The sequence below is a fragment of the Lissotriton helveticus genome, chromosome 3_2, assembly GCF_964261635.1.
Source record: "Lissotriton helveticus chromosome 3_2, aLisHel1.1, whole genome shotgun sequence".
NCBI classification, from domain to species: Eukaryota; Metazoa; Chordata; class Amphibia; order Caudata; family Salamandridae; genus Lissotriton; species Lissotriton helveticus.
Window position 1 is genome coordinate 456,436,285 of NC_136062.1, and position 72,089 is coordinate 456,508,373.

Sequence of the window (72,089 nt, forward strand, 5' to 3'; positions counted from 1 at the left end):
TATTACAGGCCTGTGCTGCAGTGAGAAGATTCTAGGTATTACAGTCACGTGCTACACTGAGAAGGTTCTTGGTATTACAGGCACGTGCTGCAGTGAGAAGGTTCTTGGTATTACAGGAGCGTGCTACACTGAGAAGGTTCTTGGTATTACAGGCACGTGCTACACTGAGAAGGTTCTTGGTATTACAGGCACGTGCTGCACTCAGAAGGTTCTTGGTATTACAGGCGTGTGCTGCATTGAGATGGTTCTTGGTTTTACAGGCCTGTGCTGCAGTGAGAACGTTCTTGGTATTACAGGCGCATACTGCAATGAGAAAGTTCTTGGTATTACAGGCCTGTGCTGCATTGAGAAAGTTCTTTGTATTACAGGCCTGTGCTGCAGTGAGAAGGTTCTTGGTATTACAAGTGCATGCTACGGTGAGAAGGTTCTTGGTATTACAGGCGCGTGCTGCAGTGAGAAGGTTCTTGGTAATACAGGCACGTGCTGCAGTGAGAAGGTTCTTGGTATTACTGGCACGTGCTGCAGTGAGAAGGTTCTTGGTATTACAGGCACGTGCTGCAGTGAGAAGGTTCTAGGTATTACAGGCCTGTGCTGCAGTGAGAAGGTTCTTGGTATTACAAGCGCATGCTACAATGAGAATGTTCATGGTATTACAGGAGCCTGCTGCATTGAGAAGGTTCTTGGTTTTACAGGCCTGTGCTGCAGTGAGAACGTTCTTGGTATTACAGGCGCATACTGAAATGAGAAAGATCTTGGTATTACAGGCCTGTGCTGCATTGAGAAAGTTCCTTGTATTACAGGCCTATGCTGCAGTGAGAAGATTCTAGGTATTACAGTCATGTGCTACACTGAGAAGGTTCTTGGTATTACAGGCACGTGCTGCAGTGAGAGGTTCTTGGTATTACAGGAGCGTGCTACACTGAGAAGGTGCTTGGTATTACAGGCACGTGCTACACTGAGAAGGATCTTGGTATTACAGGCACGTTTTTCACTCAGAAGGTTCTTGGTATTACAGGCGTGTGCTGCATTGAGAAGGTTCTTGGTTTTACAGGCCTGTGCTGCAGTGAGAACGTTCTTGGTATTACAGGCGCATACTGCAATGAGAACGTTCTTGGTATTACAGGCCTGTGCTGCAGTGAGAAGGTTCTTGGTATTACAAGTGCATGCTACGGTGAGAAAGTTCTTGGTATTACAGGCGCGTGCTGCAGTGAGAAGGTTCTTGGTAATACAGGCACGTGCTGCAGTGAGAAGGTTCTTGGTATTACTGGCACGTGCTGCAGTGAGAAGGTTCTTGATATTACAGGCACGTGCTGCAGTGAGAAGGTTCTAGGTATTACAGGCCTGTGCTGCAGTGAGAAGGTTCTTGGTATTACAAGCGCATGCTACAATGAGAATGTTCATGGTATTACAGGAGCCTGCTGCATTGAGAAGGTTCTTGGTTTTACAGGCCTGTGCTGCAGTGAGAACGTTCTTGGTATTACAGGCGCATACTGAAATGAGAAAGATCTTGGTATTACAGGCCTGTGCTGCATTGAGAAAGTTCCTTGTATTACAGGCCTATGCTGCAGTGAGAAGATTCTAGGTATTACAGTCATGTGCTACACTGAGAAGGTTCTTGGTATTACAGGCACGTGCTGCAGTGAGAGGTTCTTGGTATTACAGGAGCGTGCTACACTGAGAAGGTGCTTGGTATTACAGGCACGTGCTACACTGAGAAGGATCTTGGTATTACAGGCACGTTCTTCACTCAGAAGGTTCTTGGTATTACAGGCGTGTGCTGCATTGAGAAGGTTCTTGGTTTTACAGGCCTGTGCTGCAGTGAGAATGTTCTTGGTATTACAGGCGCATACTGCAATGAGAACGTTCTTGGTATTACAGGCCTGTGCTGCAGTGAGAAGGTTCTTGGTATTACAAGTGCATGCTGCAATGAGAAGGTTCTTGGTATTACAGGCGCCTGCTGCATTGAGAAGGTTCTTGGTATTACAGGTGCGTGCTACAGTGAGAAGGTTCTTGGTATTACAGGCGCGTGCTGCAGTGAGAAGGTTCTTGGTAATACAGGGACGTGCTGCAGTGAGAAGGTTCTTGGTATTACTGGCACGTGCAGCAGTGAGAAGTTTCTTGGTATTACAGGCACGTGCTGCAGTGAGAAGGTTCTAGGTATTACAGGCATGTGCTGCAGTGGGAAGGTTCTTGGTATTACTGGCACGTGCTGCAGTGAGAAGGTTCTTGGTATTAGTGGCAACTGCTGCATTGAGAAGGTTCTAGGTATTACAGGCACGTGCTGCAGTGAGAAGGTTCTTGGTATTACAGGCGCCTGCTGCATTGAGAAGGTTCTTGGTATTACAGGTGCATGCTACAGTGAGAAGGTTCTGGGTATTACAGAAGCATACTGCAGTGAGCAGGTTCTTGGTATTACAGGCACGTGCTGCAGTGAGAAGGTTCTTGGTATTACAGGCACGTACTGCAGTGAGAAGGTTCTTTGTATTACAGGTGCGTGCTGCAGTGAGAAGGTTCTTGGTATTATTGGCACGTGCTGCAGTGAGTAGGTTCTTGGTATTACAGGCACTTGCTACAGTGAGAAGGTTCTTGGTATTACAGGCGCCTGGTGCATTGAGAAGGTTTCTTGATATTACAGGTGCGTGCTACAGTGAGAAGGTTCTTGGTATTACAGGCACGTGCTGCAGTGAGAAGGTTCTTGGTATTACAGGCACGTGCTGCAGTGAGAAGGTTCTTTGTATTACAGGCGCGTGCTGCAGTGAGAAGGTTCTAGGTATTACAGGCACATGCTGCAGTGAGAAGGTTCTTGGTATTACAGGCACGTGCTACAGTGAGAAGGTTCTTGGTATTACAGGCGCGTGCTGCAGTGAGAAGGTTCTTGGTAATACAGGGACGTGCTGCAGTGAGAAGGTTCTTGGTATTACTGGCACGTGCAGCAGTGAGAAGGTTCTTGGTTTTACAGGCACGTGCTGCAGTGAGAAGGTTCTAGGTATTACAGGCATGTGCTGCAGTGGGAAGGTTCTTGGTATTACTGGCACGTGCTGCAGTGAGAAGGTTCTTGGTATTAGTGGCAACTGCTGCATTGAGAAGGTTCTAGGTATTACAGGCACGTGCTGCAGTGAGAAGGTTCTTGGTATTACAGGCGCCTGCTGCATTGAGAAGGTTCTTGGTATTACAGGTGCGTGCTACAGTGAGAAGGTTCTTGGTATTACAGAAGCGTACTGCAGTGAGCAGGTTCTTGGTATTACAGGCACGTGCAGCAGTGAGAAGGTTCTTGGTATTACAGGCACGTACTGCAGTGAGAAGGTTCTTGGTATTACAGGCGCCTGCTGCATTGAGAAGGTTCTTGGTATTACAGGTGCATGCTACAGTGAGAAGGTTCTTGGTATTACATAAGCGTACTGCAGTGAGCAGGTTCTTGGTATTACAGGCACGTGCTGCAGTGAGAAGGTTCTTGGTATTACAGGCACGTACTGCAGTGAGAAGGTTCTTTGTATTACAGGTGCGTGCTGCCGTGAGAAGGTTCTTGGTATTATTGGCACGTGCTGCAGTGAGTAGGTTCTTGGTATTACAGGCACTTGCTACAGTGAGAAGGTTCTTGGTATTACAGGTGCCTGGTGCATTGAGAAGGTTTCTTGATATTACAGGTGCGTGCTACAGTGAGAAGGTTCTTGGTATTACAGGCACGTGCTGCAGTGAGAAGGTTCTTGGTATTACTGGCACGTGCTGCAGTGAGAAGGCTCTTGGTATTACAGGCACGTGCTTCAGTGAGAATGTTCTAGGTATTACAGGCACGTGCTGCAGTGAGAAGGTTCTTTGTATTACAGGCCCGTGCTGCAGTGAGAAGGTTCTAGGTATTACAGGCATGTGCTGCAGTGGGAAGGTTCTTGGTATTACTGGCACGTGCTGCAGTGAGAAGGTTCTTGGTATTAGTGGCAACTGCTGCATTGAGAAGGTTCTAGGTATTACAGGCACGTGCTGCAGTGAGAAGGTTCTTGGTATTACAGGTGCCTGCTGCATTGAGAAGGTTCTTGGTATTACAGGCACGTACTGCAGTGAGAAGGTTCTTTGTAGTACAGGTGCGTGCTGCAGTGAGAAGGTTCTTGGTATTACAGGCACATGCTGCAGTGAGAAGGTTCTTGGTATTACAGGCACGTGCTACAGTGAGAAGGTTCTTGGTATTACAGGCGCGTGCTGCAGGGAGAAGGTTCTTGGTAATACAGGGACGTGCTGCAGTGAGAAGGTTCTTGGTATTACTGGCATGTGCAGCAGTGAGAAGGTTCTTGGTTTTACAGGCACGTGCTGCAGTGAGAAGGTTCTAGGTATTACAGGCATGTGCTGCAGTGGGAAGGTTCTTGGTATTACTGGCACGTGCTGCAGTGAGAAGGTTCTTGGTATTAGTGGCAACTGCTGCATTGAGAAGGTTCTAGGTATTACAGGCACGTGCTGCAGTGAGAAGGTTCTTGGTATTACAGGCGCCTGCTGCATTGAGAAGGTTCTTGGTATTACAGGTGCATGCTACAGTGAGAAGGTTCTTGGTATTACAGAAGCGTACTGCAGTGAGCAGGTTCTTGGTATTACAGGCACGTGCAGCAGTGAGAAGGTTCTTGGTATTACAGGCGCCTGCTGCATTGAGAAGGTTCTTGGTATTACAGGTGCATGCTACAGTGAGAAGGTTCTTGGTATTACATAAGCGTACTGCAGTGAGCAGGTTCTTGGTATTACAGGCACGTGCTGCAGTGAGAAGGTTCTTGGTATTACAGGCACGTACTGCAGTGAGAAGGTTCTTTGTATTACAGGTGCGTGCTGCAGTGAGAAGGTTCTTGGTATTATTGGCACGTGCTGCAGTGAGTAGGTTCTTGGTATTACAGGCACTTGCTACAGTGAGAAGGTTCTTGGTATTACAGGTGCCTGGTGCATTGAGAAGGTTTCTTGATATTACAGGTGCGTGCTACAGTGAGAAGGTTCTTGATATTACAGGCACGTGCTGCAGTGAGAAGGTTCTTGGTATTACTGGCACGTGCTGCAGTCAGAAGGCTCTTGGTATTACAGGCACGTGCTTCAGTGAGAATGTTCTAGGTATTACAGGCACGTGCTGCAGTGAGAAGGTTCTTTGTATTACAGGCCCGTGCTGCAGTGAGAAGGTTCTAGGTATTACAGGCACATGCTGCAGTGAGAAGGTTCTTGGTATTACAGGCACGTGCTGCAGTGAGAAGGTTCTTGGTATTACTGGCACGTGCTGCAGTGAGAAGGCTCTTGGTATTACAGGCACGTGCTTCAGTGAGAATGTTCTAGGTATTACAGGCATGTGCTGCAGTGAGAAGGTTCTTTGTATTACAGGCGCGTGCTGCAGTGAGAAGGTTCTAGGTATTACAGGCACATGCTGCATTGAGAAGGTTTTTGGAATTACAGGCACGTGCTGCAGTGAGAAGGTTCTTGGTATTACAGGTGCGTGCTGGAGTGAGAAGGTTTTTGGTATTACAGGCCCGTGCTGCAGTGGGAATGTTCTTGGTATTACAGGCCCGTGCTGCAGTGGGAAGGTTTTTGGTATTACTGGCAATTGCTGCAGTAAGAAGGTTCTTGGTATTACAGGCCTGTGCTGCAGTGAGAAGGTTCTTGGTAATACAAGCGTGTGCTGCAGTGAGAAAGTCCTTGGTATTACAGGCACGTGCTGCAGTAAGAAGGTTCTTGGTATTACAGGCCCGTACTGCAGTGAGAAGGTTCTTGGTATTACAGGTGCATGCTGCAGTGAGAAGGTTTTTGGTATTACAGGCCCGTGCTGCAGTGAGAAGGTTCTTGGTATTACAGGCACGTGCTGCAGTGAGAAGGTTCTTGGTATTACAGGCCCGTGCTGCAGTGAGAAGGTTCTTGGTATTACTGGCCCATGCTACAGTGGGAAGGTTCTTGGTATTACAGGCCCGTACTGCAGTGAGTAGTTTCTTTGTATTACTAGCCCGTGTTGTAGTGAGAAGGTTCTTGGTATTACAGGCCAGTGCTGCAGTGAGAAGGTTCTTGGTATTACAGGCACGTGCTGCATTGAGAAGGTTCTAGGTATTACAGGCACGTGCTGCAGTGAGAAGGTTCTTGGTATTACAGGCGCCTGCTGCATTGAGAAGGTTCTCGGTATTACAGGTGCGTGCTACAGTGAGAAGGTTCTTGGTATTACAGGCGCGAGCTGCAGTGAGAAGGTTCTTGGTAATACAGGCACGTGCTGCAGTGAGAAGGTTCTTGGTATTACTGGCACGTGCTGCAGTGTGAAGGTTCTTGGTATTACAGACGCGTGCTGCAGTGAGAAGGTTCTTGGTAATACAAGCGTGTGCTGCAGTGAGAAAGTCCTTGGTATTACAGGCATGTGCTGCAGTAAGAAGGTTCTTGGTATTACAGGCCCGTACTGCAGTGAGAAGGTTCTTGGTATTAGTGGCAACTGCTGCATTGAGAAGGTTCTAGGTATTACAGGCACGTGCTGCAGTGAGAAGGTTCTTGGTATTACAGGCGCCTGCTGCATTGAGAAGGTTCTTGGTATTACAGGTGCAGGCTACAGTGAGAAGGTTCTTGGTATTACAGAAGCGTACTGCAGTGAGCAGGTTCTTGGTATTACAGGCACGTGCAGCAGTGAGAAGGTTCTTGGTATTACAGGCGCCTGCTGCATTGAGAAGGTTCTTGGTATTACAGGTGCATGCTACAGTGAGAAGGTTCTTGGTATTACATAAGCGTACTGCAGTGAGCAGGTTCTTGGTATTACAGGCACGTGCTGCAGTGAGAAGGTTCTTGGTATTACAGGCACGTACTGCAGTGAGAAGGTTCTTTGTATTACAGGTGCGTGCTGCAGTGAGAAGGTTCTTGGTATTATTGGCACGTGCTGCAGTGAGTAGGTTCTTGGTATTACAGGCACTTGCTACAGTGAGAAGGTTCTTGGTATTACAGGTGCCTGGTGCATTGAGAAGGTTTCTTGATATTACAGGTGCGTGCTACAGTGAGAAGGTTCTTGGTATTACAGGCACGTGCTGCAGTGAGAAGGTTCTTGGTATTACTGGCACGTGCTGCAGTGAGAAGGCTCTTGGTATTACAGGCACGTGCTTCAGTGAGAATGTTCTAGGTATTACAGGCACGTGCTGCAGTGAGAAGGTTCTTTGTATTACAGGCCCGTGCTGCAGTGAGAAGGTTCTAGGTATTACAGGCACATGCTGCAGTGAGAAGGTTCTTGGTATTACAGGCACGTGCTGCAGTGAGAAGGTTCTTGGTATTACTGGCACGTGCTGCAGTGAGAAGGCTCTTGGTATTACAGGCACGTGCTTCAGTGAGAATGTTCTAGGTATTACAGGCACGTGCTGCAGTGAGAAGGTTCTTTGTATTACAGGCGCGTGCTGCAGTGAGAAGGTTCTAGGTATTACAGGCACATGCTGCATTGAGAAGGTTTTTGGTATTACAGGCACGTGCTGCAGTGAGAAGGTTCTTGGTATTACAGGTGCGTGCTGGAGTGAGAAGGTTTTTGGTATTACAGGCCCGTGCTGCAGTGGGAATGTTCTTGGTATTACAGGCCCGTGCTGCAGTGGGAAGGTTTTTGGTATTACTGGCAATTGCTGCAGTAAGAAGGTTCTTGGTATTACAGGCCTGTGCTGCAGTGAGAAGGTTCTTGGTAATACAAGCGTGTGCTGCAGTGAGAAAGTCCTTGGTATTACAGGCACGTGCTGCAGTAAGAAGGTTCTTGGTATTACAGGCCCGTACTGCAGTGAGAAGGTTCTTGGTATTACAGGTGCATGCTGCAGTGAGAAGGTTTTTGGTATTACAGGCCCGTGCTGCAGTGAGAGGGTTCTTGGTATTACAGGCACGTGCTGCAGTGAGAAGGTTCTTGGTATTACAGGCCCGTGCTGCAGTGAGAAGGTTCTTGGTATTACTGGCCCGTGCTACAGTGGGAAGGTTCTTGGTATTACAGGCCCGTACTGCAGTGAGTAGTTTCTTTGTATTGTGGAAAAGTAAATTCTGCCATGTTCTGTGTCCCTACGCGTCCTCCATCATATGTTATCTGTGCATGATTAATATGCCTATGTATTCCCCATGTTCGATTAAAGACGCAATTACAGTTGTGTCCATCTCTAGTATGCCAGTTTCCAGTCCTCGTGAATATTACAAATATCAGGCCTATGTAAAGCTACGTTGCCACGTTTCTCAGTGTGCACGTTATTTCATTGTAAAGTCCCCGTTTCTAGGCCTCAAAAGGGCCTGGACACCCGATTCAGCTTCTGTCTCCTGAGCCCTCGCTGAGGAGCGATACAGCCCCCACCCGTATCCCTGACCCTTCACTTACTTCCTGCCTCGCAGTGCCCGGTTCAGCCTGGCTCTGCCTCTGAGTCTGCCAAAAGTATGTTATGGTTCTAGTTATCAGTTCAGTCCTCCTTCTCTGCATTCCTAAGCTACTGAACTGCATCAATAGTTTCCGTCATTGTCTAGCCTTTACGTCTCCATGTAAGAGAAATACTGTATTAATGGTCATTTAATATTCCTCATCACGCACTACATGTAGAATAATGCATGCTCCAGTCTTAGAGTCTGTTAGCCTTTACCCCGATAGCTTTTGGATTCTATCAACATGTTCTGTAAACATCAGATACTAGATACTGCCTAGGTACATGTCGCCCTGACTCTCCAGACTTCAGTCTCTGCTCCTAGCACAGAGTTCATAGCCCCCAGCTTCTCCTAGTAACACGTCATTGCCAGTTTGCGCGCACCACCAGGTTAGAGGTCCCGGCTCCTTAGGTAGCCCCCTCCATGTTTCCGCCCCATTCATGACATATTCTGTTACGTTTGCATCACATGTCTATGTATACGCCCTGTTACACCTACTTTCACCCTTATCTTTCGCGACTGCTACGCGTCACGCCTATTGCTCCACCCACTGCTACGCCTATTGCAATGTAATGCTATGTGTTTGCGTTATGTATATATGCTCATGTACTGTTATTAAAAAGTCAGTCCTTCTTCCCTTGTCCCGATTCTGCCCCCGGCAGCGCTGCCATCCTATTCCTGTGCAGGTTGTCCTGTTCCTGTCCTTATGCTGTATTAAACCTGCAAACTCCTACTACCTCGAATCTTGACTCTTATTTATTGAGCTATCTGTTATTCATTTATCCATTCAAAAATAGAGGTATTATTTATTTATTTACCACATAATGGCGCCCGAACAGGGACTTGCCCTTTCCCCACGCGTCGGTGAAGCCACGCCGACCCCCTGACCCTCTGCAGTCGTGACGGAACTCTTCTGCGCACCGGCAGATATTTCTGCTTCAAGTATCCCTCAGGCCCACGGAGGAGACGGAGGAGGCGGTCCAGCATCCAGACGAGACGGTGGAGGAACGCGGCGAGTCCCGACCAGAGCCCAAGCCGAGAGTCCAAGGTCCGAGGTATCCGGAGGCCCACCCGTAACTGAAGTCCGAAGTTCGTCGTCCGTCGTCGTAGCAGTCCAGTCCAGTCCGAGGCTTTCCGTTCTTGCTGCCCGGTGAGTACCGTCGCTGGGGTAGTATCTAGACAGGGTCAATCTAAATTGACTCTGGTCCGTGGGTTGGTGGTACACAGACCCACAAACGAAGTGTTCACCTAGGTGGATACGGGTCTTGATGCGTCCCTTTATGGGACCGGTATGTTCCGTACTGTTTCAGCAGTGCATCCAGTAACTCTAGTCTGTTCCGTTCTCGAGAAAATTCATGTATTTCTGTTCTCAGTATTCCAGGTAATATCCTGTCCGAACTGTTATGTTATGATGTTGTTCAATGTATTTCCAATGTCGTGGTATGCCTGAATTGTTCTCCCAATTGTTATTGTTCCTCGTGTATTGTATTGTGTTCCGATTCAAGTTTGCAATGTCTCTCTTTTCGAGATTACGTCAGTTAAAAACTAGAAAGGGTCTGTTAGAAGAAGCAGTTCCTGTCCCGCCTAGGGACAGTCCAGGTCATTTTATGTATCAGAAGCATGGCATAAGCGCCATATTATATCTAGATTTATGGGTAGAGTATACCAAAGAGTTAGAAGAAAAGTATAGATGGCCCGTATCAGGTACGTGGGATGCCGAGTGCATCATGAGAGTAGAAGAGGCATTATGGAAAAAGAAAGCCAGACAATCACAGAAAGATGCCATCGAGTTATGGCGCAAAGAAGCTCATAAAAGAACCGAAAAAGAAATCAGAAAGTCAGAATTAAGTAGAGAATCCTTAGAATGAGCCCAAGAAAAAGAATTAATCGAGATAGGTGAACGAATTAGAACTGAACAGTCAGACAGACAGAGGAACGCCCTCATTAAGGGTATGTATCCTCTTCTTGCCGAGGGCTTGCCAAAAGCGACCCCGGAGGCATCCAGTAATTTTCCGCCACCACTAGTTCCGACCAAGCTACGTCACAAACCGACCGCAGCTGATATTTTCATTTCGTCCTATTTGGACGACACAGTCCCAGAATATGCAAATCCTGTTCCCGTTCCGCCAGTCCCTGTAAATCAGGCACTTCCCGTTCCTCCAGACACCGGAGTACCTGCTACGGTCCCCCAGGTCCAGCCCGCCATACAAGTCCAGCCTGCATTTCTATTTCCCACTCTGCCAGGACGAAGAGCATCAGTTGACGATTCTAGTTTAGGGGCCGCAGGAGGAGGTCCTCCTCAGACCCCGCCGCCACACAAGCGTTTAACGTCAGTCGAATTACATGCACAAGCGTCACAGCGCACGCCCAGATATCAGTCTGTAGCAGAAATAAGAAAAGCCCTTACCGAATGCGGCTATGATCCAGTTCCAGGTGAGGATAATATGGTTTTATATTCATTACGCGTAAGAAAGGTGACCGAGTATCTAGTCACCCTACCGAATATGAAAGAAGATCTAGACAGAATATATCGTTTCATCCGTACAGGGGATGATCCAGAAAGCATTGGCGAAGCCATGTCTCAAAGGAAAGCTGAGATCCAGCTCATGTTACTGAAGTTTCTGATCAATTGTTTAATAAGAGAACAAGATTACCCGTCCAAAGATCCGGCTGAAATGAGAATCCTGACAAAGTGGAGTGATAATATAGCCGAGGGTAAGCACAAGACCATCAGTGGTATGGAGAGTATGTACAAGAAAATCCGTAAAGAAATAATAAGGTTACACGAACAACGTAAAGCAGCACAAGTAAGCGAGAAAGAAAGTAACTCTGATACTGAAGAGGTAGACGACGAGAATCCCGGCAGAATAGCGTATGTAGGAAAATCTAGATTTCCAGATCGCCATTTACGCCTAGAACACAAGTCAACTTCCCATCGTCTAGCACCAGAACAAGGTTCTCTAGAACAAGTATTTCAAGCTACCGATCATATTCTGAAATCACGAATCGGTTATAGTGAATTAAGTACTATGCATGAACAAGAACTAGCCCGATCAGCAGTCCGATGGATTACTGATTCTACCACTTTTCCAGACGAAATAGTGGCACAAATGTTTCTGAAACTGCCCCCAGCCGAGCAGCGACTGGTGGGTATGTATATGATCCAGCACCTCATTACTTTGTATGAGGGTCAGCACTCTGATCCAGGTCCGTTACATGATATCCTGAACGAGTTACTCCAGTATAGATGGAAAGGTCTAGGTACCGATTTAATTAGTGTCATTCTAGAACAGCGCCACAAATACAGAACGTTTCTGAACCCACATTTTGTTCATGTCTCACCCCCAGAAAGTAAACCCTTTTACATAGATAGACAGAATCCGTTACGAGAAGTACATCCAGTCAGGACAACAGCTGGTGAAATGCAACGAGTGTTTGTTTACACCCCGATCACAAAGATGGAACTCTTAGAGATGAAAAAATTAATTCCCTGTCATGATAAAGATCCAGCAGGGTTCCATAGAGAATTAAAAGACATGCTCCGTATGGGAGAATATACGTATCCAGACGTTATTAAAATGTTAAAAGTTTTGTTGCCCGCAGGGGTGTATGAAAAGCTCAAGGAAAAAGAATGGGAGGTGGGAGAGAAAAAGATCGATTGGGCAGTTCTAGAAGCTGAAGATAAGGCACGAGTACCAGGTACCGGTCTTGGAGATAAATGTAAAGAATTACCAGAATTATTGATTCAAGTTTTGCCTAGATTATTGACAACTAAAAAGGAAGACTGGGATGCAATCTCAGCCTGTAAACAGAAACAAGATGAAGATACTAGTGATTTTTATTCTAGATTTGAGAAATGTTTTATCATAAACAGTGGCCTTAAGACAAGTAGCGAGTCATACCCTCATCTTTTTGTTACTAAATTAGTCGAGAATTCAAGTCCACAAATTAAAAATCGAGTTTTGAAAGTCGAAAGTACCTGGCAAGCTAGTACCCCGTCCCAGATGTTACAGATGCTTCAATATCACCAGAATAGAATTAGAGAAGAGCAAGAACATGAGAGAAAACGTATGAAAGACACGAAAATGAAAGTACTAGTTGCACAATCTGTTCCTCAAGACAGTCAGAAGAGGGGTCCGAATCAAGCCAGTCATCCTGCAGCTCCCGTTAAAGGAAACTGCAATTATTGTAAACAGCCAGGTCATTTTATAAACGAGTGTGCAGTTCTGAAACACAACATAGCTACCGGTAAGACTAAAGAAAGACCACGTCCGCCGAGACCAGAACAAGTTTCACAGACTCCTCAGCCACAGAATGCACCACAGACAGTTACAGCACCGCAGCCTATCGCTGCAACACAGCAGGTTACACAGCAGATGTACCAGTATGCTCAGTCCGAGTACCCAGAGTATCAGCCATATTCATGAAACAGCCTAGAGAGGGAGGTAGGCTTGCCTCTCATCGAGATACCTGTAGATCAAGAAGGTCCCTATGTTCACAGTCAAGTATTAGGGAAAGACAGAAAGTTTTTGATTGATACAGGGGCAAGTAGGACCACAATTAGTCACGCCGAAGTTCCAGGGGCTCCGCTCTCAGGCTCTAGAAATGTTTCCCTTGGATTTTCAGGAAAACCTATCGTAAATGAAATTTCAAAGCCGGTTACTCTAGAAGTAGGTCCATTGTCCCGCACTACTGATCTGTTACTTACTAAGTCATGTCCAGAAAATCTATTAGGCATTAAAACACTGAAAGAGTTAGGTGCAGTTATATGCTGTTCCCCCGAGGGAATACGATTGTTCCTACGTGACTTCAAGGGTCACTATGTATTACGAGATTTTGATCCGAGATTGTCTAATGTTCCGCAGCATCTATGGGCGCAAGGTCCAACTGATGTAGGTTACATGCAAATCACACCTCATCGTGTGACTCTCAAGCCAGGTGTAGTCCTGCCACGTATCAGACAGTACAGATTGCCACCGGAGGCTGTAGCAGCCTTATCCAAAATTATTGACGAGCTCATGGCTCAAGGAGTAGTTGTAGAAACTGACTCCAATGTATGTAATTCTCCGATCATTCCAGTCATGAAACGTACTGATCCAAATGCACCCCCAGTATATCGATTAGTGATTGACCTACGAGAACTTAATAAATGTATTATTCCTCAGTACCCAGTTGTTCCAGATATCTCTTCCCTATTAACAGCCATTGATTCCGAAGCCACTTTCTTTACTGTAATTGACCTCAAGAACGCATTTTTCAGTGTCCCCATTCATCCAGACAGCCAGTTCCTTTTCGGTTTTTGTTTAAATGGAAGGAGCTATATGTTCACACGCGCTCCTCAAGGTTTCACAGAAAGTCCTAGTATTTACAGTCAAGCACTTAAGCGACAACTAGACAACATTCACATGCCAACTGACACTGCCCTGCTCCAGTATGTCGATGATCTACTGATCACAGCCCGTTCTGAACGTGCTTGCGAGCGAGCCTCACTTACAGTCTTGTATTTCCTAGCCGAGATGGGGCACAAGGTGTCCCCTTCTAAGCTTCAATTCTGTGTCCAGCAAGTGATCTATTTAGGCCACTTACTGTCCAAGTGAGGTAGGCAGTTGACACCAGACCGTATTCAGTTAATAGCGAGTCTTCCTCAGCCAAGGACCCAGAAGGAGGTACGTGCTTTTATCTGCCTTACTTCTTATTGCAGACAATGGATTCCTCAGTATGCATTTCTAGCTAAACCACTGATACAGTTAACGACACAGGAGGCAGCCGTATCGACTGTCCTCCCTTGGACATCTGAACATACACTTAGTTTCAATGAGTTAAAGAAAGCCCTATGCCAAGCTCCAGTTCTAGCTACACCGAACTACAGTAAGCCTTTTACACTTTTCGTCACTGAACGTGAAGGTACAGCATTATCTGTTCTCACACAAGATCACGCAGGACAATACAAGCCCTGTGCTTATTTTTCGAGCACATTAGATCCTGTAGCCCAGGCTCTGCCTGCGTGCCTCAAGTCAGTTGCAGCCACAGCACTAGCTATCAGACAAAGTGATTCCATAGTCTTAGGACACTCCCTGACAGTACAAGTTCCACACTCCGTGGAAGTTCTTCTGAACCGAACACAGACTCAGCACTTGACAATTGCACGTTTAACAGGTTATGAATTGACACTATTCCAGCCACACATAGAAATCAGACGCTGCAACGTTCTCAATCCTGCTACACTGTTACCATCAGCTAATCCAAATCCTGCCACACACGATTGTGTGGAAGTAGTTAACATTATGACAAAGCCAAGACAAGATCTGACCGATATTCCATTACCAAACCCTGACCTGACACTTTATGTGGATGGTTCATGCATGAGAACAAGTACAGGAGAACTAGTCGCCGCGTATGCAGTGACTACTGACACTGAAGTTATAGAGACACACCGTATTGACACCCTGTCTGCTCAAGCAGCAGAGCTAGTTGCTCTGACTCAAGCCTGCATACACGCTAAGAACCTGAAAGTTAATATTTATACAGATTCACGCTACGCATTTGGAGTTGTACACGACTTCGGAGTGCTCTGGCAGGAGAGAGGTTTCATGACTTCTCATGGAACCAAGATTCAGCATGGTCTCCTTATTCAAGCTCTGTTAAATGCAATACACTTACCGACATCCATTGCTATCATGAAATGCAAAGCACATACGAAAGTCACTGATATCATTTCTCAAGGTAACGATCTAGCAGATCGCACAGCCAAGCTTACAGCACAGACTCCAGACATTCCAGTTAATCCGACACAGACATATACTCCAGATCCGACTACATGTATGACAGTTAAGGACCCTACACAAGATGTCATAGATATACAGTTACATGCTACTCCCGAAGAAATTAAGAAATGGTCCGAACAAGGAGGGGTCCAGACAGATCAGGGATGGTTAACGAAGGGTAGAGCCACATGGTTTCTCCCCGACTCTATGGTTCAAGTCATTATTAATACCGCACATAGTCCAGCACATTTAGGGGAAAAAGCAATGTTAGATAGTATCCAGAACATTTGGTTCAACAAGCATTTACGAGCTGCAGCCAAGCAGAAAGTCCGTACCTGTATGATATGTTGTCAGTTTAATCCAGGTAAAAGTGTCCCGGTGGAACAAGGTGGATTCCAGCCCCCTGACCACCCTTTTGAAGTCCTCCAAATGGATTATATTCAGATGGAGCGATGTCGAGGTTTCAAGTATGTCCTTGTAGTTGTATGCGCTTTGTCCAGGTGGACAGAAGCATATCCAGTCCCAGATTACACAGCCACGACCACTGCCAAGCAGTTGGTTTGTGAGTTCTTCCCCCGTTATGGACTCCCTAGAGTTGTATATTCTGACAACGGCCAGCCATTCTCATCTGAACTCATGAAACACGTTTCCCTTCTGTTAGGATACCAGTGGAAGTTCCATTGTGTACGCCATCCTGAAGCAGCTGGTCTCGTAGAGAGACATAATCAGACCCTGAAAATTCGCATCGCCAAAGTTTGTCAAGAGAAAGGTGTGGACTGGCTAATAGCTCTGCCAGTTGCTCTGTTCTATATGCGCATGGTCGCACATTCCAGATCAGGTCTGTCCCCGTATGAGGTCGTATTCGGCCGCCCCCCAAATATGTGGGGTACACCTAGACCCCGAAGTATTACCGATGTTTCAAGTAATATGCTGACCGATTACCTAGCTTCCTTGATGTCTGCCCTCAACTCTTGTCGTTCACAGGTTGCCGCCGCATTTCCAGACAATACCGAGGTGGTACCGCATGAAATCGTTCCCGGATCCATGGTCCTAGTGCGAAATTTCGACCGCTCAAGTCCGCTGGAGCCTCGCTGGAAGGAGCCCCGACAGGTCCTCCTCGCCACCCGTACAGCCGTGAAGTTGGAGGGACGCAAAGGCTGGGTGCATCTTTCGCATATTAAGAAGTTTTATGGATTGAAACCCGTTTCAAAGAACATTTCCCAGGATTTGAAAGACTGCCAAAGTACTGTTCTTAAGGACTGTCCCGCAAAAGACACTGTTACTGAACCCCCCCTGTTAGAGAAAACTCCGCAGCAGGAGTATAAGCAAAAACTCCGGTCTAGTAAAATAAGTCAGCCAGTTTGATTGTCTAAGTCCTCCCCTAGGTGAAACGGTTAGACTGTTTCTGACATGTATAAAATAGGCCCCCATAGTGAGAGAGTTAGTCAAAACTCAATCCGATGTATCGTTTTTCTGAGTTTCATATTGTTTCTCAGCATTATGATTTCCTGCACCAGTTATGCATTTTACTTGTATTTCCCAGTTCCTCATGTAAATAAGTCTTCTAATGTTACAGTAGAGCACACGTTTAGTGATCTGCCTCCTCATGAACTCTCTTATCGTCTCGCTATGCGTAACAATTCTTTTATCCGCATGTTGCATTACTCACACCAGACCAGCAATGCCACTAATTGTTGGGTGTGTGGTCGACTCCCCCCTTTCCAGACATCGAAGGGAGTTCTGCCACTCTTTCCTTATCCGTTCTCACATAATGGTTCGTGTGGAGCATGGTCCACGTTAACGTCATCCTCAACAGATATGTCTTTTCTTAACAGTACATGTTTCCCAGACAAGCAAGGTCTCCCCCACAGAACAGGCTTAGATCTAGAAAATGAAGTTTACAACTTAGGTAATTATTCTTCGAATTTTATGGTCCTGAATGTTCAATCTGATACTACTACAGACTTACCTGCTATTTCAGTATTACCAGTCAAAGGTGAATTATGTGTCCGAAATAATGGTTCCGTACATGTAGGACATAGTGATTGTACTACTATTGTCAAGTATAGTGACAGTAGGAAATCTATTTTCAAAGCTTCACGTCATTCTTATTTTATTTGTGGTCAAACTGCATATGTTCGTCTGCCCCTCGATTGGGAGGGAACCTGTTACATTGCCTTCCTACTGCCACCAGTTTTTCTAGCCCCACCCGACTACCATAGGAATTCCCACCTAGTACATACTAGACACAAGAGAAATCTCCCGATTGTCGATTATACTGAAACTGCTCTAGAACAATACATAGATATTAATAAAGGTGTCTTCCCCTACTTAGGTACTGTTGTGAATAGTAAACTGATACGTAGATTAACCAGAACACTTGAAGCAGTAGTGATTGAGACTACTTCTGCTCTAGGTAACTTAACCGAAGAGCAATCCTATATGAGAATTGTCGTGCTCCAGAATCGTCTCGTCCTTGACGTCATACTGGCCGATAGGGGCGGGGCATGTAGAGTCATCGGATCTAGTTGCTGCATTTTCATTCCAAATAACGCGCCGTCTGTTTATTCAGCTATAACCAGACTCCATAAAATTGCCCATCTGTTACACCAAGATCCAGGCACCTGGACATGGTCCGGTTGGTTCTGGAATATAATTTCCGCCTGGGGATGGAAAGTATTGCCCTTTCTAGGTATTGCAGTAGCGATCATATTCAGTTGCTGCCTCTGTATACAATATGGCCCTGCGATTTGCGGCATTTGTGCTACCTCTTGTATTCCTAGTCCCAAGCCCCGTTCTAAATCCCGTTCCAAGAAAATTCGAGACGAGCAAATGATACTGTATGAAATGATAGATGGTATCATGAATATTGATGTTTCCTGATGGAAACGTAGTGACAAGGAGGGAATGTGGAAAAGTAAATTCTGCCATGTTCTGTGTCCCTACGCGTCCTCCATCATATGTTATCTGTGCATGATTAATATGCCTATGTATTCCCCATGTTCGATTAAAGACGCAATTACAGTTGTGTCCATCTCTAGTATGCCAGTTTCCAGTCCTCGTGAATATTACAAATATCAGGCCTATGTAAAGCTACGTTGCCACGTTTCTCAGTGTGCACGTTATTTCATTGTAAAGTCCCCGTTTCTAGGCCTCAAAAGGGCCTGGACACCCGATTCAGCTTCTGTCTCCTGAGCCCTCGCTGAGGAGCGATACAGCCCCCACCCGTATCCCTGACCCTTCACTTACTTCCTGCCTCGCAGTGCCCGGTTCAGCCTGGCTCTGCCTCTGAGTCTGCCAAAAGTATGTTATGGTTCTAGTTATCAGTTCAGTCCTCCTTCTCTGCATTCCTAAGCTACTGAACTGCATCAATAGTTTCCGTCATTGTCTAGCCTTTACGTCTCCATGTAAGAGAAATACTGTATTAATGGTCATTTAATATTCCTCATCACGCACTACATGTAGAATAATGCATGCTCCAGTCTTAGAGTCTGTTAGCCTTTACCCCGATAGCTTTTGGATTCTATCAACATGTTCTGTAAACATCAGATACTAGATACTGCCTAGGTACATGTCGCCCTGACTCTCCAGACTTCAGTCTCTGCTCCTAGCACAGAGTTCATAGCCCCCAGCTTCTCCTAGTAACACGTCATTGCCAGTTTGCGCGCACCACCAGGTTAGAGGTCCCGGCTCCTTAGGTAGCCCCCTCCATGTTTCCGCCCCATTCATGACATATTCTGTTACGTTTGCATCACATGTCTATGTATACGCCCTGTTACACCTACTTTCACCCTTATCTTTCGCGACTGCTACGCGTCACGCCTATTGCTCCACCCACTGCTACGCCTATTGCAATGTAATGCTATGTGTTTGCGTTATGTATATATGCTCATGTACTGTTATTAAAAAGTCAGTCCTTCTTCCCTTGTCCCGATTCTGCCCCCGGCAGCGCTGCCATCCTATTCCTGTGCAGGTTGTCCTGTTCCTGTCCTTATGCTGTATTAAACCTGCAAACTCCTACTACCTCGAATCTTGACTCTTATTTATTGAGCTATCTGTTATTCATTTATCCATTCAAAAATAGAGGTATTATTTATTTATTTACCACAGTATTACTAGCCCGTGTTGTAGTGAGAAGGTTCTTGGTATTACAGGCCTGTGCTGCAGTGGGAAGGTTCTTGGTATTACAGGCCCGTGCTGCAGTGAGAAGGTTCTTGGTATTACAGGCACGTGCTGCATTGAGAAGGTTCTAGGTATTACAGGCACGTGCTGCAGTGAGAAGGTTCTTGGTATTACAGGCACCTGCTGCATTGAGAAGGTTCTCGGTATTACAGGTGCGTGCTACAGTGAGAAGGTTCTTGGTATTACAGGCGCGAGCTGCAGTGAGAAGGTTCTTGGTAATACAGGCACGTGCTGCAGTGAGAAGGTTCTTGGTATTACTGGCACGTGCTGCAGTGTGAAGGTTCTTGGTAATACAGACGCGTGCTGCAGTGAGGAGGTTCTTGGTAATACAAGCGTGTGCTGCAGTGAGAAAGTCCTTGGTATTACAGGCACGTGCTGCAGTAAGAAGGTTCTTGGTATTACAGGCCCGTACTGCAGTGAGAAGGTTCTTGGTATTACAGGTGCATGCTGCAGTGAGAAGGTTTTTGGTATTACAGGCCCGTGCTGCAGTGAGAAGGTTCTTGGTATTACAGGCACGTGCTGCAGTGAGAAGGTTCTTGGTATTACAGGCCCGTGCTGCAGTGAGAAGGTTCTTGGTATTACTGGCCCGTGCTACAGTGGGAAGGTTCTTGGTATTACAGGCCCGTGCTGCAGTGAGTAGTTTCTTTGTATTACTAGCCCATGTTGTAGTGAGAAGGTTCTTGGTATTACAGGCCTGTGCTGCAGTGGGAAGGTTCTTGGTATTACAGGCCCGTGCTGCAGTGAGAAGGTTCTTGGTATTACAGGCACGTGCTGCATTGAGAAGGTTCTAGGTATTACAGGCACGTGCTGCAGTGAGAAGGTTCTTGGTATTACAGGCGCCTGCTGCATTGAGAAGGTTCTCGGTATTACAGGTGCGTGCTACAGTGAGAAGGTTCTTGGTATTACAGGTGCGAGCTGCAGTGAGAAGGTTCTTGGTAATGCAGGCACGTGCTGCAGTGAGAAGGTTCTTGGTATTACTGGCACGTGCTGCAGTGTGAAGGTTCTTGGTATTACAGACGCGTGCTGCAGTGAGAAGGTTCTTGGTATTACAGGCACGTGCTGCAGTGTGAAGGTTTTTGGTATTACAGGCGCCTGCTGCAGTGAGAAGGTTTTTGGTATTACTGGCACGTGCTGCAGTGAGAAGGTTCTTGGTACTACAGGCGCATGCTGCAGTGAGAAGGTTCTTGATATTACAGACCCGTGCTGCAGTGAGAAGGTTCTTTGTATTACAGGCCCGTGCTGCAGTGAAAAGGTTCTTGGTATTACAGGCGCGTGCTCTAGTGAGAAGGTTCTTGGTATTAGAGGCACGTGCTGCAGTGTGAAGGTTTTTGGTATTACAAGCCCGTGCTGCAGTGAGAAGGTTCTTTGTATTACAGGCGCGTACTACATTGAGAAGGGTCTTGGTATTACAGGTCCATGCTGCAGTGAGAAGGTTCTTGGTATTACAGGCCCATGCTGCAGTGAGAAGGTTCTTGGTATTACTAGCACGTGCTGCAGTGAGAAAGTTCTTGGTATTACAGGCGTGTGCTGCAGTGAGAAGACTCTTGGTATTACTGGCCCGTGATGCAGGGAGAAGGTTCTTGGTATTACAGGCCCGTGCTGCAGTGAGAAGGTTCTTTGTATTACGGGCACGTGCTACATTGAGAACGGTCTTGGCATTACAGGCCCATACTGCAGTGAGAAGGTTCTTGGTATTACAGGCCCATGCTGCAGTGAGAAGGTTCTTGGTATTACAGGTGCGTGCTGCAGTGAGAAGGTTCTTTGTATTACAGGCGCGTGCTACATTGAGAAGGGTCTTGGTATTACAGGCCTGTGCTGCAGTGAGTAGGTTCTTGGTATTACAGGCGCATGCTGCAGTTAGTAGGTTCTTGGTATTACAGGCGTGTGCTGCAGTGAGAAGGTTCTTGGTATTACTGGCATGTGCTTAGTGAGAAGGTTCTTGTTATTACAGGCGCATGCTGCAGTGAGTAGGTACTTGGTATTACAGGCGCGTTCTGCAGTGAGAAGGTTTTTGGTATTACTGGTCCGTGCTGCAGTGAGAAGGTTCTTGGTATTACAGGCACGTGCTGCAGTGAGAAGGTTCTTTGTATTACGGGCCTGTGCTGCAGTTAGAAGGTTCTTTGTATTACTGGCGTGTGCTGCAATGAGAAGGTACTTGGTATTGCTGGCACGTGCTGCAGTGAGAAGGTTCTTGGTATTACGGGCACGTGCTGCAGTGAGAAGGTTCTTGGTATTACTGGCATGTGCTGCAGTGAGAAGGTTCTTTGTATTACAGGTGCGTGCTGCAGTGAGAACGTACTAGGTATTACAGGCACGTGCTGCAGTGAGAAGGTTCTAGGTTTTACAGGCACGTGCTGCAGTGAGAAGGTTCTTGGTATTACTGGCACGTGCTGCAGTGAAGAAGGTGTTTGAACATGGGGAGACGGGAAATCTGTGTGGAAGGTTAAAGAGACTGGGGGTCCCCTTTGAATATTTTAGAGGTGGTCCCCCTAAAGAAATGTTACACCACTGGGTGGTTGGTTCTAAACTAGAGGTATGTGCTGCTAAGGCACGGGTCCTCGTTTTCAAGCCAGGGGTATCCGCTGCAAAAGCAGGGGCAACCATAGCTAACCCTGGTGGTCGGCTCTGTGGGTAGCCACTGCTAGGCCAATGTTAGCCACAACTATGCCGGGGTGGTCGCTTCTAAGGGTAGTCACTGCTATCCCAGTGTCAGCCACAGCTAACCCTGGTGGTCAGCTCTGTGGGTAGCCACTGCTAGGCGAGTCTTAGCCACAGCTATGCCGGGGTGGTCGCATCTATGGGTAGCCACTGCTAGGCGAGTCGTAGCCACAGCTATGCCAGGGTTGTCGCTTCTATGGGTAGTCACTGCTAGCCCGGTGACAAGCACATATGCCAGGGTGGTCGCTTCTATGGGTAATCACTGCTAACCTGGTGGCAGGCAAAGCTATGCCAGGGTGGTCGCCACTGCTAGGCCAGTGTTAGCCACAGCTATGCCAGGGTGGTTGCCACTGTTAGGCCAGTGTTAGCCACAGCTAAGCCAGGGTGGTCACTGCCAGGGGAGGTTCCTTCTAGGGGTCGCTGCCGCTTGGTCAGGGGTAGCCACTGCTAAGGGCTAGTAGCCGCAGCTGAGTAGTGACCTGGATGGACCCTGTGGCTGGAAGGCAGACTCTGAGATGGGAGAGGAGGCAGGCGACGCGGTGGGCGTCAGTGACCGGGTGACCTTTGAGCTCACAGAGACGGTGCGAGGCCGGGGATGAGCCACGCACCGCCATGCTTTGCTCAGGCCCACCGGTGACTACTCACTGCTTATTAATACTGACGGCGGAGGAAAGGGGCAGGGGAGGGTGCAGGATAGTGAGAGGGAGACAAGGGGAGAGATGGAGGGGCAGAGAGGAGGGCTCTGGAAGGAGAGAGAGCAGCAGAGGAAGAGAAGGGGAGAGAAGAGGGAGACTGGAGGGGCAGAGGAGAGCTGAGGAGGTAGACTGGAGAGGCAGAGGAGAGCTGAAGAGGGAGACTGGAGAGGCAGATGAGAGCTGAAGAGGGAGAGTGGAGGGGGAGAGGGAGAGCTGAGGAGGAGGGAGACTGCAGGGGGAGAGGAGAGCTGAGAAGGGAGACCTGAGGGAGAGAGGGAGATCTGAGGAGGAGAGAGACTGGAGGGGCAGAGGAGAGATGAGGAGAGAGACTGGAGAGGGAGACTGGAGGGGAGAGGGATAGCTAAAGAGGGAGACTGGAGGGGAGAGAGATAGCTGAAGAGGGAGACTGAAGCGGGAGAGGGAGAGCTGAGGATGGAAACTGGAGGGGGAGAGCTAGCTGAGGAGGAGGGAGACTGGAGTGGCAGAGGAGAGCTGTGGAGGGAGGCTGGAGAGGCAGAGGGAGAGCTGAGTAGGTAGACTGGAGGGGCATAGGAGTGCTGAAGTGGGAGGATGGAGGGGCAGAGGGAGAGCTGAAGAGGGAGACTCGAGGAGCAGAGGGAGAGCTGAAGAGGAGACTGGATGGGGAGAGGGAGAACTGAGGAGGGAGACTGGAGGGGAGAGCTGAGGAGGAGGGAGACTGGAGAGGCAGAAGAGAGCTGTGAAGGGAGACTGGAGGGGCAGAGGGAGGGGAAAGGGATAGCTAACGAGGGAGACTGGAGGGGAGAGGGATAGCTGAAGAGGGAGACTGAAGCGGGAGAGGGAGAGCTGAGGATGGAAACTGGAGGGGGAGCTAGCTGAGGAGAAGGGACACTGGAGAGGCAGGGGGAGAGCTGAAGAGGGAGACTGGTGGGGCAGAGGGAGAGCTGAGGAGGTAGACTGGAGGGGCATAGGAGTGCTGAAGTGGGAGGCTGGAGGGGCAGAGGGAGAGCTGAAGAGGGAGACTGGAGGAGCAGAGGTAGAGCTGAAGAGGGAGACTCGAGGAGCAGAGGGAGAGCTGAAGAGGGAGACTGGATGGGAGAGGGAGAGCTGCGGAGGGAGACTGGAGGGGGAGAGGGAGAACTGAGGAGGGAGACTGGAGGGGAGAGCTGAGGAGGAGGGAGACTGGAGAGGCAGAGGAGAGCTGAAGAGGGAGACTGGAGTGGCAGATGAGTGCTGAGGTGGGAGGCTGGAGCGGAGGAGGGAAAGCTAAAGAGAGAGACTGGAGGGGGAGAGGGAGATCTGAGGAGGGATACTGGAGAGGGAGACTGAATGGGAGAGGGACAGCTAAAGAGGGTGACTGGAGGGGAGAGGGATAGCTGAAGAGGGAGACAGGAGGGGGAGAGCTGAGGATGGAAACTGGAGGGGGAGAGCTACCTGAGGAGGAGGGAGACTGGAGTGGCAGAGGAGAGCTGTGGAGGGAGGCTGGAGAGGCAGAGGGAGAGCTGCAGAGGGAGACTGGAGGAGCAGAGGGAGAGCTGAGGAGGTAGACTGGAGGGGTAGAGTAGTGCTGAAGTGGGAGGCTGGAGGGACAGAGGGAGATCTGAAGAAGGAGACTGGAGGGGGAGACTGGGTGGGGGAGGGAGAGCTGAGGAGGGAGACTGTAAAAACAGGTCAAGGACAACCAATATTTGCCCGGCGGTATCGCCTCTTTAACCCACAAAATATTAATCAATGAAGAGGCAGGCGCTGGAGACTGGAAGGCAGGAAACAAGGTTTATTCTCTCCGGAGGAGAACACATCAGTTCGGACAGCCAGTATCGTCACGAGGTGCTCTAACCGCATCTCTGAGGCCTGGCCTCTTATGCACAGTTTTGTGATCTTTATTGCAGGTAACACATTCTTGCAATGCTTTGAAGTATGAAAGGACATCCTCGGAATCTCCCCTTCAGGCCCGTTCCCACACACATCTACAGTTGAAGTCCCCACCCCGGTCACAATAGGTGATGATTATCGCGCAGCTGGACATTCCGCCGATTCACGGAATGTGTGGGGTTGATCGGATATCATAGGGTGGGGGCTTTGATCAATTCGAGGGTCCTTTAATGGGGGAAGCTTCCTACTGTACAATAAACAGTATCCGCAGGGCCAGGTGGCGGCCTGGGAACGAGGAAGACAAACGGGCACGCAGGAAAGGGGGTTTGTATCAAAGGGTCTGGGACCATGAAAGGAATGAAGGGAGGTGTCGCGCTGGGAACAGGATGGGGTTCCGAGGCAGAGCTGCGCTGAAGAGGGGTTTATGACCCAAGGCATGTGAGAGCGGGGGGTGGCCAGTGCGTGGGGGGTTTGTGAGGGCGAAGGGCTGTGCTGGGGGCCAGTGGCGTGCAGAGGGTGGTTCTGATCGAGGCACCTAAAATGGCGGGTGCGTATGACAAAAAGTGTGGCATCAGGGGAAAAGGCAAGATGGCGCAGATAATGTTTACCAAACCGTACTAATTTTCCACAGTCCTCCCTTTAACATTTCCAAGACATCTTGCTGGCCTATTTCCCATCCATGTCTACTGTGGCGGTCATAAGTAAAGAAGTAGGAACCCAGGTGAAGGAGCTATAAACATTACATTTAAAATCTTTCGTCTTAGGAGGCGGGCCTATTGATAAGCTTGTTTGCAGGAAAGTCATAGTAATGCAATATCGGACCAAAACGATTCTGTAGTGAGAGCGTTGAGTACATTTCATAGATGCTTATAGTCATTCGGAATATGAACTGATAGGTTATTACATATGTAAGTTCTTTTCGCATTCGGTTGGAGCACAATTAATACAATGGTGGCTGGGAGAGAAATGAGACGTAGTAAAAACGATAATCAGGGGTGTCATTGTTCGAAGAGGAAGTCCTATTGTCATGGACCATTATTAGTGAGTTCTCAGCATTCTTTGTCGTCTTCTGTTGGCACTGTGGAGCACCGGCGGTGGAGCTATGTGTCCAGCTCTATTCTAGGTCCCGCGTTGCAGGGCATGACCTTTTCCTCGCTTTCCTGGTCAAAAAGGTCCTTTTCGCCCTGTGTCCTTTTGAGTCGATTGTCAAAGAGTTCAGGTGGAAGAAGGGGGGTGTGTGAGTAGTCCTTAGGGTAGGTCGGAGGAAAAGGGGATGGAGCAGGGCCAGATCGGGAACAGACCAGGGGGACGGAAAATTTTAGGTAGGTGGGCCCATGACCGAGTTCAGAGAGCGGGGACTTTTCGGCACATGTTGATCATCGAGCAGGGGCATCAGGTCAGCCCTTTCCTCTCATTTTGTCGGAAACAGTGCCTCGTCCTGCGACTCCTTACTGTTGCGGTCTCGCCTTGGCCAATGTCGCAGATGTTCCACGATCTGTAGTCAGGCCGCGTGCTCCCACATCCGGTCTCTCTCTCCTCCGACAGTGGTACCCTTAAATGAGTTTGAAAAGACAGTCTTTAGAGAATTGGCAGAGGAAGGTAATCACATGAGTCTATTTCTCTCCCAGCTCCAAGCAAATGAGAAACATCCGTTACATTGGGGTTCACAACCAACATATAAATAATTGATGATGGGCTTGCTGGATTTCCTATAACTTTCCTTCGTAACTATTTCGTTGGTGTTTGTTGGTGTTACATTCATTGTCGTGGTACGAGATCTGGTACCTATTCATTGCATTTTGCTTATTACAGTTACGTCAGCTCTTCTGGCAGAGACCCACTTTCCTAGTACGAGCCTTACGAAGCTATACCGTTCTCCAGGGCTTTATATTTTACGAAAAAGTGCAACGTGCTATCACCATGGTCTGATAGGTATCTTTCTGAGGAATGAACATAGGCTAAACAATTTTCCATTCTATCAATGCATCCTACCTTTCAGCTAAACATTTTACTTTTAACAGGGTTTATTGCAACAATTTCTTCATTTCGGTCTAATCTTAACTTTGCAAACATCATTCTAATTCCTACATAGTCTCTAACAACCTGACTACTTCATTAAAAACCGGGGTCTTATGGAAAACAACTAGGGACATAGCAAACTGTGGTGAGGGACTATCGTCTTGCTTTGTGTCATGAGGGCGTTATCTAGCAGAAGGCCACAGTTCAGTTGGTAAGCGTTCAGTGACATTTCTCGAATTCTAAACTCTGTAGCTTGCTCATCAACAAATCATTTCTAGGAACAACGGCTGGCCTGTGTTAGTCGTAAGTCGACCCATCTCTTATGACCGGGGGTGAGGGACAGTTTTAAAACTCTCGTCCGGGGCAGCTGATACAAAACTGAGGGCGTTCTGGGAAGATGGGGATGTTTCGATCACCTTTACTGTTTGGGTATTGCGACAATTCGGGACAGGGAAGGTCGCGTTATCTGAGGCATTTTTTTTTTTTTTATCATAGAAGCCACTGACATGTAGTTCCCTTATTACGGGTCAGATTAGGGAACCTCAGTCGTCTTACCTGTCCTTTCCCTTTTTGGCCAATTCTAGGTTTCATCAATTTTTAGCAGAAAGGAGAGGTAGTGACACGGCATCAGGGTGATTTTATTTAAGACAAATTTGCGCAAATACTTGCGGTATTTGGAGCCAATTGGGTGGTGCACCAGGGGTGGCGGTTTGCCAACTAGGTGCTAGTCGTTCGGAAGAGTGAGAGTGTGGAGGAAAGAGGGAGAGAGAGAGAGAGAGAGAGAGAGAGAGAGAGAGAGAGAGAGAGAGAGAGAGAGAGAGAGAGAGAGAGAGAGAGAGAGAGAGAGAGAGAGAGAGAGATGTGCAACAATAGGCTAAATAGTACACGTGCAACATGGGGAGTGGCCGTGTATTAAGATAGGCTATTCAGCGCATTACACAACATGAGACATTACGGGTCTGTGTTAGAATTTCGAAAGCATGCAGTTTGGGACGGACGAGCATTAGGCCGGGTACAGGGGACATGCATTGAGTAAAAGGCACCATTGTGTCGCACTTCTCGCACTCTCGGTCCTTTGACTAGTTAAGTCTACGCTTCAGTCGCACAAAAACATTTTCTCATAGTTTCAGACATACGTGACATGTGCCCATTCACGCAACACGGATTAGGGGTGATCGTGTTTCATCATATCATACAACTTATTGGTTCTTTCGTTACAAGAGCAGTTTGTGGGTGTGCTTAGGTGCCACCTTGCAGCGTTAGTCCGCTTCATGTATCAGACATGGCGAGGCTTCAGATCTTCACCATACCTCAGTCGTGATTCCAATGTAACCTGTAGAGGGAGGAAAAGAGGGGAAGGGAGGGGGACAGCATTCGAGCATATCAAATGCATGGCCACGAAAGTCCTTTACTTACCACATACTCGTCTTATCTCCTCGGGATAGAATCCCTGGGGTCTTGGTTTCTGAAGCCAGGGGGGGGGCAGTGTGTCCTTATAGGCCGTGTGTAGGGAAACGTTAAAAATCAGAGGCACTTATTGCGAGGTATCTAGTTGGTAGATGTATCTAGCTATCGGGGTCCTTAAATCTTTTCCAACGCTGTGATGTTCTAAGGCATATCAGCTCTTCGGCCAACTCTGTTCCCTAGTACCTTTGAGTGCCGTACCTTTATAACATTCTATCATTTACACCGCTTCACTTTACCCGTCCTCAGAAGTCGAGGTCCTTCTCCATGCGTTAGTTCCTGAGCCAGTCGCATACTTGGAGGCAGAGTATCGTGTCTTAGATTCGATCCTCCATCCGGGGCTGAGCAACCATCTTCTAATAACCTTAAAAAGAGAACAAAGCAGGGTGCACAGAAAAACTCACCCGCTGATCCCACATTTAAAAAAAACCTGCAATACCTGTTCATAGTTTGGAAAACCTTTATTTGTACAATCGTTCAGCATGTAGATATGAGAGTGCAATCGTATTTGGCCGGACACGGCGATGGCTGCACCACTACAGTAAGGGGGGGGTATTTTGCAGCATTAAAAACATGTAAAAGGGTTTATTTAGTCATTTGCAGGAAACTAAAAAGGTCTATCAATAGGTGAGGGATCAAGGGGCATTCATTTCATAATTGGAAGCACAGTCAGACTAGTTGTAATCAAATTTCCTAAATGCATACCGTGGGCGTGTGTCACAAGCGAGGTTATGTATCAGTTACAATAATATCATAATAAATCGTACATTGAAACCAACATTTTTAACGGGGTCCTTTTACATGTTCGTCGAGTGAACCCTCCCTCTTTTTCGTTAATTGTACAAAGGATCATATACATATCTCAGAACATCAAGTCTTATTAGCTAAAAACACCACGAGGTGTTCGTAAGTTCTCATTGACACCGGCGCCATTTTGGGCGGGGCCGGGTTAGTCCGGAAGTAGCATCAGGGACAAAATGTTTCCCACAACCGGCGGTTGGACCAGAGTCCTTTTCGGCAGTTCAAAAAAAACTCGTGCTAACAGAAGGGGTGGCTATGTCGTGGTTATTTTGTTAGCGATCAAGGCAGTTGTTCCTCATCGGAAGCCTGCAGGGGCCGAGGGCTCCTGGGACTTTTTGTAGAATATTCAAGGCTGTGGGGAAGCTGTCGGAGGTGGGGGCTCGTGCCCCGGTGGGCAAGCGTCCGAGTTACATTGCTGGTCAAATTTACTCTAGCGGCCTAGACCCGCCTTCCAGGGGGCCCAGACGCCATTTTGAGGTCCTGCAGCAGCCGGCCTTCGTCGAGTCTGCAAGAGTGGAAGAGACCCTTTTGGGGTGAAAAAAATGGAACACCGTGCCGTAGGAGCAGGACCTTCGGCTAGGGTGCAGCTGTGGTGCCCCCACCTGGGGGGGGCGAGGGAGACTCGTTCGCGCCGCCTCCCTCTCCCAGTGCACCTCACGCCGCCCCTTCTCACGGGCATACATGAAGGCCACTCCACATCCCGTGCTCCACAAGTACACTTGAGGGCCATCGTGTGTCTTGTGCTGCGGAAGTATTGCCGCCGCGGTGCATGTCCTGTGCTGCGGAAGTATGGGTGCCGCGGTTGTATGTCCTGTGCTGCGCAAGTATGGGCGCCGCCGTTGCATGTCCTGTGCTGCGCAAGTATGGGCGCCGCCCGGCTGGAGGATTTCGGCGCCGGGCCGGGGGCTGGGAAACCTCCTATCCGGGGAGGTGGGAGAGGCTCGTTCGCGTCGCCTCTCCCTCCCAGCCCACCCTGTACCAATTTCAGCAGAGGGATTTGTGATGGCCGGACCGGGGCTGGGAAACCTCCTATCCGAGGAGGTGGGAGAGGCTCGTTCGCGTCGCCTCTCCCTCCCAGCCCACCCTGTACCAATTTCAGCTGAGGTATTTGTGATGGCCGGACCGGGGGATACGAGGGAGGGGGTCATCTGCATCCGCCCCCTCCCTACTCGTGGCCCGGGGGACGCCACCCCACGAAGAAGAGGATGGGACGGCCATTTCATGCCGGGCCCGTGGTGCCTCCTGGACATCCCACTGGCGATTCGATCGATGGCTGTCAGCAGGCCCCGCCCCACACGTGCTGTGTGTTTCACCTTCCGGATGGGCATGACCGGTGACCTGCGGCATTTCGGGAACTTCCGGAGTGGGGGTAGGTATTTTGTTTGGACAGGCATGTCTGGGTAATGGGGGGTTGTCTATGCAGGCCTGTAATTGCTCCCTTTTTTACAGAGTGGGGGAGCAGCAGAGAGTAATCAGTCCCATTGCACTCGAAGTTTGAGTTCATTAATGGAATGTATACTAATCTGTCCGAAAAGGGTGGCTTTTTTGTGTTAGGGAACAGTAGCGGTAGTACGGGGTTCGTCACCGGGTAACTTAGAGCTAGACTGGGTTTCCCGTCTTAGCGTTTGTTCGATCTATGAGGACTCAAACATGTCGCTGAAATCGGTCTGGCGAAATCTGTGCCATCGGGCATAATCAAACGTGGTGGTTCTATCTGGCCTGTCCGTGTCAGCCTGATTCATCTTTGTCTCACGCCTTTTCCCTTTCTGCCGGCCTGTTATTTCTGTCGGCCCTCTGCTCTTACCCTCGTTCAGTAGAGTCGGGCATTGGGCTTTCCAGTGCCCGGAATATTTACAAAAAGCACATTGGTTTTGCCCTAAGTCTGGTCGTCCTGTGCGTAGTGTCGGGGGATTACTTTCGGGTCGTTGTGTCCTGGGGTTGTCCTGTCGATATATTCCTTTACCTACTCTGACTTCGTCTCTTTTCTTTCGTTGCATTGCTTCTTTGCGCCACATACCGAGACTGTCGAGCATAATAGGCGTTGTCTTATTACTACAAAGGGCTATTTCTAACGTTTCTATTTTATCAAGATCGAAGGATCCTATCAGTGGCCACTGTTTCTCTTGATTTTCTTTGGTATACTTGTGCCACAGCTTACTATAGGCTATGGTAACTAATCCATACTTTGTGAACATGTCTTTATTAGGGGTGCCTTCCAGCGGAGCTAGATGGTCCACCTCTAATAAACGGTCCGGGCTGAACCAACTACCAATCAGTGGGGAGAAGACAGACATGACGGCTCACAACGAGGACAAAAGTCAGCACTGCCTATCTTATCACTGCGTGCAAAGACTAGACAGAATATTTCTATTCTACGTTGTTTGCAGGCAGTGAATACCTCATGAACCAATATCAAACAGTCAATAAACAATCAGTGGGGAGAATAAGTAGGCCCGCAAAAGGTCTGCGTCCTCTACCCTTTCACTATCTGCAAAGAGGAACCTGTTCTTTCCTGTTTGCAGACAGAGAATCTCCAGAAAACAATCCGCTAACAGTAGTTCGGGGTCAAAAACGATTAATCAGTGTGGGAGAGGGAAATCTCCCGAGAACAATCCGCGAACAAACAATAAATCAGTGGGGGAGAAAGATAGGCACGCTGGCTGCGTTACCTATCCTTCACTGTTTGCAAAGAGAGAGAGCCTGTTGTTTCTCCGTTTGCAGACAGTGAATCTCCAAACAAGTCAACAAAGAGTAATACTAGTATTTTCCGAACAATTAAACAATCATTTCGCAATTCGTCGTGTTTACACGACCTTACCCGGACCGTATGGACAGTTTCTTATCTTCCGAATCCAGCGCCCGATCGTCCTCTTTTCCTCGTATTCCTCGCGGCACTCCTGATGGTTCCCAGTCAGGACCGTAGATCACTCGAGAGAGGTCTGTTCGGAACCAGTGAAGTTCGGATGATCGGCTGCCAGACGAGGGTCTATTGGGCAAGAGCTCTCCCGATCGTTGCAGTCGTTCACTCTGTCGTCAGGACCTCTCCCACTGGATCCACGTGTCGCTGATGGGCCCCACGCTTGGGACGCCAATTGTAAAAACAGGTCAAGGACAACCAATATTTGCCCGGCGGTATCGCCTCTTTAACCCACAAAATATTAATCAATGAAGAGGCAGGCGCTGGAGACTGGAAGGCAGGAAACAAGGTTTATTCTCTCCGGAGGAGAACACATCAGTTCGGACAGCCAGTATCGTCACGAGGTGCTCTAACCGCATCTCTGAGGCCTGGCCTCTTATACACAGTTTTGTGATCTTTATTGCAGGTAACACATTCTTGCAATGCTTTGAAGTATGAAAGGACATCCTCGGAATCTCCCCTTCAGGCCCGTTCCCACACACATCTACAGTTGAAGTCCCCACCCCGGTCACAATAGGTGATGATTATCACGCAGCTGGACATTCCGCCGATTCACGGAATGTGTGGGGTTGATCGGATATCATAGGGTGGGGGCTTTGATCAATTCGAGGGTCCTTTAATGGGGGAAGCTTCCTACTGTACGGGGGGGGGGGCAATAAACAGTATCCGCAGGGCCAGGTGGCGGCCTGGGAACGAGGAAGACAAACGGGCACGCAGGAAAGGGGGTTTGTATCAAAGGGTCTGGGACCATGAAAGGAATGAAGGGAGGTGTCGCGCTGGGAACAGGATGGGGTTCCGAGGCAGAGCTGCGCTGAAGAGGGGTTTATGACCCAAGGCATGTGAGAGCGGGGGTGGCCAGTGCGTGGGGGGTTTGTGAGGGCGAAGGGCTGTGCTGGGGGCCAGTGGCGTGCAGAGGGTGGTTCTGATCGAGGCACCTAAAATGGCGGGTGCGTATGACAAAAAGTGTGGCATCAGGGGAAAAGGCAAGATGGCGCAGATAATGTTTACCAAACCGTACTAATTTTCCACAAGACTGGAGGGGTAGAGGGAGAGATGAGGAGGGAGAATGGAGGGGCTGAGGAGATATGAGGGAGACTGGAGGGGCAGAGGGATAGCTGATGAGGGAGACTGGAGGGGGGGGAGTTGAGGAGGAGGGAGACTGGAGGGGCAGATGAGAGCTGAAGAGGGAGACTGGAGTGGCAGAGGGAGAGCTGAGGAGGGAGACTGGAGGGGGAGAGTAGTACTGAGGTGGGAGGCTGGAGGGGAAAAGGGAGAGCTGAAGAGGGAGACTGGAGTAGCAGAGGAGAGCTGTGGAGGGAGGCTGGAGAGGCAGAGCTGAAGAGGGAGACTGGAGGGGCAGAGGGAGAGCTGAGGAGGTAGACTGGAGGGGCATAGGAGTGCTGAAGTGTGAGGCTGGAGGGGCAGAGGGAGAGCTGAAGAGGGAGACTCGAGGAGCAGAGGGAGAGCTGAAGAGGGAGACTCAAGGAGCAGAGGGAGAGCTGAAGAGGGAGACTGGATGGGGAGAGGGAGAACTGAGGAGAGAGACTGGAGGTGAGAGCTGAGGAGGAGGGAGACTGGAGAGGCAGAAGAGAGCTGTGAAGGGAGACTGGAGGGGCAGAGGGAGAGCTGAAGAGGGAGACTGGAGGGGCAGAGGGAGAGCTGAGGAGGTATGCTGGAGGGGCAGAGGAGTGCTGCAGTGGGAGGCTGGAGGGGCAGAGGGAGAGCTGAAGAGGGAGACTGGATAGGGGAGGGAGAGCTGAGGAGGGAGACTAGAGGGGGAGAGGGAGAGCTGAGGAGGGAGATTGGAGGGGTAGAGTTGAGGAGGAGGGAGACTTAGAGAGGCAGAGGAGAGCTAAAGAGGGAGACTGGAGTGGCAGAGGAGAGCTGTGGAGGAAGAGTGGAGAGGCAGAGGAGTGCTGAGGTGGGAGGCTGGAGCGGAGGAGGGAGAGCTAAAGAGGGACTGGAGGGGAAGAGGGAGAGCTGAGGAGGGAGACTGGAGAGGGAGATTGGAGGGGAGAGGGACAGCTAAAGAGGGTGACTGGAGGGGAGAGGGATAGCTGAAGAAGGAGACTGGAGGGGGAGAGCCGAGGATGGAAACTGGAGGGGGAGAGCTAGCTGAGGAGGAGGGAGACTGGGGTGGCAGAGGAGAACTGTGGAGGGAGGCTGGAGAGGCAGAGGGAGAGCTGAAGAGGGAGACTGGAGGAGCAGAGGGAGAGCTGAGGAGGGAGACTGGAGGAGCAGAGGGAGACCTGAGGAGGGAGACTGGGTGGGGGAGGGAGAGCTGAGGAAGGAGACTGGAGGGGGAGAGGGGGAGCTGAGGAGGGAGACTGGAGGGGCTGAGGAGAGATGAGGGAGACTGGAGGGGCAGAGGGATAGCTGAAGAGGGAGACTGGAGAGGCAGAGGAGAGCTGAAGAGGGAGACTGGAGAGGGAGATTGGAGGGGAGAGGGACAGCTAAAGAGGGTGACTGGAGGGGAGAGGGATAGCTGAAGAAGGAGACTGGAAGGGGAGAGCCGCGGATGGAAACTGGAGGGGGAGAGCTAGCTGAGGAGGAGGGAGACTGGAGTGGCAAAGGAGAGCTGTGGAGGGAGGCTGGAGAGGCAGAGGGAGAGCTGAAGAGGGAGACTGGAGGAGCAGAGGGAGAGCTGAAGAGGGAGACTGGAGGAGCAGAGGGAGAGCTGAAGAGTGAGACTGGGTGGGGGAGGGAGAGCTGAGGAGGGAGACTGGAGGGGGAGAGGGAGAGCTGAGGAGGGAGACTGGAGGGGCTGAGGAGAGATGAGGGAGACTGGAGGGGCGGAGGGATAGCTGATGAGGGAGAGTGGAGGGGCAGAGGGAGATCTGAGGAGGGAAACTGGAGGGTCAGAGGGAGAGCTGAAGAGGGAGACTGGAGGGGCAGACGAGAGCTGTGAAGGGAGACTGGAGGGGCAGAGGGAGAGCTGAGGAGGTAGACTGGAGGGGCAGATGGAGAGCTGAAGAGGGAGACTGGAGAGGAGAGCTGTGGAGGGAGAGTGGAGTAGCAAAGGTGTGCTGAGGTTGGAGGCTGGAGCGGATGAGGGAGAGCTAAAGAGGGAGACTGGAGGGGGAGAGGGAGAGCTGAGGAGGAGGACTGGAGAGGGAGACTGGAGGGGAGAGGGAAAGCTAAAAAGGGAGACTGGAGGGGAGAGGGATAGCTGAAGAGGGAGACTGGAGTGGCTGAGGAGAGCTGTGAAGGGAGACTGGAGGGGCAGAGGGAGAGCTGAAGAGGGAGACTGGAGGGGCAGAGGGAGAGCTGAGGAGGTAGACTGGAGGGGCAGAGGGAGAGCTGAAGAGGGAGACTCAAGGAGCAGAGGGAGAGCTGAAGAGGGAGACTGGAGGGGGAGAGGGAGAGCTGAAGAGGGAGACTGGAAGGGCATAGGAGTGCTGACGTGGGAGGCTGGAGGGGCACTTGTCCCAGAGAGGTGAGCTGCCTAATGAGGAAGAAGATGAGATTATTGGTTAAAAAGCCACGTTTACAGTGCTTTCCTAAATGCTTAGATCGGTTTGGCTTTTTAATTTCCGGGAAAGGGGAACTCCATAGTCTGGTTGTGTCCACAACAAAGCCTCTACCGCCTCATCTGCTTTCCTCTATTTAAGCACTATAAGATTATATTCTTATGCAGACCGTAGTGGTCTAGCAGGGATGTGCCATTGTAAACTGTTCTTAAGGTATTCAGGACTGATGACATGGGTGGATTTAAAAGCAATGCACAATGCTTAAACATAAATACTCTTCTTAACTTGAAAACAGTGTAGATGGCTAAGTGCAGAAGAAATTGATTTACATTTTGGAATGCTTATAGCTAACAAGTGTCTGCATTTTGAGCAATCTGGTTCTTGGTCAAGCATTTCTTCTTAATATTGACAAATGAGGCATCACAATAGTCTACCTTTGAAAGTACCAATGCTGAAGTCACAGTTTTTTAAAGATTGAGAGGGAGAAAAGAAATGATCTTCCTAAGGAGTTTTAGTGTGAAAAAAGATGCAGAAGTGAGGTTGTTGACAGGTACCTCGAAGGATAGTTTGCTGTCAAAGACTACCCCGAGTTTCTTTACTTTATCTCTGGGTTTAGGTAAAGATCCCAAGGTGGTATTATTCCTGAAAAGCAAGGTCTCAATCTTGCTAGAGTTAAGCTTTAGGCAGTTGAAAACCATCCAATTTCCGATCTGATACAAGCAGTCATGAAAGCGGGTGGCAGTTTCGGTGGGATTGCTGGTCACTGATATAATAACTTGGGTGTTGTCTGCATAGAACACCGAAGAGAACCCAAAGAATTTGATCAGTTTGGCCATCGGGAAAAAATAGATGTTAAAAATGATAGGGCTCAACGATGATCCCTGAAGAATGCCGTACAGTAGTGAGAATATAGGGGAAGGGAGGTATTCCATGGCCACAGACTATTCTCTGTCCGCAATAAAGGATTTAAGCACTTATAATGCAAGTCCCTTTTGTCCTGATAGAGGCAAGACGTTCTAAAAGCGCTATGTGGTTGACTGTATCAAATGCTGCAGAGAGGTCCAACAGAACTAGTCATCTCTGCCTCCTGCATCAACCGTTTGTCTAACCTGTTTCAATGCTGAAATCAGGGCGAGTTCGGTGCTGGGGTTGCTTCTACAGTCAAACTGAGAAGAATCAAGAAGCCCTTAAGTTTCAATGAAGGCTACGATCACTGAGTTCATGGCTCTCTCAACAATTGTCACCTGGATAGTCAGTCTAGAAATCGGATTGGGATCAATGATATCGAGATTGAATTTTTCAGAATTTGAAGGACAGATGCCAGTTTCCATTTGGTGGGAAAAATGTTCAAGCTGAACATTTGTTGAAAGATGACAGAGAGATGTTCTTCAATTAAGTCCGGGGCTAAAAGTGCCACCTTGGCAGGACAGGGATCAAGCGGCAACCCCAACTTAGTTTGGTGCATCATATTCAAGACTTCCACTGCAGTGAGAGGTGAGAAGGATGATAAAGAGAGGACCAGGTATGTATTGCATGCACAGTCAGTGATGCAGTCCAAGGATGAAGTTGTGGGCTTGAGCTGAAACTGTTAGAGGAGATGCCTACATGACTAGACTGGTCAAAAAGTTGCTGCTGTGAGGTGCTATATACTGCCTTTACTTTATCCTGAAAAAAAGTTGCTATTAAGTCACAGAATGCTAAGCTCTCATTTGAATTTTTATTTTCAGGTGGCTTGGTGAGACTTTTTACTCTGGCGAATAGTTGTTTTGTTGAGTTTTTTGAAGCTTCAATTTTTGTTTGTATAGAAACGAGATTTCTTTCCAGAATATGACAGGACTGTTTCTGTAGTCTAAGGTTCTCTGTGAACCAAGGTTCTGAGGGCATAGTTCAATATATCTTTTTGTTATTTTTAGCCAGTGCTATATGATCCAGAGATGAAGTAATCCATTGGTCAAAAAGCAGTGCAGCCTCATTGAGGTCCTCATGGGGCAGGGAGAGGTTTTGACTAGCAATGCGTTTAGGGCTTCAGCTATGATGGTATGCCGAGAACTAATACATGAGGCTGCCTATGGCATGGAGGATATAATGTCCTGGTATGGGGGATGTGAGTTTCAAGAGTAAGCATAATAGCATAGTGGTCAACTAGAAGAAGAAGAGGTGAGGAGGAAATCCTTGTCAGAAAAGATTACATCCAGCAGAAGACCAGCTAAGTGGGTAGCACCTGTTACGCGTTTGGAGAGGCCCATGCTCTCCATTACGTCTATCAAATGGGCAGCATCCTTATCTTTGGGGTCTTCTAAGTGATGATTAAAGTTGCCCAGGATAGTGAGATTGGACAACCGAACTATGCTGTCTAGGAGTTGGCTCATAGTCAGTATGAAAGCTGTCCTGGGATCAAGGGGTTGATAGATGAGCAAGTCATCGAATGAATGATGATTGGTAAGCTTGATTTTAAAATATAGCTGTTAGAAAGGGGGGTCTCTAGTTGGCAGAGGTAGGTACATTTGTCCAATAGGCACCGTTGCTTCTAGTCAGGGTATGGGGACAAACACTATGGATAACCCCTGCTCACCCCCTGGGTAGTTTGGCTCGAGCAGACAGACTTATCCCAAAGGCAATGTGTAAAGTATTTGTTCTCAAAACACACAGTAATACAATAACAACACCACAAATGGACACCACACCAGTGTTGAGTAATAAGGTATTTTTATCTGAACTCAACAAGACCAAACCAACAAAAATCCAACATACATGTGATAAGAAATGAGTTTAAAAAGGTTTCAAACAACTTGGCCCATAGAAAACTATGGATGTGTGATTTCTCTCAAAGTACCTGTAGTTGTGACAAAATTCACAAGGCCAAACATCCGCAGAGATGGGAAGCGTAGAAAAACAAAAAGATGCGTTGGTTCCTGAGACCCTGGGGAGGCGATGAGACAGTTCTGCTGAATGCAGAAGTGATGTGTCGAATCCGGTCTGCAAGGGGTAGGGATGCGTTGATTCCAAGACGGTTCTGGTCCACAGTTGATGTGTTGGGAAAACTTACTTCACCACCTCTGCTGCATCCACTTCACCTTCCAGAAACCCACCACACACCACCGCACCCAACCGATCCACCGCCACTGCTGGAGCAAAATCACCGAAGACCAACTACACCAAACCTCACTTTCAGCCCACCCACCGACCCCTCCAACATCGACAACGCCGCCTGCAACCTCAGACGTTGGATCAACAACTGCCTCAACACCCTCGCCGAAGAAACCCACCCACAGAGACACCAGCAAGAGAGCTAGCTGGTTCACCCCAGAACTCCTAGCCTCCAAGCGAACCTGACGGAAACTAGAGAAGAAACGGCACAATGAAAAGACACCGGACAGCCTTGCAGCCCACAAAGACGCCATCCGCAAACACCATCACCTCATGAGGTCTGCCAAGAGGACCTCCTTCAAAGACCACCTCAACAACAATGCACACAACAGCAAGGAGCTTTTCAACATCGTAATGGAACTCTCCAATCCTTTTGTTTGGTCGCTGTTGCTGCATTTCATTAAGCCTCATTTTTAATCCTTCTAACTCCACTGCTCGCGGTACCCGCTCCGCGGGTCCCGCTTCGAGGAAGGCGGACTGAAAGCCTCGACGAGGGAGTGAGATAAGCAGGGCTGCGAGCTCGTTGCTGGCGCAGGACTACCTGTCCCAGGAGCGCCAGCAACCACACCAAATTGGGACCAGCTGGGGCGCTCTCCCTGCCGGCTCCTCCCTCGCCTTACTCGTGCTGAAAAGCCCTTCTCACTAACTCACCGGTGGATTCCTTTTGTTTGGTCGCTGTTGCTGCATTTCATTAAGCCTCATTTTTAATCCTTCTAACTCCACTGCTCGCGGTACCCGCTCCACGGGTCCCGCTTCGAGGAAGGCGGACTGAAAGCCTCGACGAGGGAGTGAGATAAGCAGGGCTGCGAGCTCGTTGCTGGCGCAGGACTACCTGTCCCAGGAGCGCCAGCAACCACCCCAAATTGGGACCAGCTGGGGCGCTCTCCCTGCTGGCTCCTCCCTCCATAGCTCAGATAACTTAATTGTAGTTGAAGAGTCCCGCTGCGCGGGAGCGCACGAGAGGGCGCCGGGAGAAGCCCGGGACAAGGGCGGGACCGACTGTGACCGACAGAGACTGATAGAGGCTGGGCTGGGCCATATCCCTTTAGTCTCCCTTATATCTAGATTGCGGTAGTATCCAGTACCTCTTTTTTATATTTTATTATTGCTATTTATCGGACTTTATTGTGATCCACATTTGCCTACTCTCCTCTAAGATGACTACTAAGAAATTAAGATCCGGGCGAGTGGTAGTCGGTAGAGCCTGTTCTAAAACTAAATCCAACCCTTTGCGAAATAGAAATGGGCCAGCTCTACAAGTAAAAAGTACATGCCAACTATATTCTCTATGGGATAAGGGTAAAGATAAAGTGGATCGAGAAGAAGTCCTTATTGAAGATACTATTATTAGTACTAAAGAACAGGTACAAGACTTCCACACTAATAAAAGAGATAGTACTTTGCCAGGTGTTACTGCCCCATTCCACTCTGATGTGTTAACCTATAAGAACCAAGAACAAGACATAGTTTTCCTTCCAGAAGCCCAAATTTGGCAACAAAAGCGGTAGATCAAGGTTCTCCAGTAATAGCAATAGTTCATAATCTTTCCCCTCTTTTAACCAATGATCAAAAAATGTGTCCTGGTTCGTCTACTTCGCTGCATATCCCTCCTGAGGACTATACTCTCCCTGATATTAATCTTGAGTCCCAGAAAGTTTTAATTCAGAACCTTACCACTCGACAGGATACTATGGCCACTCCTGTGTTACATCTTTTTAGTAGCACGCCTTCAAAAAATTCTGACTTTTCTACCCCTGAAATGAACTTATTTGCTAGCCCCTCCCACGACCAAAATCAAGATAATGATCGTCAAAATGTATATGCACGAGAAAATAATGTAATCTCTGACTCTTTAACTGCCCTAGAGCGACTTATTTCATCTATTTTAATGCTCTTGGAAAAATTAGTAAATGGGTCAGACAACGTATTTGATACAGTAACCTTGATCCTAAAGGCACTCTTGAGTAACCATACAGGATTGGAAGATATCATCTATCCAAAAATAATAAATTCCCCAAAAAATGTAAGTAAGGAAGAACAAAACGAAATAAAGGATAAAATAATTACTGATCTATCTACTACGTCTGATCCCTTGGATAAGATTAATACGGACCTTATAGCCCCGATTCAATCTTCCACTCAAAGGAATGAGAATCTAATTAAAAACAATTGTGCTGCTCTTATTAGTCAAGAGATCAAGATATCTCCATCTATAGAGAATAATGAGTCTAATATCTTACCCCCTATTTTTCCCATTTTTTTCCCTCAAACAAATAAAGAAACATTAAATCAACTGGCTCTATCGGACAAAGTTCCTCCATTAGAAGAGAATAAATCCGAAATAATAGTATCAAAAAAACAACGTTGTAAAAAAAGAAAACCAAATCGTAGATTTTACAAAAAGAGGCAACGGAAAATTACTTTTGAAAATGATAAAGATTCTCCATTGAATAATTCCAATCTTGTGGATTTGGATCTTAATTCATCGCATGAACAAGTGGCAAGTCCAAAGGTGATTTCCACAGTAGTCCAACAAGAACTATTATGCCATACAAACCAGCAATATTCTGATGTTCAGCGTACTTTTGTAAACGATCTAAATTTAATCCCTGTCTCTGATTCTATTTCAAGAGTGACTCTCAATCCCTTGGCTATCCCTTTTCCACAAGTAGTTGCATCTGAAACCACATCTAAGACAGGTTTCAAGACTAGTGAAAATGTAGCTACTCTCTTTCTTGATTTTATTCCCATCTTTGATCCAGATCTTATTTTAAATAGATCTGCTATAGTTAATTGTTTTCAGGAAATAGAGAGTCTAAAATTAATACAATCGGTAGTTAAAGATGTTGTAAAACTAATAAAATCGAAAAATGGAAAGATAGCACGCGTAAAATTCTACTCTAAATTGGTACTAAATCACATTCTACAGTGGGTAGAAGAATTTCAAATAAGAGGAATCGATGTTGATCCTTTTATACCGGTCAAAATAGACGGCCAAAGTTGCCAAGGGTTGTTAACCTATCAGGGCTCAAATGCATATCCCTCGGGCAGTCTTCCTGTAAAGACTGAAGAGTTGAAAATACGTATATTAAAAAATAGGCAGCAGGTGACAGTTAATAACCCGCTCCCGATAAAACAAACTAGGGTAAAAGACGCTGACTTCGAGTGGAGCTGGCTACCCTCTATTCTGTCGAATAAATCTGGTCTTATACCTAGAATAAATCCAGATTTTTAGCGATAACTTAAAAATAATATCATGGAACGTTGCTGGTCTAACCCAGAGTTCCGAAAAGTTGTTATTTTTAAACTCTTTAGATGCAGATATTATCTGCTTACAGGAAACCTGGTTGATAGGGAATTTTCCGGCTATGAAAGATTATTATGTGCTGGAGAGTAATGCCACCCCCTCTATAAGAGGCCGAGCGAAAGGTGGGTTAGCTTGTTTTCTATCAAACAAAGTTAAATGGAATTATACCCACTTTGTAGACCCGAACAAACTATTTCAGGCGATAACCTTAACAAATCTTATTAATGATGGCTCTAATAAATCAGTCATAATAATTAATGCTTATTTACCTCCTGACCTAAACCATAATTGCGGAATTAAGAAGATCTGTTCTTTTATACTCAATTTACAGGAATCCTGTCCCCCCCCTTATATTATATTGGTGAGTGACTTAAATGGTAAAATATCTAACGGAGCTTTAGAGTTATTTAGAAATAAAATAAAGGAGGAAATGTTCCAGATACCTAAAGCTATATTCCCAAAGAATATTAAAACAAATAAAAGAGGGAAATTAATCGGAGTTTAATCGAGGCAGATTGTATCATAGTCAATGGAAGGTTCCCCTCTGATAGCCCTGCCAATCTAACACATAAATCAGTGAATGGTGGTTCGATTTTGGATTACGTGATAGTCGATAGCACTTTTTTTTAGCTCTTTGAAGGATTTGGCAGTGTTTGTTACCGATCTTAGTGATCATAACGTTTTAATTGTAAAATTGAATGTATCATCTTCTCAAAGAGATTTATGGAATATTGGGGATGATCTATTGAACTTCAATATTAAAAAAAGGAAATGCCACTGGAATTCTGGGACTATTAAAAACCTGACCAATTTATTAGAACATACAGTAGATAACTTAACTTTATGGGAAGGCAGAGAACTACGTTGCTTTACGGCATTTTTACAAACCTTAAAACTAAAAGCTCGAAAGCCTTTACCAGTGAAGATAACGCCCAAAATTCCTCCTGATCTTCGTAATCTAAATCAAGAAATAAATAAATTGGTCAGGGGCCAATACCTTTCCCCTACTTTAGACCGTAGACATAGAATCTCACTTCTGAGGAGAAGAAGAAACAGGTTGAAGGTTAGATTGAAATGTGAGAAAGAAGACGCTCTTTGGAGTAAACTTCGTGAAGCAGCTAAGAGTGGCCAGTCTAAGACCTTTTGGTCATTAATCGGGGAGGGATGTGGGGTAAGATCCAGACCTTCTCCGATATCAATAAATGAGCAGACTTGGGTAGATTTTGTTCAGAGTCTATACAGCAGTAATGGTGAGGAGTTTGACCCTATTAAATTGCAGGAAGATTTATTTCCTTACGATCCTCCTCCCGAATTAGAAATTGCTGCCGCAATTAAAGCTCTCCGCTCGTCTGGTGCATTAGGCCCAGACGAAATACCAATTTCAGTATTGAAAACTCATAGTACCCTATGGGGAAAAATGTTATACCCTGTCTTTAAAGCTTGTTATACCAATGGCATCGTCCCACACTCTTGGAAAGGGAGTTTGTTAATCCCCATCTACAAAAAGGGCGTTAGGGATTTACCCCAAAACTATAGGCAAATAGCACTCCTAGATGCCATAGGCAAGTGTAATAAATGTAGATGAAGCAGTCGATTCAGGTAAGTGAGTTTATTCCTTTCAAAGATAACTCCACCCGTCATGGACGTCTGGTCTCCGTGAAGCCGGTGGTTACAATGGCTAACGGAAAGACTCAGCCGTCCCTGCGCGAGTGAAGTAATTCATAAGACAACAGGGTATACACGGCCGTGGCGCGTGTATACATATTCTTAAAAGAAAACACACACTAGACTCAGGCTTTGGCTCGTGAGATGGACGGAGATCGAACCCACGAGCCAAACCCACGAGAAGACGGCAATGCGAGCGGAGCCCGCCATTACACCACCTTCCCCCTTACAACAGCCAATAAAATTGGAAATAGAAAACATATGAAATACACTGGACCTAAACACAGGAAATACAAATATCTAAAATTTAATGAATTCGTTATATCTCTCAGGAGCCCTGATGTGTCTGCCAAAAGAAGAAACCTTTGTGAGAGTAGGAACGTCTTGGTTAACAACAATGTTTGGAGGATTCAGAGAAACCTCCCCCGAAGACTGCTCTGAAGACTGAAGGGCTTGTGGTAGGGAATGGTTAGGAACACCAGAAACAGAAGGAACATTCATCCAAAAACTCCAATCTAAATTACTGGAGTTACCATTATGCTTCCTTCCTTTGATAATCTCTGCTTGATGATCAGAGACTTTTACAAGTTGACGTTTGTTCCACCAACCCTTTTTTCCCAGAAAGGCTGCTCCCTTGCTCACTTTAATTACCTGGATGGGTGCAAAAAATTTTGAGCGTCCTTTAACTACACTACCTGGGTTCTTGATTAAAACCCAATCACCAACCAGCAGGTCCACCGATTTACCATCTGAAGTACCATCAAACTGTAATTTCATTTGGCTCTGTTTTTCTAGAACAGATTTCCTAATAGAATCTAAATCTATAGTTCTACCAGTGGAGTCCTGATGTAACCAGGAAGGGAATAGAACAGAACGATTCTCTCTACCTCTCAGTAAGGCAAATGGGGAGACCCCAGTCACGCAATGAGGGGAGGTATTATAGTGCCAAATTTTTTGTTTTACAAATTCGACCACATTATAATCACAAGAAATCGCCGTCTGAACACCCTCTTTGATCACTTTATTCCCCCTCTCGACAAGACCATTCGAAGCTGGAGAATAAAGGGAGACTTTGAGTTGTTTGATGTCTAATTGTTTCAAAAACTTGGACATTTTATCTGAGACAAAATGAGTTCCGTTATCTGTGACGATGAACTTGGGGGAACCCTCTAATTCAAACACTCTTTTGAGAAAAGTTATTGTGGAATCTGAATCAGGAGTCTTAACAAAATCAAAGTACATCCACTTTGAAAAATAGTCTACCAAAAGAATGATGTACTTATTCTCCTGCTGGAGAATGGAATATGGTCCCGAAAAGTCTATCCCAACTTTCTCCCAGGGAGAGTTAGGAAAATCCGTGGGATGTAGAGGAACTTTCAGTGTGCGCCAATGTTTATCGGATAATAAACACTCCGGGCATGAGTCAATCAAATTTTTAACTTGGACGTCAATCGAAGGCCACCAATAGCGCTGTTTAATGCGCATGGAGGTTTTAGTTGTCCCCAGATGCCCTTGATGTGCCTTATTTATAATAGACTCCCTCAGTTTAAAAGGAGGAACGAATTTCTCACCTCTTCGTACTATACCGTTCTCAACAGATAGTTCCTCAGAAATTTGGGCAAAACTATGTAGATCGCCATTCAGACTCCTTGGTTCAGGCCAACACCGTGTGGTAAACTCTATCACTTTTAACAACACATTGTCTAAAGTGGTGGCTTCCTTCCAATCACTCTCAGAGATCACATCACTAACTTCATCTACTGCATCCACAAGGGTAACACATTCGACGTCCTCTACAGGAAAATCCTCCTCATCGTCCTTCTCCATAGTCATTCTAGATAGGCAATCAGCCCGAAAATTCTTGCCACCAACAATGTGTTTAACAGAAAAATTAAACTCTTGTAATTTTGAGACTAATCTCATCAGACGAGCTGACATGGATGCTGAACTGGATTTACCAAAGATGTAAATTAGTGGCTTGTGGTCAGTGACCAACTCGAATCTCCTACCCCAAATGTACATTTTAAACTTGTGGACCGCCCAAGCGCAAGCTAGAGCTTCCCTTTCGATAGTGCTGTACCTCTGTTCGAACTCTTTGAGTGCTCTAGAAGCAAATGCTACAGTTTGTTCTTGGCCATTCACCTTTTGTGTAAGAACTGCCCCTAGACCAGAAATACTCGCATCTACAGTGATAACTGAGGTGGCATCTTCTCTAAAGGCATGTATGGCTTTAGCAGAAACAATCATTTTCTTGATCTCACAAAAAACCTTATCTAACTCCTGTGTCCAAACGAAACTAGACCCTTTCCTCAAAAGTTTCCTTAAGGGTTCCACTATTTGGGAATAAGACTGGACAAACCTTGCATAATATTCTGCAAGTCCCAGGAAGGATCGTAGGGCATCCTTATCAGGAGGAGGTTTTGCGTCTTCAATGGCTCTAATGACTGAAAATTTGGGAGTGATACCTTGGTCCGATACTGTATGTCCCAGATAATCAATCTTGTTAACTGCAAACTTGCATTTGTTTGTGTGAACAGTCATGTTTCTAGACATTAAAATTGAAAGCACATTTCTAAGAATAATGTCATGTTCGTTTAATGATTTGGCAAAAATCAGGATGTCATCAAGGTATGCCTGTACACCCGCTAAGCCTTGAAACATCACATCCATCAGCTTCTGGAAAACGCTTCCAGCAGACGCCAGTCCAAATGGGAGGCGAAGGAATTTGAAAGCTCCGAAAGGAGTAATAAAAGAGGTAAGTTCTTGGGATTCCTTCGCTAAAGGCACTTGATGGTACGCTGACCTCAGATCGATCAAAGAGAACCATTTAGCGTCGCCTATGTTAGCCAGAAGCTCGTGGATTCTAGGTAGCGGGTGACAGTCAACAATAATGTTTTTATTTAATGAGCGTAAATCCGCACATAATCTAATTTCCCCAGTCTTTTTGCGTGCGACTACAATTGGTGCGACCCATTGTGAAGAATTTATGGGGGAAATGATACCTTGTTTACACAAATCATCCAACATTATTTTTAATTCAGATCTGACACTCAGTGGAACAGTTCTAACTTTATGACTAACTGGTTGTGCCCCGGGTATCAGTCTGATCTTATGCTCGAATCCTTCGACACTTCCTACCATTTCCATGAATACTGGTTTAAATTCTGCCAAAATTTCTTGAACCTTTGCGTTATGATCATCAACTATAGCAACAGGTAAATTAGATTTAAAGGTAGGTAACTTCCCAACTTTAATGGGGTTCTCATCACCTGGGACTAAATAAAGACCCATTAAAGCTAAGTCTTTCCAGCCCACGATGTCTTTGCCTTTTTCTGCTACATAAATTTTAGTGACGGTCTCCCTCCCCAAGCATTGGACTAATCCTTCAAAATATCCTAGCATGTTAATATTCTTCTCCCCAAATGCTAGTGGATTAACATCAGATTTAATCAGTTCGACTCTTTTGTCCCATTTTTCGTAAAAGGTTGAGTCTCTAAGGATCGTGTATGGGGAGCCTGAATCCGCCATGACTTGGAGATGTACATTATCAATAATAGCTGCACATAGTGGACCCTTAATAGAATCAATGTCGCCATTAGCATCAAGAGTTACGATAATGTTCTTAAAAGATTCAGTACATGTATCAAAGTCTACCATATTAACATTCGGAGGTTTCTTCGCGAATCTGCAAACCCCTTGAAAATGTCCAATTTTTTTACATATCGAACATCGCTTCTTGAGAGCAGGGCAATTTGGGGCGTTCCCAATGTGATCCTTTGAACCGCATCTATAACAAAAGTAAGATTTTTTTCTTTGGTTAAATTTATTGGGTTGAACTCTGCCTTTATTAGCAATGGCACAGAGGGTTTCTCCTTCATCAGAGTCATAGCAGTCTATAGCATTAACACCCTGTTTAGGTTGATCCATAACAATTTTGCTGGTTAATGTAGAACGTTCAATGCTAAGAGCAAGGTCTATGACTTCACTTAAGGATGGGTTCTTGCACCCCAGAATTCTCTGTTTAATCTTCCTTGATGCGCAATTAAATACGAACTGGTCTCTAATAAATTTATCAGGAGAAGGTTCGAAATTGCAAGTGACTGCTAAAACTCTGAGTGCAGCGATGTACTCTTCCACTTTCTCGTCCTCTTTTTGTTTCCTGGCATAGAAGTTGTGTCTTTCTAACATAATGTTAGGTTCGTCACAAAATTGCTTTTTTAACCTTGCAATGGCTTCAATGTAGACGTTCCAAAGATTATCCCCACTTTCATCTAGTGAAATAGGTGGTGCTATGGGGACAGTACTCTTGAATATTCGTTGACCAGCTTGTCCCAAACAACCAAAAAGGATAGCGAATTTCCTTTTGTCAGTATAATCAGTGGCATCAATAGCAATTAAATGATTCTCGAACAACCCGAACCACTCAGACCAAATTATGTCTGGGGTGCCTGGTTTGTTCAAGAAAGGTGGGGGTTGGGTAATCTGATGCCACTGGTTATTAGCCATGTTTAATATCAAAGTAGAAAAGTGAATGAGGTTTATAAATCAAAAATCACAATAAGCTTAATACTAGCAAGATGTCAGTATATGCGATTTAAGATGTGGAAGTGCTAATTAATTAATGAGGTAAATGTTTCAAAAACGTCTAAAACGTTGTAAATATGTAATTTCGAAAATGAAAAGCGTGCGTATCGCTGTAAAGATACGCTGTGTACAACCTTGAGATTATCCTGTGTTTATCTGTTGAAAGCGTGCGTGTCGCTGGAGTAACACACAATAGTAAAATGACTATTTAATAACGTGCGTATCGTTGGAAATGACACGCAATGTAAAGATTTAAATCCAGCAATAACGTGCGTGTCGTTGAAGAAAATACGCGAAGTAGAATAGTTTAAATAATAAATGTCAAAATCGTTGTATGTCGAAAGCGTGCGTGTCGCTGAAGTGACACGCAAAGTTTTCGATCACAACGTGCGTATCGTTGAAGTTGCGCACATTAAATAACACTTTCAATCAACACAGTACCTTGTTGTGTCTTCAGTCTTCAGCGATACCTCAATAAAGTTGTTGTTCAAAGAAACTTCCAATGAGGTTGGTCGAGAAGAAAGGTGATTGTAACCGACCAATAGGAGTCGCTGAAATACGAAATTTGGGAAGGCAACTCTGTTGATTGGAAAATCGGTAGTTTCATCCGACCAATGACGTCACACGAAATTGACGAAGTGCTGAATCCGGGGAAAAAGGTCAGCGTGGGTGGGGTGGAGTCTCCCGATCGTCGCCAAAATATGTAATAAATGTAGATGAAGCAGTCGATTCAGGTAAGTGAGTTTATTCCTTTCAAAGATAACTCCACCCGTCATGGACGTCTGGTCTCCGTGAAGCCGGTGGTTACAATGGCTAACGGAAAGACTCAGCCGTCCCTGCGCGAGTGAAGTAATTCATAAGACAACAGGGTATACACGGCCGTGGCGCGTGTATACATATTCTTAAAAGAAAACACACACTAGACTCAGGCTTTGGCTCGTGAGATGGACGGAGATCGAACCCACGAGCCAAACCCACGAGAAGACGGCAATGCGAGCGGAGCCCGCCATTACAGCAAGGTTTTCACCAAATGTTTACTAAACTCTATAAATGACTGGGTGACTATGTTCGCTATTCTCCCACTAGAGCAGACCCGTTTTAGAAAACAACACGGTACCCTGGATAATCTTACTGCTCTTCAAAACTTGGTTGAAAAATATGTCACAGTCCGTAGAGGAGGTATTTATGGTGCTTTTATCGACTTCTCTACGGCCTTTGACAAGGTGGATAGAGTTTTGCTTTGGAGTAAGTTAATAAAGTTAGGGATGCCCCCCAGCTTATTGCACTTCACACAGACACTTGGTGCAGAGTTTTAATGGGTGGTGAGAGTGGACTTTCTAGGATAATACCCACAAATAATGGGCTTAAAGAGGGCTGCCTATTGGCGCCCCTGCTATTCTCCTTATACATTGCTGATCTACCCAAAGCCATATTATCCATTAGCAATGGTATTGCACCTGTATTAGGAGGATCACCCATTGCATGCTTAATGTATGCTGATGATATTTTAATTCTGGATCTCACCCCAAAGGGCTTGAATCATCGTTTAAAAGCTTTGTGCTCCTACTCTGAGGCTCATTTTCTAAAAATTTATATTTCAAAAAGCAAAATAATGTGCTTCTGTGGAAGGAGAAAACCTAAATACAATGTTTATTACTGGTCCGTTGGGGGCGAAAGACTAGAAGTAGTTAAATCCTATCCCTTTCTTGGGAAGATAGTCATGAGCAATCTATCCGAAAAAACTCATATTGAGAACAATAGTAGGAAAGCTCTTGCTCATGGGAAGAGTCTCATCTCCTTATATAAAGCGACAGGCAGGAGGCATTTTTCCATATTGCTCAAAGTTTATCGGGCAAAAATCCCCGCATCCCTAATCTACGGACTAGAAATAGTGGATATGGCATGCTGGAATTTTTTGGACTCTATTGAAGGAAGAATTCTACGTAACTTAGCCTCTGTAAATACTGCAAGCTCTACGTCTTCGTTAAGACAAGAATTTGGCCTGCGCAGTGCACGGTCTCAGGCAGTTGCGAGTGTGATGCGTTGGGTTTTCAATATAGCTGAAGGAAAGCCTGGCACTCTGAGGTTTCAAATAAAAAATGAGTTGTTGGGTTCTTATAATGACTATTCCTCTATTGTAAGGAACTTCAGACAGGCAATTACTTTATTACAGATAGATGAACAAAGTCTCTTTTCATCATCAACTGCCCAACTAAAGTTATCCCTAAAGACTACGTCTTGGGAGTTGAGTTTTAGAGTAGATAGTAGGACCCGTAAAGTTAAGAGAGGAATGTTCCCTACTGGCAACTCTTGTGAAATTAAAAAACTTCAGCCATATTTAGGTTGGAATCTTCCTCATGCAGTTAGGCGATTTATTCTTTTGTTAAGATATGATTTACTCCCATTGATCTGCCTTTTGTCTAAATGGCATGGTGGTACAGATATCTGTGATTCTTGTAAACTTTATTCCCAGGATTTATACCATGTTGTTTTTGTCTGTCCAGCCCTTATGGTACACAGGCGCAAATGGTTAAAACCTTTGTGCTTTCAGTTGGGTATTTTCACTGCTTATGATTTTATTGCAGCTATGTTTAATCCCCCAAACGAAATGTTTTGTTTTAAATTGTTTTCTTTCTTTAAATGATTTCTAACATTGTATTGAAATTTTTATTTATCTATGTAATTATTGTTGTTTTTCTTTTTTCTGATAAACTGTTATGTGGATCTCGATAAGAGTTCCGTTATCATAAATAAATAAAACTTGAAAACTTGAACTCTCGAACCCCAACGACATCCCGCCGTCGCAAGCCCTGTGCGACTCCCTCACGACATTCCTCCACCGCAAGATCTCTGACATCCACGTCAGCTTCAACGCCCAGACAGCCCCAACAGACATCGATATTCCAGACACCCCGCACACCATCGACCACAACCCCCTGCCAGACTGGGCCAATGTGAACATGGATGACACCATCAAGACCATGGGCACAATCCACTCCAGCTCCCCGTCAGACCCACTCCCGCACCACATCTTTAACAAAGCCAGCAGCTCCACCGCACCCCACCTGTGCAAACGTCACCAATCTCTCCTTCGAGACCTCGACCTTCCCAGAGAACTGGAAACATGCCAAGATCAACGCCCTACTCAAAAAACCCAAGGCGGACCCGAGAGTACCTGAGAACTTCCAGCCCATCTCACTACTTCCGTTCCCAGCCAAGGTCATTGAGAAGATCGTCAACAGACAGCTAACCCGATACCTCGAAGAAAACAGCAACCTGGACCCATCCCAGTCGGGGTTCCGCAGCAACCACAGCACCGAAACTGCCCTCATTGCCGCCACTGACGACATCAGGACCGTGCTGGACAACGGTGAGACCGCGGCCCTCATCCTCCTGGACCGCTCCGTCGCTTTCAATACCGTCTGCCACCACACACTACGCACACGCCTCCACGAAGCAGGGATCCAAGGCCCTGGAATGGACCACCTCCTTCCTCTCCGGCAGAACACAGAGCGTCTGCCTCCCCCATTCTGATCTGAAGCCTCCAAGATCATCTGCGGCGTACCCCAGGGATCATCCCTCAGACCGACACTGTTCAACATCTACATGGCCCCGCTCGCACAAGTCACCCGACAGCACGACCTCAACATAATCTCCTACGCCGACGACACTCAACCGATCCTCTCCCTCACTAAGGACCCCCTCCCTGCCAAATCCAACCTCCACAAAGGAATGAAAGCCGTCGCCAGCTGGATGAAGATCAGCCGACTGAAGCTGAACACGGACAAGATGGAGGTCCTTATCCTCGGCTCCAACCTTTCAGCCTGGGACGACTCCTGGTGGCCTACAGCACTGGGAGCAGCCCCGACACCCACCAACCACGCACACAACCTTGGAGTCATCCTCGACTCAACACTCTCCATGACCAAGCAAGTCAATGCAGTTTCCTTCTCCTGCTTCAACACCCTCTGCATGCTCCGCAAGATCTACAGGTGGATCCCGACAGATACAAGAAGAACAGTCACCCAGGCCCTCGTCAGTAGCAGACTCGACTATGGAAATGCCCTCTATGCTGGAGCCCCGGCCAAGCTCTTCAAATGATTGCAACGCATTCAAAACGCCTCTGCACACCGGGAAACATCCTATACAACGCAATGCAGTGCCATTACGACGCAACTATTACAACGCATGTGGAGGACGCTAGGTGGCGCACTGGTGAATAACTGCCTTCGCGTGAGGCTCCCACCGCCCGGCAAATGGAATCCGGCTATTTATCCTTTTAACGGCAGTAATTTACACTGTGCTTCTACTCAACTGTGCAGCGGGACCTCCGATGCCTGATTCCTGAATTTGAGCCAAATTGGTAATTGCCTGGGGTCGCGACGGGCGACGCTGTCCCCAGCGAGACTGACCGCTGGAGGAGGCGCCGCTGAAATCCGGCTATATGTGGCAAGGGAGGCCGCGGCTTCACTGAGGACCCTGGGCCGCATTGGGCGCGAAACGCCGAAATAACTGCTCGGTGCGTGCCGAGAACCCGCGTCCCCTTGCCGTTTGATAGGGGAACACCGGCAAGAGATCCCGCACCAGCTACCACCCCTCTTCTTGAGGTACGGGCTTGTGCTACGGAGAAGCGGGGTGGATCGGAGCAGCGCTAACTATTAGATGAGCTGTGCTGCCCTCGGAGAAGGCCTGCTAACACCATATCCGACGTGGAGGACATCTGTGGTTTTTTCTTTTCCTTCAGTGGCGGTGAGTGGCTCCCTGCTCCCGGGCGTCCCCTCGGAGCATGGTGTGATCTAGCCCTGGCTTCCCCAGCGCGCCATAGATGCAGTGGGATGATGTGCATGGCAGGTGACTGCAAGTGACAACGGCTAGGTTCCTGGACTTGTGCTAAGGCCCAGGCCCCAACCTGCACTTACCAGTGCAGCGGGATTGCGCATAGTGCAGGGCAGAGCGTACCAGTGCCCTGGAAGTGTGGAATAACGGAGTGCATTGAGCAGATAGCAGAGGACACACCCTGGACTCTCAGGCCTTCTATCGTCTATAATAACGGCTGTGAACGGGGAAGACTGTGCGAGAGTGGACTGTCTGCCGTCGCAGCATATACTCGGAGGGATGTGTGTATGGTTGACGGACCTACTCTCTGCTGCATTCTAGCTCCTTAATATTTGAGAGTCGTGAGGAACATTGCTGGAGTGTTTTTGGCGACATCGCCTTGAAGTGGTACTTGCCAGAACTGCGTGGCGGCTAGAATGGGGAAACCAGACGCGAAGCAGCCAAAGCTCACGTTTAAAACTGCCAGGAAATCGAATCGTGCTGGGCCGGATCAACAGCAGCAGGCGGGCACTAGTGGAGACAATGAAAGCCCACGTGATGGCTCCTCGGACCTCAAAGAAGTTCTCCGGGAAATGCGACAGAGGTTCGCCACGATAGCTGACAAAGTGGACAGGATGTCGTCACGCATGGATGCGGTAGTCCACAAATTGGAGGTACATGAGGGGCGACTGAAAGAGGCGGAGCAGCGGATCTCGGATACGGAGGATACTGCGACACGGCATACGTCTCAACTATCCAGGATGGACAATCTGCTGCGTGTTATTGCGTCCAAGAATGAGGATTTGGAAGCGAGGAGTAGACGCAATAACATACGCATAGTGGGAATTCCGGAGACGACAAATGTGGGCAGGATGGAGGAATACGTAGAAAAGATGTTATTGGCAGCAATTGGTAAGGAGGTCTTCTCTCCTCAATTCATAGTGGAAAGAGTGCACCGAACATTGGCCCCTAAGCCAAAGCCGGGTGCTCCCCCTAGACCGATCGTCGCCCGACTGTTGAACTATAGGGATAGGGATGCAGCTCTAATACCAAGACGCTCTCGTATGATGGTAATTCCTTCACCGTTTATCCAGATTTCACGCAGATGGTACAGGAGGAACGCAGAAAGTTTCTATCTGTGAAGGCCAAACTGCGTGACATGCAACTAGACTATGCCATGCTCTACCCGGCTAAGCTGTGCATCACGTACCAAGGGCGGCAGAAATTCTTTACTACTCCTCAGCAAGTTGAGGATTTCATCAAGCAGTATAAGCGGGCTGGCAGGCATGCAGACAGAGAGGAGGGTGAACCGGAGCCGATGCACAATGAGGAGGAGGACGCTGAATAGTGAGTGGGTGAACGACACATGAATGATGTAACAGAGGCCCTGGAGGACTGGGGGAGATTAATGCCTGTGTGATAGTATTTCCTATCCAGATGGGGAACGGTGCTAAAGACTGTATTTTCCCTTATTTTTTATTTTTTTTCGCATGTCCCCCATTGCTAGAGGTATTAGCAGACATGTCTTCCTATGGGGTCCCGATAAAATGTGGTTTCTTACTGTTTTGATGTTGTTGGCCTGCTGCTGACGTGATTTGAAGGTGTGGCACCAAAATTGCCTAAGGTTATACCGCCGGGCACCCCCTCTGGGCCATCAGTCATGCTACGAGTCACATCGTGGTTATGACGGACATGAGGGGGAGTCGTGTGGCCACCTAGTTATGAACCCTAACGGGAAATACCCAAGAGGTTTGTTGATGTTGTGGGTATGTACTGGCCCTAGTGTTCGGGGCAATTGTGGGTGGGACGGGGAGGACACAAGGCTGGCAGATTGGGGTTTGCTTCAGTGGGAGGAGGGAGGGCTGGAAAAACAGCGGGAAGGGGATGGAATTGTGTGTTACTTGAAGGGGGGGGAGGGATCGGGACAGTTGAGACGTTTATGTTTATTGACCGGAATGATGGGGAGAATCCTTCGGGGTACAGATATGCAAGTTGTTGGACATGAGATTATATGGGTGCTATGGCTATTTGTGTTTAGACTACATGACCTTGTGATGCAATACGTGCTCTGCAGTGGCGGGTTGCTCGGGGAGGGAAATAAAGTTGGGACATGGCAGGTGAAGGTCGATTAGATAAATTACAGGTCCTTTCCTGGAATGTGCGGGGATTGAATGATGCACGCAAAGGCAGGAGGGTGGTCGCATACCTGGAACAGCATCATATCCACATTGCGTTGTTGCAAGAAACTCACTTGAGCCCACAAGCGACTTATTCCTTTGCTAGTAAATGGGCTAAAGTTTGTAGTTTCTCCTCATATTCAGCATATGCTAGGGGCACTGCGATATTGGTTAAGAAGAATGTACCATTTGAACACATTGGTGAATGCACGGATAAGGAAGGGAGGTTCAATGTGATGTGGGGTAGACTTGGTACTGATGCGATCACCATAGTGAACTGTAACGGACCTAACGTAGATGTGCCTGAGTTATTGCAAACACTTATGGGGTATCATACTAAATACTGGCTCTAAGCATATAATCTGGGGAGAAGACTTTAACCCCTTCAGTGCTAATGACAAGGGTAACTCGTCATGGAGTTTCCATTGGTTTCAATGGAAATTGCATTGAAGCTCAGAAATGACCTTAGCATCCAAGTGGTTAATGTTACGCTGACACCCGGGTTGGATAGGTCAGATGGAAGCCCCCAATATAATAGACGAGCGAGAGATGCCTTAGTCGGGATTATTGAAGAAGGGGGACTTATTGATAGTTGGCGGTTTAAGCATGCTGGAGTCAAGGAAGGCACACACTTCACCACACATGCCAGCACGTGGGCAAGATTGGACTACTGCCTTATGTCTCGGGGGCTTATGGTTAATTTGGGTAGAGTGGCTCACTTACCGAGGACTTACTCAGACCATTGCCCGGTACTGGTACAAATAGCATTACCGGGATTTGCTGGGACAGCACCAGCATGGCGAATGCAGCCCACGGCACTTTTGGATGAGCTGTTTAAAAAGGAGCTGAGAGAGGAAATTGAGGAGTTTTTTCCCCGTAATCAGGGGTCAGTTGATAGTCTTGAAAGCATCTGGGAGGCGTTAAAGGTGACAATCAGGGGGTACTACATGACTAAGAGCTTTGGAGTGCTTAGAGATATTAGAAGGACACTTGGTACACTGGAAACAGAATTGAGGTTGTTGGAGGTACGATTGCCTGGGGAACCAATGGGCCCCCTACATAAAATATTCAGGGATAAGCTCACGCAGTATAAAGAAGAAGCGGACAGGGAGGTGAAATTTAGGGGCAAATATTGGCAGGCGCGACGATATTGTGAGGGAGAAAGGCCAGGCCGTGCTTTGGCAGAAGTCAGCAGAAAGCCACGGGGTAGTGCGCATATACTGGACCTGCACACACCAGAGATTGATGTGTGCCGAGACTCGAAGGACATTCTAGGCCTCTTTTCGGCCAATTATGGGAGATTATACACTACATGCCAAGAAGGGGACTTACCCAATGAGAGCTTTCTAGACGATATAGCTTTGTGTTGGCTGAGTGACACACATAGACAGTTCCTCGGGGCACCTCTTGAGCTTGACGAAATCCGGGATGCGATTATGTCCCTTAGTGATGGTCTCCCGGCGGAGTTTTATAAATGTTATATTGACATAATGGCCCCGGTCCTGAAAGAGGTCTTCGAGGACGCTTTGGAAGTAGGAAAAATGCCGAGGTCCATGAGGGAAGCGACGATCACATCTCTCTTAAAGCCAAATAAAGACCCTACTGATTGCGACTCGTACAGGCCGCTGTCTTTAATCAATTGTGACGCCAAAATATTGGCGAAAGTGCTGGCAACTTGCCTCTCCCTGCTTATGACCAAGATTGTTCTGCCAGATCAGGCTGGATTTGTCCCGGGGCGATCCACATCTAGTAATTTACGTACTCTCTTCTCTCTGATCCAGACGATAGCACCTGCCATTCCTGTGGCTGCGATATTTCTCGATGCGACTAAAGCATTCGATTCCGTTGAATGGGGCTACTTGTTTGCCATTCTTAACAGGATGGGATTCCCCCTATATTTATAGCATGGATCAAATTGCTTTATACAGAACCTGTAGCAAAGGTGCTCATCAATGGGGAGCTCTTGAAATCGTTCTCACTCACCAGAGGAACTAGGCAGGGATGCCCATTATCCCCACTATTGTTCGCGATTGCAATTGAGCCCCTGGCCTGTCATATACGACAACTCCATAAACAAAGTGCATTCAAATGTTTTCAACGCCAAATAGATGTGTCACTCTATGCTGACGATTTAACGCTCTATGTGGTAGACCCACAAGCTAACGTCAATTCACTGCTCAGGGAGTTTGTGGTCTTCGGTCGCTTCTCCGGTATACAGATTAATTGGAAAAAGTCACAATTTTTCCCCCTGACTCCGGCTGTGGCCAGGTTTGCACTGGATTATCCACTGGAGTGGTGTGACTCTGATCTCTGATATTTAGGGATACAGATATCAACTGTGAAAGATGAGACGCTTCGGCTCAATTACGGTACGGCCATCACCAAGCTGACGGAGGATGTTACGCGTTGGATATCTTTGCCACTCACCATGGCTGGCAGGGCATCCCTCATCAAGATGGTGATATTACCTCGTTTTTTATATTTGTTTCAGAACATTCCATATTATCCGGGTGCTTTTTTTTTTAAAACACTGCGGTCGGAATTACTGAGACTGTTTTGGGCAGGTAAGCAACCTAGATTGGCATGGTCAGTCATAACACAACCTTATCTCAGAGGTGGATTTGACGTCCCTGATTTTATGGTGTACTACCTAAGCGCTCAGGCCCAATTTGCCTATAATTGGTTTACACCCACGCCATTCATGCCGCAGCTGGCTGTGGAGGAATGGATTGTACGATTGATGCGTGGAGACGGGTAGTGCATCACTTACCTATCACTTTTCTTTACGCTCCAGCGATGCCACTGGTGTATCATCCAAATTTATCCCTGTTGCAGGAGCGGGGTTTCCAAATGATGTGTACCAAATTGAAAATCGTCACTTGGGGTGATCTATTTGAGCAAGGGCAATTTAAAACGCGCGACCAGGTCTTTCAGGGCTACCAACCCACACCGTTAGACATTTTTTATTATATTAGGCTGCGGCAGGGGCTACGGACTGTACTGCCACAATTCCCGGAGGAGCCGGACACGGTTCTCTTCCTGCAGTTACTACTTACATCAACGGATGGTAAGCATTTGGTGTCTTACTTGTACCGCAGCATCAGAGGGCAAAGTGAACAGAGGGAGTGTAAGGCCACGGACATAGGCAGAGACATTGATGAGGCCCAATGGTCATATTGCTGTGAACTTACGTCGAGAGTTTCAGCCAGTTGCAGACTGCGAATTATTCATTATAAATTTTTACATAGAATGTATTATACTCCGGAAAAAAAGATGAGATTTAACCTAATAGACAATGACCGATATGAGAGATGCAGGGAAGAGGGCGCAGGTTTTCTGCACCTGGCATGGGCTTGTCCAAGGGTGTTTGATTACTGGACACAGGTTCATGCAGCATTGCAGAAGATGGTGGGCACTCGGTTTGATAAAGACCCTCTCATAATGCTTTTGGGGTATACACTACACATACCCAAGACACACAGGAAATTTGTAGACATTGCATTGCTGCTGGCGAAACGTAGGGTGGCATGTAGATGGGGATGTGGCCGTGCCCCGAAATTTAAGGTATGGCTCACAGATCTATTATATTGTCAGGGGCAGAATATGATATATGCTGATACACAACCACTACACAGTAGAGCCAGGGACATATGGGGCCCGCTACGGGACTATTTATTGGCCACTGTCGATTCATCCGACGATGGGTTGCGTGATGCTGGGGATATGACATTGGAAATGATTGTAGGAGGAGTATGAGTCACTATACTGCTAGGTACCTCCTGCGGCGTGCGTATATCATTGATTGGAAGACCAGGGGTGGGACTTTTATGATGAGTGCTGGTGTAATACTGATTACAGGATGTCCTACCGATGCTGCACTTAGCATGGTCTGCTCTGATCTGCTTGTATTGTGTAGGGATTGTCTACGAAGCTACAGCTGACTATAGACCCATTGGAGGGGTCCCGATGTGTCCTGTGGATGCTGGCACAGACCGTCTACATTTGAGACTCTGTGTTTCTCCACTCTCCCCGAGCCCTGCGGCCCTGTCAATATTTCTTTCCCATAGTAGGATGGAGTTTACTGCAACCCAATACTCCTTATAACCGTATTTCTTTACATAGGACCAAAATGCAAGAGACGGCACAAGGCACATACACCCAGAACTGAAGTTCATTGTTTCCATAGTTTACATAGATGAGAGACACATGGACCTTGCACTATGAAAGACTGTACTGCAGTGATGAGATGCACTATTTAAGAGCTCGACCGCTGAGCCTCCGGGATGTCGGCATTTTGGCTGTGTATTTATCTGTGAATGGTTGATGTGCTTTAATGTCAGCGTCGGCCTGTTGGGTTGTAGGCAGATTGCTGTGAACGGTTGTAATAATGCAATAAAGGTCTTTGAAAAAAAAAAAAACCTATTACAACGCATGTCATTACAAAGCATTGCGCTGGGGGGCGCTCTAGGATAGGGAATGGATTTAATTTACTATCCAACACCTTCCCTACTATCCACGGGGACTGGAGTTGGAATGCTTTTTTACATCTGCTAATTTTCAGACTTAGCCATGTAATGCAATGGGAGGTGGATTACATGGCTAAGTCCACCATGGGCTATCAACACGGATATCCCTATCCTTGTAGTTTTATCACTGCATTACCAGCGATAACCTCCCAAAATGCCGCTATCGCTGGATGTTTTATCGTCTAGGCGGTTAGCGTTGTTAATAACGCGATAACCAGGCGATATTATCCAGCGATAGCGGGCGCTAAAAAAATTAACGCTAAGCGCCCTTAGTGTTAATTTTCCCTGTCCCTTGTTAATATGTCCCTTGATGACTAGCCATGGAGGGCCAGAATTAACAGTAGTACCAGGCCAAACAAGTATTTCACATAGGTTGAACTTTTGGTCCTTGCCTGTACCACCAGTGGCAGCAATGTCATCATATTTACCAATGTATTTCAAATATTCGTTCAAGCGATAGCAAGTGCCCAGGCATACGTATGAAACCTGTGAATTGCCATTTATTTAAATGCATAGAAAAGCACCTCTAGAAATGTTTTTTTTTGGGTGGCGGGGAAAATGAGTCACAAATAAAACTGGAGTGATCACCTGAAACGGATAATTGTGATGTCTGTAGATGTGTTTTTTATGTGTGTCTGTTCAAAACACCACTTTACTACCCTCAACTCTTGCTGCAGACTAAGGGCCTCATTTATGAGAAGTGACGCATCGCTGCGTGAAAGCAGCACTGCATCATGTCGTAATGAGTTACAGATACGTCAGTATTTCTGACGCATCTGTAAGCGCAAAAGTGACGCATTGCTGGAGTGTGTCACAAAAGTGACGCAACTCTAGCAATGCGTCCTTTCACATGGGACAAGCCCTATGTGAAAGGGCTTGCGTCAGTCTTACGCCTGCTGTGAGGCAGGCGCACGATTTTGACGCAACGGCGTCCTAGAAGTGATGAGTCACTTACACAAGACTTTTTGCGGGGGAACGCCCCCCCCGCATACATTATACCTGACGCAGGTATAATGTAGTGCAGGGCTTTACAAAGTGATGCATCTGCTTAGATGCGTCACTTTGTAAATAGTGCACAACAAGAGGCATGTTTTACACCGCGATCCTTCACAAAAAGTGACGCATCAGAAGCGCAAAACTGATGCAAGGCCTCATAAATGAGACCCTAAATGTTTAAATTAATTTTAGAATCTGATTTTGCAGAATTTCTTTTCTGTACGTACACTGAGCTCCAATTACTATTACCTACTACTCTTTCTCTGCTCAGACTATGCGTGTATTAAACTGAGGTACATGGATAGATATTGATGGTGCATGGGGACCACTGAACTCTCCCCATGTGTCCATTTCCTTCTGGAGTGCATGCATGTACCCGCATCAGACTCTGAAACCTCAATGGAATTAATACAAATTGGTAGAAGTGTACTATATGAATGTTGCTAACAGGGTCCATCTTTCATTCTGCTAGTTCCATCTATTTGTTCGATATCAGTGTTGAATGCTTTTTGTTGGCACACTCCTAGTATGCTGCTAATTTTCTTGCTGCTTATTTATTGTGGAGAAGAAAAAAACATATATTAATATGGCATTTACATTATTTTAGGAGTGGTTTTGTGCAGACACTTTAAATTCATTCAGGAATACTAATGCATTAGTCTTTAAATTTTGCAAAATGTTTGCTGATGAAAAACATGCTCATTGCATTTAAAAAAAACATTGACTCCTTGCATGTAGGTATGGTTTCAGTACCATCCAGTCAAAAGGTGAAATGTATTAAACAATTTAAGAACGGTACATTTTATTGCAAACAGGATAATGTGCTGCATGGCTAAATACTTATAAGGTCCCAAAAGCGAGACCTATTGGCTATGCCAATGCTTGTTTAAAAGGGCGCGACAATCCCCGTACACGTGCTCATTTCCCCAGGAGCACTTTAGAGGAATTTCTGTGAAGTACCGGAAGGGGCACTCATCTTTCTTTTCATTGCTGACGACAAGATAATGTTAAATTGTGATTTTGGCAAATTGAGAGCGAAACCCAGCTCGACACTAGAAAAATCCGAAAGTCAAGAAAGTCTGGGGCATATTACCAAGGAATAGAGATATTTATTGCAAAATGCACTTAGCGCATTTTTTTTTATCGCTGCCTATCGCTAGATATGCTAGCGGAGAAAACATGCTATTAGCAACGTTTTTCTCCATTGTGCTAAAATATCCAGCGATAGTGGTGAAATGCGTGAATATCGCTGAGAATACAGCGATATTCACGCATTAGCGACAAAATGCTCTTAGCCATGTTGGAGTTCTGGACTTTTTGGTTCCGTCCAGAGGTGTCAGGGATAACACCCGAAGACCCCGGAGTTCAACCTGCCTCGGTGCACAAACAAACAGAAACACGGGCTTCTCTATGGTGGCGTCAAAGACCAAAGGTTTATTACTGCAGGGACACAGAAGTCACAGAAACTACACATGGGCAGTATCTAGGAGCCTGTTCAATTTGTACAAAGAGGGTTGCTCCTTATATACTGAATATTGGGCTTCAGGCAAATTCTTTACATGTTAGCACATTCCAAAACCTTTGTATCTTAAACAATAAATATTTGGCGTTGCACAGGAATCGTCAACAATATCTGATGTCAAAACATTACGAACGAGGGGTTCCCACTATTCCATCATAATCCCATGTCAACTTTTCATTCAAGACCCGGACCGCCTCATCGTAAATTTCGTTACCTCCCCCTAATAAAGGCCCAGAAGGAAAGGAGCAGAGCCAGGTGCAGAAGATAGAAAAGTAGGATAAGAGATGTTTGTGGGTCGTAAATGGGCAAGGCTACCAGCTTCGGCCGCCTAATCATGATCAAGCCAACGGACACAAGAACCAGTATAGCAGGACTGGCCTCAGGCTGGGGAGGCAGCTCTTGCTGAGTCATGCTGCCACAGCGTTGCTTGCCTAAGGTGCATGTGTCACTAGCAAGGTGAATTGCCGGCTAAAAGCCTACGTGTCCTTAATTGAAAGAGGTAATTGCGTGTTCATTGACTATGTGAGGGCAAAGAATACAAAATGGCTTCCGTGTTCTAAGATGGATGCCATGGGTAGAACAGAAATGTGTTTGTAACAGGAGTGCTCTTGCTCGTAGCATAGCGAAAACACCAGGATATACTAAATGGATCATTTGCGGTTCACTGATACCAAAATTATGTATTTGCGACAATGTTAAAAACACGAGTTCAAATCGTCACGGAACCTCAGACCCTCCTTTTGCCCTTACATAGGCAATTACTCAGTCTATGTCAGAATCTAACTCTATGCTCATTAGGTCAGTGACATGTTGTTGCATCATCATCTTGTCTCGTACCTTCTCTCCAAATGCAGGGGGTTTTCTGAAACAGGTTGTAGCACAGAGACTACACAAAGCGGGACCACATTGGATAATAAGGCAGCACGAGAACAGAAATACTAGGATGACACCAATGACCATCAGAACCTTCCATCCCCACGCTGATACCAGAGTCCAAAACCACTCCATGAAGGACCAGTTTCCCTTGTCTACGTGTATAGAGTCGGAAATCTTGTGTAGCTTAGAGATCGCTTCATAGACGGTTGGAGCATTATTGGGAATAAAAACACAGCAGCTCGATTGGCATTCTGCATACCCCACCTCGATCTGCAAGTATTACGTCTAGAACCATACGGTTCTGCAACGTCATGAGACGATCCGCCTGAAGCTCAGCTGTTAAGTTACTAAGGGCACCAGCAGTTTCTGTAATAGTAGATTCAACTACCCGTGTTAGTTGACGTAGATTTCTACTATTGGCCATAGGCCCCCAAAACGGAAGGAAACCTTTGAAGAAGTCTCCAGCTTCCTGACCAGCGGTATCTTCCTTGCTGAAGACACCTCTTGCTACTCTGGTCTTGTGATAATCTGAAGAAGCAGTGTATGTCGGAGGTAACAATCGAGCAATATAACATGAACCTGAGAAGTCAGCAGGCAGCCATGTATACGCTCTGTCTTGACAGATGAAGTAAGTACCCCTAGCAGTAAGGAAGGCAGGGGAGGAGTTAGACGGAAATACGTAAGTCTCAATGCACTCACTCCTCCCTAGCTGAGCTCTCAAATTTCTCCCATTTCCTTGCAAACAGACCTGACCTCGGTGAGGCACGACCCAGACTGAAGTGGAGCTTTTACGCTTGCTTTCTCCCAAACTAAGGCGATACTCTGTAGAGTTCCAACTCAAATACACCCGTAATTCATCTCTAGGGTAAGATGGAGTATTATTGACGTCTTTAATCATGTCAATAATTCCCTGGACTAAAGCTTTGTTGGCTGAGTTGTATTTAGTGGACCGTGGTGGACGCGGAGGATAGGTCTCAAGGGCATAGGAAAAAATGGTCTGAAAGGCCTGAAATGATCCATTATAGCTAAAAGGCAAGACTAGATAGGGAATGCCTTTATCGATAGTGTGAGGTATCAAGCCACACACCCAGCAGTCTGTAGTATTAACTACCAGTTGGTGTTGATGCAAGAGCTGTACAAATGTATTGTTAATAAATTCTGAGCGTCGAGCTTGTTCGTGTTCAGGAAATGAGTGAAAAGAATGCATATGAGAAACCGTAGAAGTAGTAGGATCAAGGGGAGGTACTGTAGTTACCGGCATAAAAATTAAATGCACACCAAAGATGATTCCACCCACCAACGTTATTAAAACAATTAAAAACGTAACTGCACATTGCGTTAGAAAGCATTTGCTGTGAAGTATTCTGTACAGTCTATTTCTGCGAACATAAATTACATTCTTTCGTTGCAGCTCAGGAAGCTCCATCTTCTACAATCCGTTCGTGACCACTGATGATGTGTACGTAGATGGAAATGCCTCTATCAGCCCTGGGAGTTCCCAGAACTAACAGAAAGATCGACCTTGTGTCTGACCCCCGCAGATTCAACTAAGCACACAGCCACGACCCTACGGCTACCCAGACGGCAAGGCAAAATTTAAAACAACAAAATAATAGCAAACTTCCTGGCTGGAGGCAATGTATCAAAAATCCAGATGTGAAAATAGGCAGTTTCCTGCTTTATTTGTCCATATTGCGAGATCGCAAGTTGTATCTCAGTTTTGCAGGAGCTGTCTGATCTGGAAACAATGTATTTTCAGCCGACGTTGCAATGTTCACGTTTGCAGATGACAAATGTTCTTTTGGTGCAGATGGCAAATGTTCAGGGTTCAAAAGAGCAGTTTCAGGAGGAGAGCCAGAGTTTGATGTATCAGTGATCAGTTCTGCATCACTGAAAGGAATGAAACTGGGTATTTGTTCTGCTTCAGAGGCACTGATTCCTTTCTTTACCCAGTTGTCGTAAGGAAGTGGCAGAGGCACACGTTTGACGTGTGTCGTATGGATCCAATTCTTCCGTCCGGCCACACGAATAGCAGTTCTCGTCGCCAATAAGACTTGGAAGGGGCCAACGAATCTGGGCTGAAGATTTTTCGTTCTTGCAAAATTTCTAATGACTACTTGATCCCCAGGTTTCAGCTGATGACCTGGACTCTCCGGTGGCTTTGGCAATGCATCGAAAACCTGTTGGTGAATAAGGCTCAATTTAGCAGTCAAGTCGAAAAGGTAATCAATTAACATTGGGTATTCCAGCTGCTTAAATTCTTTCGGTCTAGGTACCCCCCAAACATTTGCAGGACGACCAAAAATTATTTCATATGGACTAAGCCCTACTCTAGAATGTACAGTTGCTCTTGTTGATAACAAAGCCAAAGGCAGTGCATCTGGCCAGGGCAAACCCGTGGACGCTTGTATCTTAGCAAGTTTCAGTTTAAGGGTGCCATTGTAACCCTCAACTAAACCCGCGGACTGGGGATGATTCGCACTGTGAAACTTTTGTCTAATCCCTAGGCCGGCACACACACTCTGCATAACTTTCCCTACGAACTCACTTCCGTTATCTGACCATACAGTCCGTGGCATTCCGAATCTGGGGAAGTATTCTTTAAGAAGGATTTTGGCAGTGGACAAAGCAGTATTGTCCTTCAGTGGGTATGCTTCGATCCATCTAGAGAACGCACAAACTACCACTAGGACATACTTTAGATTGTTGCAACGATCCATATGAATGAAGTCTAACTGAATCACTTCAAAGGGGCAGGAAGGAGGAGCGAAGTGACCTGCAGGTGTGGGGATTCCCTTGCCAGGATTATGCATCAAGCATACCATACAATTTCTCACCACTCTCTCTGCACACTTACTAATCCCATCATTCTTCCAAACTGGAGCCAACATCTTACAAATCCCTTTAGAACTGATGTGCGCTGCTCCATGTGCCATCGTTACTACTGCAAGCACATACGCATCAGGCAACATCCAACGCTGTTGTTCCGACAAGTCAATCCAACACCCACTCGAGTCCAATTTACCCGTGCTCTCTTTCCATGCAAGCTTTTCCTCCTCAGTCGCCTCTTTCTGAATTTCTTTCACGCTTTCCACTGTGTCCTCACACATTCCAGACTCAGAAATCCATCTTGCAGACGTTGCAACATACATTCTACTCATCATATTTCTGGCTGTCTGTTTTGCAGTCTCATCAGCAAAAGCATTCCCACGACCAACATCATCCGTGATTGCTTTATGAGCACTGTATTTCACAATCGCAACTTCAGTCGGCAAGGTTAGAGATTCCAACAAGTCATTAACTAGCTGACCATGTTGGATCTTAGTCCCATGGGACGTAATGAAACCTCTCTCTTTCCACAAACGGCCAAAACTATGGGCCACGCCGAACGCGTACTGGCTATCTGTGAACACATTCACTCTCTTTCCCTTAGCTAAAACGCACGCTCTTGTTAGCGCGATCAATTCTGCAGCCTGGGCAGAATTCTGACTCACTCTTGCAGTCTCCACAATCGTACTCAAAGTCGTTACTGCATAGGCAGCAGTCACGTCACCATTCTCCAATTTGAAGCAAGACCCATCAACATACAACGTGCCATCTGGATCTGATAACGGAGTGTCTTTTAAATCAATTTGTCCTTTTGTTTCTTCCTCAGTTCTGAAACAACAGTCGTGTGGTTCGGAATCACTCGACTCTTGACTAGTCGGCAACAATGTTGCTGGATTCAATACATTGCATCTTTTGATCTGAATATGACTCGCTAGCAATGTCAGTTCGTAACCTGATAATCTAGCACTGGTCAGGTGCTGCGTCTTGGTTCGGTTCATGAGTGTATCCACAGCACGAGGAACCATAACCACTAGCATGTTGTTCATTACTAAACCAGCAGATTGTCGAATGGAGGCTGCAGCTGCGGCTGTAGCTCTCAAGCAACTAGGCAACGCTCTAGCTACCGGATCTAATGTTGATGAAAAATACGCACAAGGGCGTTGTTTATCACCAAATTTCTGTGTCAAAACACTCAACGCACAACCTTCTCTCTCATGGACATAGAGCGTGAATGGCTTACTGTAATCGGGTGTACCCAATACAGGAGCTGAACACAGTGCATTTCGTAACTCAGAAAAACTCTCCTGACATTCGGCAGACCATGGCACTGGACTCGGAACATTTTTCCCAGTCAAAGCTACCAACGGTTTCGCCAAAAGAGAAAAATTCGGGATCCATTGCCTACAATATGAGGTAATACCTAAAAAGGCACGTACTTCTCTCTGCGTGCTAGGAACATTCATCTGTGTAATTGCTTTTATTCTCTCTGGGGTCAACTTCCTTCCCTCCTTTGACAAGAGATGACCTAGGTAGGTCACTTCTTGGCAACAGTATTGCATTTTTGAAGGTGACACCTTGTGATTCAAATTTGACAAATGATGCAATAAAGAAATTGTAGCTGTTTTGCAAGTTTCCTTGTCATCGGCAGCCACTAGAAGATCATCGACATATTGTACTAAAGCAGAACCAGGAGGAAGTACAAAGGAATCTAACTGGCTTTTTAATGCTTGACTGTAAATGGATGGGCTTTCACAATAACCTTGTGGAGCACGTTTAAACCTGAAGCTTCGTCCTCCTAGAGAGAAACCGAAGATATCTCTGCTTTTTTTTGGCTATCGGAATGCTGAAAAAGGCATTTTTCAAGTCGATAACCGAAAACCATGCTGCTGTAGCAGGAATTAACGTTAACAATGCAGTAATGTCTGGAACCACAGGAAACTGTGGAATCACAATTTTATTAACCTCTCTAAGATCAATTACAAACCTATATACTGGAGGTTTTGTTGGGTCAGTTCGTTTCAGAATAGGCAGTACAGGACTATTACAGACATTACCTCTAGTTTCTTCTACAACGTCTTTCTCGATCAAATCTTGCACAATTAATAAAAGTGCGCGTTCACCTTCACTAGAGATTCTGTATTGTGGAATTCGTGGAAGTTTTACATTCGCTTTCAAAGTTACTACATATGGTGGAATTTCTAAAAGACCTACATCATTAGGACCAGTCGCCCAAAGAGTATCAGGGAGAGAACGCAGCTCTGGTGGGAGCGCATCCATCGACAAGTACATTGGAGAGGTGATTATTTTACCCAACGTAAGCTGTACTCCTGTCGGAGAACAGTACAATGTCGCGTACAGGCGTTTTAATAAGTCTAAACCAAGCAGATTTTCATTACAACCTGTCGTCAAAATCAGGGGTGCTTTCAAGTGGCGGGGTCCAACAGAAATAGACAAAGGACCAGAAACAGGGTTGTGAACAGGGGCGCCTGAAAAACCTACTGAAACGTTTGTTGAGCCAGACAAAGGTGCGCCAGGGAGTTTCGCATGTAGGATAGAACTTTTTGCTGCACCAGTATCCAACAGAAACGGTTCGACTATACCTGATGTTGCTACTGCGACATAAGGCCCACTCTGATCTACTGGAACTGATACTACTCCCTCTCTTTGTCCATGGCTGTCCTAGTACTCCCTTGGCTGAACTTCCTCACTAGCTTCATAGTAGTCTTCACCACACTAAAATAGGACTACAAAAGATGCTGAACGCCCTGGCAACATACAACAACGAAAACAGATTGGTGGCAAATCCTTCCAAGTCTAAAATAGTTATTTTCGGGCACTACCGACACAAAAAACGAGCAAAATGGAACCTTGGCAATCTCTCCTTGGAAAGCACACAGCGATACACCTACCTGGGAGTCTGCTACCACGAGTCAGGTCTCTCCGGCGCCCAGTTAAAGAAAATCCAAGGCAAAGGGAAAACCATCACTTACGCACTCTGCAAACTACAAGCTTCCTTACACAGCCCATCCACAACGGCTATTCGAAGAGTATTAAAGGCCAAACTAATGCCGGCCCTCAACTATGCTCAGCAAGCATACCCGGGCAAACTCAATAAGGAACTTGAAAAAATCCATTGCAGAGCATACAAAAGAATATTTCACCTACCGAAGTGCACTAGAAACACCCTTATCCGCCTAGAATTCATGCTCAACCAACAAAATCTGGAAGAGATGGCGGCCATAAGCAAATACTACTACCTTGCTACAGCTGCAAAAGAAAAAACACTTAAGGCAGCTCTGAAATATATCTTCATGGAGCCCGGGAATCCTTGGTCAGCTACCCTTACCGCGGCAAAAGCTCGCCTCAACCTGGCCACTGAGCATTGGGACCCCGAACTAGTCAACTACACGGCGATCAAAAACGCAATCAAGAAACAAGTTCGGGCCTGCTCCCGCGAATTGGATTTGGATTCATTAGTGACAAGAGACCTGCACGAGACCGTATGCCTGCCGCACACTGTGTATAATCCCAAACACCATCTTACGCAGGCTGTGGGCCGCACAGCTCTCCATAAGATTCTAGCCTACAGACTACACCCTCTGCCCCTTAAAGAACTATACGCCGTTGAACGGGTAGACTTGGGTGTTTTAGAATGCAGGCTCTGCAATTACAAACGCGAGTCCCATGCTCATCTGCTATTTTGCTGCCCGGCCCTGCGGGCTGCACGCAGTCTTTACCTCAGGCCCATCTTAAGACAAGCGGGGACCCGCACTGCAAAGGAGGCGGTCCATCAATTATATACATTGTCCACAGTAAAAGACATGGCCTCATTTGGCAAGTTCATTCAAGAGACACGGTCTAAGTTGATGGCCATTCAGGGCTCAAGTGAATAGAGACTCCGTAGATGCATAGACTATTTTGCTAACACACTGCCTATTTTAACTATTTTAACTTTTGTAATTTTTTTTTATGCGCTTATTTTAATGTAATGGTTTTGAGTAACCAAACAATAAAGTTATTCATTCATTCATTCATTCATAGTCTTCAACATGATACTGTTGAGACCTATTTTGTTGGGCAGATTGTCCATTTCGCTGATCGAAATGATTAGAAGGGCGATCACTTGTCTGTGGAGGCATAGCACCTCGTCCTCGACCTCTAGAGTTTTGTATAGAACTACCACGACCTCTCTGAGCTGTCGCAGCATTATTTTGCGCTAAGACTGGACATTCAGTCTTATAATGGCCTTCCATTTTGCAATAAGCACATTGATTCCATTGGTACTGTGGCCTCTGAAAATTATACTCCGTCCTTTGATATGACCCTTGCTGTGTATGAGAATTATTCGTGCGAGGCGGATATGCTTGCTGTAAAAGAACTTTAGTTTTTAAATCTTTCGTCTTTTTATCTGATTTTTCTTTCTCCTCTTTATCCCTATTTTCATAGTACTGGGCAGTCGCAAGTATTTGCGCAGTCGTAGAGACAGCCCACGCACTTTCAGAATTCTTTAATTTACCACTAAGTTCTGGCAACAGATTGTGCACAAATTTATCAACAAATAATCTCTGGCCTCCTTCTGTGCTCATATCCTGACCACTATGATCCACGAAAGTCTCCTCGAATCTTGTGAAAAAGTCGGAGACGCTTTCGTCTTTCTTCTGTTTGCACGCGGACAATTTGTCCCAGTTAACGCGTAATGCTGGCATTAGGGTTTTCATTAAATCGATTATTCTACTGTGGAAAAGTAAATTTTGCCATGTTCTGTGTCCCTACGTGTCATCCATCATATGTTATGTGTGCATGACCAATATGCATATGTTATTCCCCATGTCCGATTAATGACGCAATTATAGTTGTGTCCACCTCTAGTATGCCAGTTTCCAGTTCTCGTGAATACTACGGATATCAGGCCTATGTAAAGTAATGTTGCCACGTTTCTCAGTGTGCACGTTATTTCATTATAAAGTCCCCGTTTCCAGGCCTCAACAGGGCCTGGACATCAGATTCAGCTCCTGTCTCCTGAAGTCCTCGCTGAGGAGCGATGCAGCCCCCACCTGTATCCTCGACCTCTCACTTACTTCCTGCCTCGCAGTGCCCGGTGCAGCTTGGCTCTGCCTCTGAGTCTGCCAAAAGTATGTTATAGTTCCAGTTATCAGTTCAGTCCTCCTTCTCTGCATTCCTAAGCTACTGAACTGCATCAATAGTTTCCGTCATTGTCTAGTCTATGCGGCTCCACGTTAGAGAAATACTGCATTTAATGGTCATTTAATATTCTTCATCACGCACTACATGTAGAATAAAAGCATGGTCCAGTCTTAGAGCAAGTTAGCCTTTCCCCTCATGACTTCTAGTTTATATCAACATGTTCCCTAAACATCAGATACTAGATAGGGTTTAGGTACATGTCGCTCCGACCCTCCAGACTTTAGTCTCTGCTCCTAGTACAGAGTTCGTAGCCCCCAGCTTCTCCTCGTAACACGTCATTGCCAGTTTGCGCGCACCACCAGGTTAGAGGTCCCGGCTCCTTAGGTAGCCCCCTCCAATGTTTCCGCCCCATTCATGACATATTCTGTTACGTCTGCACCACATGTCTATGTATACGCCCAGTTACACCTACTTTTACTCTTATCTTTCGCGACTGCTACGCGTCACGCCTTCTGCTCCACCCACTGCTACGCCTACTGCAATGTAATGCTATGTGTTTTCGTTATGTATATATGCTCTTATATTGTTATTAAAAGTTAGCGCGCTCATCCCAGACCCAGCCCCAGCAGCTGCTGGGCCCCTGTCACCCTGCTGGGCCCCTGTTACCCTGCTGGGCCCCTGTTCCTGTGCAGGTTGTCCTGTTCCTGTCCTTATGCTGTATTAAACCTGCAAAACTCCTACTACCTCGAATCTTGACTCTTATTTATTGAGCTATCTGTTATGATATATGTCTAGTCAAAAATAGGGTATTATTTATTTATTTACCACATAATGGCGCCCGAATAGGGACTTGCCCTTTCCCCACGCGTCGGTGAAGCCACGCCGACCCCCTGACCCTCTGCAGCCGTGACGGAACCATACCGGCCACGTGCAGATATTTCTGCTTCAAGTATCCCTCAGGCCCACGGAGGAGACGGAGGAGGCGGTCCAGCATCCAAACGAGACGGTGGAGGAACGCGGCGAGTCCCGACCAGAGCCCAAGCCAAGAGTCCAAGGTCCGAGGTATCCGGAGGCCCACCCGTAACTGAAGTCCGAAGTTCGTCGTCCGTCGTCGTAGCAGTCCAGTCTGATCCAAGGCCTTCCGTTCTTGCTGCCCGGTGAGTACCATTGCTGGGGTAGTATCTAGACAGGGTCAATCTAAATTGACTCTGGTCCGTGGGTTGGTGGTACCCAGGCCCACTAACGAAGTGTTCACCTAGGTGGATACGGGTCTTGATGCGTCCCTTTATGGGACCGGTATGTTCCGTACTGTTTCAGCAGTGCATCCAGTAACTCTAGT